Here is a 72,089-nt window from a genome sequence, read left to right on the forward strand (position 1 = left end):
TTTATAGCAATATATAAAGTTTGCCATTTATATGTATTAACATCGAAGGTGCTCAAAATTACGTCGAATCGAAGTAAGTGACATTGGTATATATATACAGTTGCTATGTTTATTATATACCATTTAAATGTTGTTTGCATCGAAGAAATCAGTTCAATACAGTGAAATAAAATATTGTATCGCAAGAGAAAATAATATGTTACTGCGAGCAAAAATTTTATTTCTGTGTTTGTCTTGTTTATAGTTTATAGCGTATTGAATTTAGAATAGAGATACTTTTAATTCGGACGAGCAAGGTAATATAGCTGTGTTTGGCAAAACCTATCTGAAATTGGGATCTGCAATGCTCTTCAACTCCTTTCTAGATATCTAAAGTTTCATAAAGTTGGCATGAGGTCAAATAAGATATCAAACCAAGTATATCGTAAGAGCCACACCCAATGACTATTGTGAATGTTGGACTTATGTAACTTTTACATGAAAATTTAAACTTAATTTTTATTTTACCGTATTAGAAGAGGTCAAAGATAAATAACTAGACGTTTAGTCATGAATTGTTGAAATTCCCATCTGTTACAGTTACATTACTTTTATATAATGTTTAAAAACAATCATTGTTACCATTTTTCTAATTTTTGGCTCCGTGAATGGCAAAACATATATGTTTGTTTGGTATATAAAAGGCTATCATCATACAGTTGTGTGTCAAAGACGACATGTTTTTTTTTAATGTGTTACAGAGTCACAATTTCACGTCAATGTTCAATGTTATCTGTGTTTGATGTTTGAAATAAAGGTGTAATACATTATGAGTATATCAAATTTAAATAGGTAATCTTATCATTTGAATCATCTCTGTAGAGTTGATCGGCTAGTGTTAAAATGCTACATTTGGGAACCAAGGGGTAGAAGTTATTTCGTTGTAAAACATCTAGTAATTTATCAGTGTTTGGTTTGTTCACAAAAAGTGAATACTAGTAGATAAAACTAAAAACAAAGAAAACAATCTGTATATGAAATGGACCTTGGTATTAAAAAAGGTGTCTTTATATCTTTTATTAGAATAAAATGTAAGGTCACTGATGTCATATAAAATCTTGGTGTTTTATTGGATATTTTTAACTTCTGTACTTGATCAATGATATAATGGATAATCCATGAAAAAAGAAATTTCATGTGTGTACATTCTGCCTTATTGTGCATTTTTAATACATATTTGTTTATTTTATGGTGATTAAGATCATGACATGGTGTTGACTTCTAAGCAGAAAATTGATAAAAAGCTCATCGGAAGGTACCAAGACCTTCGTTGATAAATATTCCGTATCAACTTATCAAATGATACACGAAGGTCTAGTAGTATAGATTATTGGTACTGACCTTGTTTATCATCTTAATATTTGTATTGTCGAAATGCGCATCTGGTGCAAGAAAATTGGTTCCGTTAATTTTATCACTACCATGGGTCGATGCCTCTGCTGGTGGACTATTAGTCCCCGAGGGTATCACCAGCCCAGTAGCCAGTACTTCGGTACTGGCATGAAAATACGGATTTATTGTGTTATTAAAATTTGCTGTTACAAAATATTAGAAATTATTATAAATTAAGGAATGTATCTCCCTCATGCAAAGCTCTGATTCCTTTCACGGATTTGGCTATACTTTTTGGACCTTTTGGATTATAGCTCTACATCTTTTATATAAGCTTTGGATTGCAAATATTTTGGCCACGAGCATCACTGAAGAGACATGCATTGTCGAAATGCCTATCTGGTGCAAGAAAATTGGTACCGTTAGTTTTATTACTACCACTGAGTCGATGCCTCTGCTGGTGGACTATTAGTCCCCGAGGGTATCACCAGCCCAGTAGCCAGTACTTCGGTACTGGCATGAAAATACGGATTTATTCTGTTATTAAAATTTGCTGTTACAAAATATTAGAAATTATTATAAATTACGGAATGTATCTCCCTCATGCAAAGCTCTGATTCCTTTCATGGATTTGGCTATACTTTTGGACCTTTTGGATTATAGCTCTACATCTTTTATATAAGCTTTGGATTGCAAATATTTTGGCCATGAGCATCACTGAAGAGACATGTATTGTCGAAATGCGCATCTGGTGCAAGAAAATTGGTACCGTTAATTTTATTAATAACGTGTTAAAGTATTCTTTAATTTGTCTTTATGTATATTACTTTCCCTGTTTAGTCTGTTTGATACATATGACTTGGCTCTGTACTTAAACATCCCGTCATTGTGTTATAGTTCTATGATAATTTGTGTTTTCTTGTTTTTCATTTTTTCTAATGTGCTTTGTATATATGCCTTTTTGTGTATTTTTTCGATACATATGACATGGCTCTGTACTTATACATCCCGTCATTGTGTTAATATGCTATGGTACATTTTTGTATTCTTTTTAGGGATGGCAACGAGTACTCGAGTACTCGGTTACTCGATCGGAAGGCCGAGTACTCCAGTACAGTTTTAGTACTCGGGTACTCATTTGCCTGTTATACATCTTCAGATAGTTCTCTTTATATTTCCGCTCACTTTACTTCTGTAGAAATATCCCCTTCGCAATACTAATTGAAATCAATTAACAACATACAAATATTAATCCTGAGACTACTATTTGTTTCCGAGGGAATGTTTTCATGTTTCTACTTGTTTTTTTAAAACAGTCAAACAGTCTTTTGTCTGAAATTGTTGACCAGATAATATTTATAAATTAGAACAAAATCAAAGTCAAAGTGACATTCGGTGAACCGAACGCAACTAATTAGGGACATTTTTAATGGTGTTTGTACACGGATCAACACTTTTATGGATTAATAATTAACTCATCACAAGCCGTAAAAACTTATCTTTGTTTGTTAATAAAGACTTATATGTAAAGGCCCCTAAGTTAACGTGATTGGTATGAGATGTACATTAAAATAAATTTAATTACTCTGTATTTGAAACTTAAGTAATATTGTTTAATTTACAATTTTAAGATATGCGAAATGGGAGAGCGACATTTGAAAATAAACTGACAACATCATGGCTAAAAAAAAAGAAAACCAGACAAAAGATATTGCAAAAAAAACAAAGAAAAAGTAGGTCAAGTTATTTGATGTTCACTATTGTTGTCGAATAAATGGACAAGTCTTTTTATAAAACATACCATCTAAAATTCTTCTCATGAACAGATAATACATACATTGTCTTCTTTGTCGGACTTTTTATGCAAATATTTTTGATTTTATTGGAGTTTGCTTCATGAACATGTACACAGACAATAATTGCTGTTATTATAAATAAGGCGGTCGGTTATTCATGTGTAATTGACACACAAACAACAATAGAGGAGCAAGCTATGTTTGTAGTAGTACGCTTGTCTTTCGTTAATATGTTTAAAAAAGGTGAGAACAAAAATACTGCACCCACCTACACTTTTCACTTTCCAATAGACGTTAAAGATTCATCCGAGTACTCGCGAGTACTCGAGTATCATGACCGAGTATTCGAGTATTAAATTTCAAATCTTTTGACATCCCTAATTCTTTTCATTAACTTTTGCTAATGAACTTTGTTGATATGCGTTTGTGTGCTTCTTTGTTATACGTTTGTTTGTTTTTATAGTGATTAAGATTATAACACAACGTTGACTACTGTACACATATTTGTGGACATTTATACCTAATATGTCTGTTTGTTTGGTTCACAAATTTCAATATATGGAATTTTATGCGACTGTCATATAAGTGTGAGGTTTAGCTATCCATCACACCAGGTTTAATCTACGAATTTCTACATAAAAAAATGCCTGTACCAAGTCAGAAATATGACAGTTGTTATCCATTTGTTTGACGTATTTGAACTTTTGATTTTTCCATTTGATAACGGACTTTGCATTTTGAATTTTCCACAGAGTATTTTTGTGATTTTACTTTTAACAAAACAACAAAGTGTGCATTAACGAATTCAGAGTGGACGTGGGCTGATACTTGTATATCCCAACAACAAACAGACACTAAGTACTGATCTAAGAGTACTCGCGTTTACTGTCAACTATTTTAAAGCCATTAACAACTAAATAAAATCGAAAAAAATGCATCTAAGATTACATGTCGTTCGTAGCTAAACATCATATTTTCCCCACTGTTTTGAACATTATTCATCTCGTTTGAATTATTTAAGATTTTTCAATTCAGGGCCTTTTATAGATGACTATACGGTATGGGTTTTGTTCATTGCTGAAGGTCGTACAGTGTTCTTTAAATAGCCTATGTCATTTGGTCTGTGGTGAAGAGTTGTCACCTTGGCAATCTTACATCTTCTAATTTTCATATTTCAACAATCAGAAATTTCTAATAAATCAATGTACGTTTTGTCGAGCTCAATTATGTAGTATGTTTTCATATGGCCTTAATCTATTAAAAGGTATTCACATCCCGCTAGATCATATTTCGCTGATTATTTTCCAGATGTTTTTATTATCCATTTTCAACTACCAGTATAGGGTCCTTACTTTAGATATTTTTCGTTTTGTGATAACCAAGATATATATAAACTTTGTATAAAAAAGAAGATGTGGTATTATTGCCAGTGAGACAACTCTCCACAAGAGACCAAAATGACACAGAATTTAACAACAATAGGTCACCGTACGGCCTTCAACAATGAGCAAAGTCCATACCGCATAGTCAGCTATAAAAGGCCCCGAAATGGCAATGTAAAACAATTCAAATCAGAAAACTAACGGCCGAATTTATGTACAAAAAATGATCGAAAAACAAAATTGTAACACATAAACAAACGATAACCACTGAAATGCAAGCTACTGACTTGGGACATGCTCATTCATGCAGAATGTGGCGGGGTAAAACATGTTAGCGTGTTCCCAACCCTCCCCTAACCTGGTACAGTGGTATATCAGTACAGTTCCCGTTTGTTTAATGAATCTTTAAGCTAATATATTGCAAAGTACTTTACAGTATAGGCTGAATTCTAAAAAAATATTGAGGTCTATCAAATTTACACACTCAATATCACCTTTTCTTATTTCGTATAAACACTTTGCAATATTTTACACGCTTCTTGTAAAAACGGGATTCAAAAATATGTGAAAGCATGTTTCTCTCGACAATAATTACAAGACGACTAGCAAATTTTCGCCATGCCTATAATTCCGTAAACAGGATAATCATCGAAACACTGTTTGAGGCTGTAAACTTGATGGTATGATCGCTGCTTAATTGTTGTATGTTACGGTCAACATTTCAGGCCAGAATGCTTGTACAGACAGGGATACACTACCGAATTGAAGTTGCTACGTTAATAGATCGAACCAATTAATTTCATCTTTTTAACTTAATCTGGACTTCACCTTCCTTATTTGTTTGCTACTTTCCTCTTATTTATACACTTTCCAATAGCACGTCATGGGTTCACATTTCCTCTTGTTTACACACTTTACACAAGCACACTTTATGGACACACATCTCCTCCTCTATATATCCGTTCCAGCAGCTCATGCCATTGACACAAACTACATATCAGTGCAGTGACAGTTTTAGTTAGTCAATAGGAACTTATGTAATCTATATTATGTGTAAAATTTAAAAATAAATATATTTGAATTATACATGCACAGTGTACATAGAGTTAAGGTTAATACATTTGAAAGTCCAAAATGTTTCAAAACATTAAAACAAATGATTAAGGATTGTATTAATCTATTGATTTTCAGACACTTTCATCTAATCTTTTTCAACTTTTTAACTTCAGTTTTAAGAACATTTTGATAATTGATCTTATAAAACCTAGCTGTAACTTCCTAGTTGCGTTTTGGTTTATTCATAATTTGGGAGGGTTTTAGGGGTAAATTCAGTAAAACATCTCCCATTGACTTTAATGCTAATCTATGTATGGAATAAAATTTATACCGGATTTACCTTTAGAAATTGGAAACTTTCATACAACATTCATGAAAGTACAAATGTAGCCCTATCTTTTGCAAAAATAAAAACATAGGGTCATGCGGCATTTTTGGGCGTTCAAATGGCCTTGTTTACAAACAATGTAGATTCGCACTGAATTCCTATACTGACCCCCATTACTTTTCAACCCTGTAGTAAAAAAAAATAGTACATTCAGCATTTATTTTTTTATTTTTTTCAACTCTAGTTTTGATCCATCTGCCAAAAAATATTTATTACAAACATTATCTATCAATCAGAAGAGCATATGACTTCAGTGTTATACAGAAAGCTCTCCCCTAAATAGGCGGTTCCTTATGACGTATATTTATTTACTGAATTTACCCCTTCAAGACACATTTGATAATTTTTATATTTTTTATCAAAGGTTTTTAATTTCATGGCAAGGAGAAAGATATAAAAGATAATAGTTTGAGTCGTTTGTAGGCGAAACCCGTGTCTAGCCAACACAGGTTAAAACCAGATATCACTGATGAGTTTTCTTTTGTCTTTAGTGTTTTATATTCCATGGTTGTTGATATCAAAGACCTTTAAGTATATCTCTTATGTCATATGACAACTGATAAAGCAATTACTTGGGTGGTTTTCATTTTAATCTGTTTAAAAAATCCTTAGATAGACACACAGGACACAAAACGTGTGACTTAATAATTGCATTGTACATTACTCACTGCCTTGAAGATGCCCATAACAGATATATCTTAATCTAATTATATCATATGTAGGATTTACAATTTAGCTTTGTTAGTAATTAATAGTACAGAATTCCACCACCAAATCTTGTTATATTTATCAACTCTCGACAGTTAAATTTTGAATATTTAAAACCCTCGGCGAGCCTCGCGTTTTAAATTTGAAACTTAAACTGTCTCAAGTGAATATAAAATATCACACTCGCTGCAGTGGGAGAATCTATATATTATTTTTTTTCATGCTCATGCTATTTTCACATTTCCAGATCGGAGTTGGAAATTTTTTCTCTTCTCTAAAGAAAACATTATTCCTGGCAAAAGATTTGTTGAAATTCAATAATTACGTCAATTATTTCAGATTTCTTTTGAATTTCCCATTGTAACGTCATAAAAAAGGCGACCATGCCTGATGAGGTCACATATAAAGATCATTACTTTACAAATATTTGACTAGGAAGATTAAACTTTGTTAAGATATCGTATAAAAATCCTCAAAAAATAGATTCTACCACTGTATCTCGTGTATGACGACAAACCACACGTTTTAAATTTTATTAAAATTAAACTGTCTCAGATGGAAAAACACCGTACCACACTGGTGTAGTGTTTGAATCTATACAAAGCATACACATATTTCAAAACTAAATTTTTTGGTAAATAATTATAACAATGACTATATTATTTTGTAAAGGAATTGAGGCTTTGTACCATTTGACACTTTCTGGTGGAAATGAAGTGCTTATTTTGATGGAAACCTGGGATGGTGTTTGGAAGCATGCATATTATATCGGATTTACATTGGCCATAAGAACGACAATTATAGGCTTTACTTATCGGAATACAGTGGCTCAGCAGGTAAGTCCAGGAGTGTAGCTAACATAACAAGGTTCAACTGTCATGAGACGGCAGTCCTTAAATTACCATAAACGAATCTACAATACAGATAGAGGTGATCACTTGACCATTCACTTGGAAACCCCCCAAAAAAAACAACATATACTACCATGACACTTACACAAAACAATTCTGAATAATTATAGGTATGTTCTATGTTCCTTTCGAATTTCAGGAAAGATGAGGAACTAGATATTCCTTAACTGTATTAATTATAGATATTACGTAGTAAATGTCTTTACTAAGACAAACTGGATTCTCTCTGATGTTAACCTGTCGGCTATACTGATCATACCGTTGTAAAAAAACTCATATTTAATGCTTCCTCAACAAATGTACATATATGCAATGTAATGTAAACTAATGTGTTTTTCTGTATACCTTTGTCCAACTTAGGTGATACCAGAATAAAATGATATATATACATATCACTTCTGACTAACAAAGCTACGTTGTTGTGCTTTGAAGCGCCCTACGTACTTCTTTTCAAACACTTAACATCAATTTTATCAGTAATCAAAGACGGGCTTCTAAGCTACTGTGAAAATACTGTTAAATTCATATACAAAGAAAGATGTGTAACAAATTAAAATACTGAATAGGTCAATGATATTTTAGCGTACATGTAATCTAAACCTTTCATCTTCAATTACTTTAAAATATTTGATGGTGTTATATAAGATATTAAGAGACTTAACTGTATATGTGGCATAATTTATTCTATGTTTAATGAAAAAGATGGGTTCAACATATACATTATTTGCATACAAGAAAGATTAAAAAAAAAAGTGATTTAAAAACCTATTCTTAATGTTAGGTTAATATCTTATCCAAATGGTTGTATATTTTATTCAATCTTATCTGTAACTTCTAAATCTTAAGTTACAAATGTTTACATCAAAATCCAAGAAGTCAGGTTTGCAAATAAATGTACATAGGCTGTTAATAAACATTTTGCTCACATTAACTAACAAATAAGATTTAGTAATTAATTTAGAACATACTTGCACCTTTTTTGAACGAATATTAGCACGTTCCTCTCTGATTTTCCTAATAACATTTTAAAGTAAATTTACTAGCGAAAGAATAGAAGTAGTACCAAGGGGCAAATTGTTGTAAAAGTTAAAATAAAAAAGCTAGATAAGAGTCGAAGTTAAGGTGCATTCCAATTCTAAAAGTGCCTAAAGTGAAAACAATCCGACTCGAGCAATCCATACCTGGTGTGGAAAAACTGCTGAGCTAGGAGTACTCTCGAGAACGACGAATACATTACGTTGACATGACCAAGTATTTGTGAAATCATTATAATGATCGAGACTAGTCCTATAAGATTCTACCATATAGACTGCTTGAAGGCATATGAAACGAATTTTTTGAAATTATAATGTTAGGGAAATTATTGTCTGTGTACGTTTTCCGCATTTATTACGAATTCACAACTTATAACCAATAAAAGATATTTCATTCTGCAATTGTTTATTGGAACATTTTGTTGATAATTAACTTTCGGGTGTTGTAGACGAGAAACCTTGGAGCTCGTGAAAAAAAGAAATAAAGTTTATTATAAAACTTTGTTTAACAGTTGTGTATTGAAAAAACATCTTTAAACTTCGATTATTATCTTACTTTAACGTCTGTTTAGTGTAAAAATAAACCTTAGTATTTCGAGTAAGTTTTACATCTAAATCAACAGCACTTTTCCAAATGTGACAATCAAAATAAGTCTGTCCAATGGGATTACATGGCTGTGTTTTTTTTATTCATGATTATTGGTTGGAGTTACATGTATCTAGGATTTGAGCCTCCTGTAAATCTTGAATACGTGTATTGTCACCATCTTATGGTGTTTATATATCTCAACTTGTTCGATTCGTTCGTGTAAAACGTCGGATTTATTTATGACTGCCAAAGAGACAACTCTCTACAAGAGACCAAATGACACAAAAATTTACAACTATAGGCCACCGTACAGCCTTCAACAATGAACAAAGCCCATACAGCATAGTCAGCTATAAAAGGCGCCAAAATGACAAATTAATCCCTTTCCACTTTGAGGGTGCGAGTCCTGCCTTTTAGTGGAATTAATCTTCTCTATTTCGAAATCAACAGGAGTGTCTTGTATGTGCAAGAGATATGGCCCTCCCTTAACACGGATCAGCCATTTGTCATCCCCTATCGACGGAGTATCATAATTTTTCAAGACCAAACTCGCAAATGGTGTCAAGGGAGATCAGGAACGGAGATCCAACCACTACACCACGACTGTCTATCTATCTGTATTATAGTTATAGTTCATGATATTTTGTTCATAAATGCGTCTTGAATAACCAAGGGGTCGTGATAAAAATAAGGTTATCTTGACCTACATTTCACATATGCTGATTAAAGTTTGCGATACAGCTCGTGGAGAAATAATATTTTGTCAGTAGATGCGTCTGTCATAGTCAGAATCGAGGGTCCTAAAAAAATTGTTTTCTTCATATAAAATTCAATGATGAGGAAATGAGGTGTAAAGCTGTGATTAATTCAATATCTGAGATGAGGAATACAGATATTTTGTCAGTAGATCCAACTTGAATAGTCACGAGTTTCAAAATCAAGACTTGAAAATGAACTAGTCGATATTCCATTTCATCAACTGCACTGAAAAGATTTTCGATTTCATCAACTGCACAATGAAGTTATATCATATAGCATTATCATAACTAATTGGATTGGACCAGTTATGTCAATTGGGGATTAAAGTCAACTCAATATAAATAAAATTGAAAATGAAAATGGGGAATGTGTCAAAGAGACAACAACCCAGCCATAAAGCAGAAAACACAAAAACAGCCGAAGGCCACCAATGGGTCTTCAACACAACTAGCAAATCCCGCACCAGGAGGCATCATTAAGCTGGCCCCTGCACAAATATGTATACTAGTTCAGTGAAAATGGACGTCATACTAAACTCCAAATTATACACAAGAAACTAAAACCAAACATCAAACAAGACTACCAAAGGTCAGAGACTGTTGACTTGGGACAGGCGCAAAAATGCGGCGGGGTTCAACATGTTTTTTTGAGATCTCAACCCTCCCCCTTAACCGCTAGCTAATGTAGAAAAACAAGCACACAACAATACGCACAGATAAACTCAGTTTAAGAGAAATCAGAGTCCGATGTCAGAATAAAGTTTGTTTTTGTAGTAATTGAGATTATAACAAAAAGTTGACTGCTCTACCCCTATTTTTGACATTTTTTACGATTATGACACGCTGTATGTTTTGTTGACAAAATATTGTCAATGTAATGGAATTTGATGCGACTGTCATACAAGTTGAGGTTTAGCTAGTTTCAGAACCAGGTTTAATCCACCACTTTCCATTAAGAAAATGCCTTTACCAAGTTAGGAATATGACAGTTGTTATCCATTCGTTTGATGTGATTTTTCCATTTGATTGGGGACTTTCCGTTTTTTATTTTACTCGGAATTCAGAATTTTGTGATTTCATTTTACAAAGTTATAAAGTTTGCATTAACGAATGTTAAATTATTTTATAAAACAAGTTGACCTTCAAAGCAGTTCAGAAAGTATTTCCTCAAATAAAATAAATATAATTAAGTGATATACAATCTATCTTTACCCCCACCGCATTCTACAGCTGCCTGTTCTTTGTAATGAGCCTGTCATTAAATAAACTCATCGTAGACACCAGGATTATTTTTTTTATTTATGCCAGACGCGCGTTTCGTCTACAAAAAGACTCATCAGTGCGCTCGAATCCTAAAAGTTAAAAAAGGCAAAATAAAGTACAAAGTTGAAGAGCATTAACCAATATTCCTAAGTTGTTGTCCTATATAGAGATATGAGCCTGTAACTTAGTTGTTGTCCTTTATAAAGGTATTTCAAGGATCTTTTGTGCTGTGTCGTAATGTCACCTGTTTTAATCCGCGACATTATGTACGTGCCTGTCACAAGTCAGAGGCGTGCCAATCAGTGTATGTCTTTCGTGGCTGAGTATCATATTTATTTTTTCATTGTTTTGAACATAAATCATCTCGTTTGAATTGTTTAACATTTGTCATTTCGGAGCCTTTTTAGATGCAGTATGGGTTTTGCCCGTGCTGTAAGCCGTACGGTGGCCTATGGTTATAAATTCTTCTATGTCTTTTGGTCTGTGGTGGAGAGTTGTCTCATTGGCAATCATATCACATCTTCTAATTGTTACATTTCAATAATCAGAAATTTCTTTTGTTGTGTCGAGCTTAATTATGTGGTTTGTTTTCGAATAAACTTAGTCTACCAGTGACAGTTTAAGTTCGTCAATAGGAACTTATATAATCTAAATTATGTGCAAAATTTAAATAAAAACCCAATTATTTAACGGAAAATGTTATTTTTTAACAGTGATTTATTAAACATTTGGTTTGTTGTAAATGTATACTATATCATAAGACATACATGGTATATTTCAATTTAATATACACAGTATACATAGAGTAAGGTCAATACATATGAAAGTCCAAATAAAGGCAACAGTAGTATACCGCTGTTCAAAACTCGTAAATCGATGGACAAAAAACAAAATCGGGGTAACAAACTTAAACTGAGGGAAACTCATTAAATATAATATGAGAACAACGGCACAACATTAAAATGTAACACACAGAGAAACGGACTAAGCATTAGACAAAATCCGATGAGAATAACAAATATAACATCAAAACCAAATACATGAATTTGGAATAGAAAAGTACCGTGACACTTCTTATAGTAATGTGAATGCCAAAACGTTTTAAAGCATTCAAAAAAATGTTTAACCATAATTTTAATCAATCATTGATTTTCGACACTTTCATCTAATTCTTTTGAATTTTTTTAATTCCATTTTAAGTCCAATAGGGTATTTAAACTTAAAAAAAACCTAGCTTTTACGTCATATTTGCGTTTTGGTTTATTCATATTTTATGCGGGTTTTAATTAACTATTGATTTTTTTGACACTTTTGTTAAATTTAATATATCTTTTTTTTTCAATTTCATGACCAAATGATATAAAATAATAAGACAGGATAATATGAAAAATAATAATTTAATGTGGTTTGTGAGCGAAACCTGTGCCTGGTGATTTTCTTTAATAACTAGTGTTTTATATTGCACGGCTGGTGATTACGAAGACCTTTGAGTATACTTCTTATGTCATTTGTCACCAGATAAAGCAATTGCTTCGATGATTTTCCTTAATTGCTATACAAGATTGTCATGTGTAGACAAAACGCAGGTCTGCAAACAAAATTGAAAACCTTTTTATTTTTATTTTAAGTGTTTAATATTCCACGGCTGTTGATAACGAAGACCTTTGAGTATACTTCTTATGTCATATGTCACCTGATAACCAATTGCGTAGATGGTATTCATTTTAATAAGCTTTTGAAAATTTAGATAGACAGTATATAAAACCGGTGACTCCATTAATGAATTGTAAATTGCTCATTGCCTCGAAGATGCACATATCAAATACATGTTAATCTCATTCGATCATGTATAGGATTTACAATTTTGCTGTATTAGTAATTTACAGTACATATCTTATAAATATTTCGGCCCTAAAACGTTTTCGAAATTCAAAACGAAATGTACAATACGAAAATGTTTACAAATCCGTAAACGTATTGTGGATGGTTAAAAGACGAAGCGTTATAGCATGTTTTACCTCGTGCGCAGATGACATTAATTGTTGGTCCGTAGCATTTAATAAAAACGATGGTAGATGTCAAGCTTTCAACAGAGACTTCACCAATCAACCTGTCAAAGGAATTCCTGAGAACGAATGGACTCATTATGACGTTTCACCAGGTATACATTATAACAAGAATATTGTAATAGACATTTGAAAAATAACGAACATAGATTTTCACAATAGCATGAGTAAGAACAGGAAAAATAATTCATCTTGCAAAAATATTGCTTCAGAACATGGATTAGGGATACAAAAAATGTGTGGTCTTGTTCATTTGCCGATAATTAGCTTTCAATAAATTAAGATTAAACCGAACTTTGGCAGAAGATGCTCAGAACGACCTTTTTTTCAGAAATTGTCACTCTCGTTTAATCTCGTTATAGAGATTCAAATTTGCGGTTTCATTTTAACGACGAAGCCTAATGGAACATATAATTTGGAACAAGTGTTCGTGTCAAAAATTTAATGTGAGATACAAAGTATTTTTTTCTGCTTACGATTCTACAAGAATAAATAAATGTTGGCATCTGATGCAGTTCATTTACATTTTGTGGTATCAATAAATGTTTAAAATAACCGAAGAAGTAACCTTAGAGCTATATTGCATTGAATATCTACTGCACTTTGGGTATCATCAGTTTCATATGAGATGACGTAGTCTTTACATTAACAGAATCAATAAAAAGAAAAATCAACATAAAATGCAAAGAATTATTAAAGCTTTCACGATGTAAACGAAGACAGCCACGTTTTAAATTTTACGATTTACTGCAAATTAATATTTATTTGATTACCAAAGGTTTACTGAGATAAAGTGGACATTGCCTTCAATCACACATAAAGACTGCCTCATATTATCAAACACATACTTGCATGGGTTGCGTTCAATATCGTAGCGGCTACGTAGTGCTACGTAGATTTTTGTCTACTGAACGAGTAGCTAGCCTAGTTGCTATCAATATCTATGTAGAAGCTAGGCTAGCTACACGTTCAATAGTCATAAATCTGCGTAGCCCTAAGTAGCCGCTACGATATTGAACGCAACCCTGTTTTCATTTAATAACTAGAGAAACTGTATTGTAAATCCAATAGTTTTATATCGATAGTTATGATAAACTACAATTCAAAATTATTATTTTCACAGTAACAGTCTGCAAGACAGTGACACCAAATACCCAAGCAAAAAATTGTTCTGAAGTTCAATCTCAAGGTCATTCGTGTAGTGGTGTGTACACTATCTACCCTTCCGTTGACATCCAAAAAGATGTTTGGTGTGACCTACAAACAATAGAGGGTCGATGGACAGTGAGTACATGTATATATATTGAATAACAACCTTAGCTGTGATATAAAGGCACGAATACTCAAATCTCATAAATCCCCTAAATATACATACGAAAATTAAAAAAAAAACTGAGGGATTCACATGAATCCAAAAGTATATGAGTATTACCCCCAAAGCTCCCTCCTCTCTATTAAAACAACACGAACAACAAAAAGACATGACACATAAAGTACCAAACTGAGAGTATTTGTAGATTTTAATTCAAGTTCAAAGCCAATAGCAATTAATAAACCATCGAAGTATCTTAGACTCATATTTAAATAAGTAACAATTCCTATATGAAGACAAATCCATAAATTTGCTTCGGACGCGCCAATTTTAAAAACAGTTATTTTATCATTAAATTAGACAGATACATCTGTGAAATACCGAGAATACGTTTCAGAAAACTTTAATCATTTGTTAGAAAAGTGTTACAATTCGTATTAAACGATCTAATGTCACCTTATGAAACAGTGTCATCGAGCTGGGAAGCCTTTGCTTGTTGATTAAAACATTATAAAGGCCCAGTGTTTTATTTGTGAATAGTTATACATGATTGTTTTCATCTGAAAGCCGTATTTGACTCTAAATCTTGATAATATTAGTAATACTGTATAATTCAATGATTATCTTTTTAATTGCATTTTTCACTTATATATTTTCTTCCAATGTAGTTTTATTCGTTTTGGGGCGTACATGAAGCTTTAAAACACCGGTATTTACATTTGATTTTTGTTTACAGAAACATACTTAAGTTATGACGTCACCTTGTTTCGTTGCCATGCCAAGACAATAACATCATTTCGCGGAATTTTCGTTTTATAAAATTTTAGCATGTAAATTGAAATGGACTGATTTGTTTATTTTGCTGTAGAACAGAGATATATATTGTATCTGAATCTTGGCTACGTAAACTGGGGGTTTCGATGTCAAAAATTGAGAATATCTGGCAGTATAAATCAGTTTGTCGTAAAGCGGAACAGCCGTTATTGTATATAACTGCGTGTGCGCTTAAGGTAGATATATGGTGATTATACTGGTTGGCGATATTAGGTCGGCATATTAGAATCTAATTTTATTGATATTGCATTTGTCATTTCGGAAGCGACGAGAAATATTTACAATTTGAGACGATCTAATATTTAAACGCTACATGAAGTGTAAATGCAATCCTAATTGTAGATGTACGACGGTTCTGCTGTCTACTGCTAGTAATCATTATGAAAAGCATTCTAATAGTTTCCCCTTAATGTTTGCAGTATTGATGCTAGTAAATATGCATATATGATTAAAAATGTTGAAATGTGACATTTCAGGTATTCCAACAAAGGAAAGACGGTTCTGTGAATTTTTATCGAAGGTGGTCGGACTATGAACAAGGCTTTGGTGATCCTAATACAGAATACTGGATAGGTTTGTTAAGTTATGCATATCACCACATGATAACTACTAATGACTTTTTTTTTTAACATTTATGAGAATGATTATGTAAATATATCAGGGAAATCAAAGATAAAAATTATGGGAAAACACTTAAATTGACAAACATTGGAACACATATGAATTAAATGTTGAACCTTAACTTCTCACTAAGATATATATTTTGTATGTTTTTGTTTTAGTATATATTAACACATTTTCAAATACAAAGCAAGTATTTAACTCAGGATCTCTCGGCTACTGATTTATCATAATATGTTTTGTATTTATCATAAGTTTATCTCTGTTTCAAAGTATATTGTTAATCTATTACTCAATTTGCTTCATGCAATAAAATCATTTGTCAAGAATAGCTTGTTTCCATGTAAAATACATCATAAAACGTAAGCTTCTAGGTGATGTAATTTTCAGAAACAATTGTAATAATGTAAAATGTTATCAAAGGTACAAGGATTATAATTTGATACGGAAGACGCGTGTTTCGTCTACTTTAGACTCACCAGTGACGCTCAGATCAAAACAGTTATTAAGCCAAACAAGTTCAAAATTGAAGGGCATTGAGGACCCAAAATTCCAAAACGTTGTTCCAAATACCGCCAAGATAATCTATTCCTGGGATAAGAAAATCCTTAATTTTTGAAAAATTTTAATTTTGTAAACAGGAAATATATAAAAATGACTATATAATTTATATTATAAGAGGTAAAATATGATATCTCTTTTGCTTGAAAACAAAGTTTAATGTGTTTTCCAAAGGTTGGAGAAGCAAATGCTTTGCTGTTTGAATTTAGAAAAAACTTAAATACAATTTAGCAATTTACTCTTCCTTTATAATTCTATAATCAGTAAATGAGTATCATGATCTTTATATCATCAAATTCAATATAGAGTAATTTCACCTCTACTCGTATAAAACATTGTAACAGATTGAATTTATTTTGCACGATCGAAACCATAATTTGGAGGCCAACAATATACAAAACATTTAACAGCCATGCGTACATGTAATTCTGTTTTAAATTCATCTTCAATGTGGAAATTGTAATTTCGATTGTAAAATCAACGATTGGAACTGGAAATACAAACAATCCAACAGGGGACATGAAAGGAACTGCTTACCATTCCGGAACACCATGTTTTCCCCTTGAATTCTAGCTGCTTTTAAAACTCTAATAGTGTCAGATTTTGTGGACCCGTTTGTTTTGTTTATCTTTTTTGTTCGCTGTTTCTTTTACTTATGGTTTTTGATTGCACTATTTTTAGTTTAAATTTACACAACACAATGAACAAGCTGAATATCAAGTCAATTTTATCGTTTGAATCATGCTAATCCTGACGTACAGGAGGTAGGCTACGAGTGTATTACAACAATTTGTTTGTGGAATACCTAATGAAAAGTAATGCAATGAACATTCAAACTATGTGCTTCTCATTGAGTAAATAGTATAAAAATGAAACAGTTAGAACCATATAAACGAACTACAATCAAGCCTGTTATCTTTGATGAGTTAATTTACAACCACTTGACCTGTGAAAATGTGGGTGGAGGTTTTCCATCTGAGTATATCACCATCCCAGTGGTCAGCACTACTTTGCTGACTTGAATCATCATTGACATGGTGATATTAACCAACGAATTGTTTCTGTTTACAACTGATTATTCGAACTAAGGCAGGAATAGATTATGCCAGTAGTCGCATGGTTGTGCTGACACGGTTAGTAATGTTCAACTTCTTAATATATGGAATGGCTTTTCAACTGTTTTGAGTCGAGCGTCACTGATGGATCGTATATAGATCAAACCAGCGCCTGGCGGACTAAATTATAAGTATAGTGTATTTGGTGAGTAATTACATGAACTCTATTCGGCAAAACGTTTTTGAATTTTAGGTCCTCAATTCAACTTATCGCTATTCCTGGTTAGTCTGTCCCACATGAACTATTGACGTCATACAACGATCACTTTTTCATGGTGGTGTCATATATTTTGTATTATGACGTCAAAATGTTACTTGAACCTGTGTGAAGATTAGTAATGGCGGACAAATAGCAATAAGGTGTATGCTCATCTACTTCGTTCTTAGTTTTACACTTTCGCTCTATTTTAGCTTTTGCGTTTGACGTTCAAAATTATCAGCCTAGTATATTTCATGTTGCTTTTTTTTTTGTTGCTCATACTATCATTTATGTAAACTATTCCAATTTGTTTTTTCTTAAAGGGAATGAGGCTTTGTATCAATTGACACTTTCTGGTGGAAATGAATTGCTAATTTTGATGCAGACATGGGATGGTGTATGGAAGTATGCTCATTATACCGACTTTTATATCGGCCCTAAAAACGACAATTATAGGCTTCACTTTTCTGAATACAGTGGCTCAGCAGGTTAGTGCAGCGATTTAAATATATGAAATGTTAGTTCTTTCATAAAACGAACTAGCCAACAGAAAAGCCAGAAGTAATGATAATGTCTTCAATAATAGAGAAGTATCTGTGTCGCAATACAACGTTATGTTTTGAACATAGAAGCCAAGTATCTGCCACTAACACATTATATTTGTAATACTTGACAAACCATGACAACTTAAGGTTAATGCTAAATTCATCATTTTTTGTTGGTTTTAGAATACAAAACTATATAGTTTATAGTCCAATGACGTTACATATTTTCATATGAGTATACTAATAATGCAATTGTTTAAGTTTCAGAAAGGCGATTTACACCATCGTGTATGTATATTTTTCTGCAAATTTAAAGACCCGGCTCTTATTTTGTTGTAATAAATCTAACATTTTTACAGGTAACAGTCTGTTTTACCAGGTAGGATATCAATTTAGTACACTAGATACCGATAATGACGTCTCTGGTGTATCTTGTAATCCGAAGTACCATAAGGGAGGTTTTTGGTTTAGTGCCTGCGGTAGTTCCGATCTGAATGGATACTATTACCAATCTGGGATTATCTCCAACGATTCATGTCATTGGTGGACATTTACAGAATACCGAGAGTCTTTGAAAACCATTTATATGATGGTTCGATAATTTGGTAAACACTATGATGATCACAAGTGTCATAGTGTTGAGATGATCTTTGATAAAAATTGAATGCAACTCAATTCCATCAGTTTTGGATCATATTAACAGTCAACTATATTTCTAGTTTTTAAAACTACATATATAGTATCTTTAGTACAGCTTAAAACTATTTAAGTTTAAAATTACTCTTCTGATTGCTCTGTTATTGACGTTGGTGTATGACATTTCAATAAAAGCATTCGAAATAAGTTTGAAAGGAGTCATTTGTATAAATAAACTCATCATAGATACCAGGATTAAATTTTGTATTTACGCCAGACGCGCGTTTTGTCTTCAAAAGACTCACCAGTGACGCTCGAATCCAAACAAGTTAAAAAGGCCAAATAAAGTACAAAGTTAAAAAGCATCGAAGACCAAAATTCCTAAAAGTTTTGCCAAATACAGCTAAGATAACCCATTCCTTAGGTAGAGAAGCCTTTCAATTCAAAAGTTTTGTAAAAGAAATATATCAAAACACTTTATTTGCATGTACATTTGAAAAAATTATCTTACTATTAAAGTCAGCATAACACAATTTGAAGACTTAGTTCTTTCAGTTGAATTTTTCAAATCACAAAATTCAATAACTGTCGAAAAATTCACTGTAAATATCCTTATTACTATAATCGAACAGATTCGATAATAGGTCATATATATAAAAAAGAAAATACTTCAAAGAATGTACTATTAAAGACGTATTTGCACTTGTATGCAAATTTCTCCGCCACTCCATAAAATCACACAGTTTCCCGTAATATTTGACATCACAATTTAAAAAATTTGACGTCACAATTCAATAGGGATTGTTGCCTGACGTCAAAAGTCTATTTGGAGCAGATCTAAGGTCATTCGGAGAAAAAAATCAGCTGAATACTAAATAATTACGTTATTCACACGACACTGTATCGGTTGACCGATGATATCCAGTCGATAATATTCATATATATGTTTTTTCTTGTACATATATTCAATACATCCGAACTAAAAATGGTGATGGTGCATGAATCCAACATGAATAATAAATGCTCAATTTAACAAACAAAAAAAACCAGGAAATGGATTTAATTATTGAAATAGATTTTCTTCTCAACTTGTGATACGACTAAAAGAAAGAGTCAACAACAAAATCTAAAAGAGGAAAAACAACGAAAAAAATAACATGTTTATCTACAAATTGCAAGCATCACAAATGGTTCTTTTATTAATTTTGAACGAGTATACTTTTAGTTGTCTGCTTCTTAGTCATCTGAAATAGTAGTACATATTGCCTGTTGAGTTTTCTTTCCTCATATTTACATGATCACAATACAAGGCTAGGTTTGTAATAATAGTAGCAACACCACTAGTGCCACATGTGGAGCAGAATCTGCTTAACTTTCCGGACCATCTGAGATCACCTCAAGATTTTTGTGGGGTTCGTGTTGCTTAGTCTTTAGTTTTCTATGTTGTGTCTCGTGCATAGTTATTTGTCTGTTTGTCTATTTCTTTTTAAGCCATGACGTTGTCTGTCTGTTATCGATCTATGCATTTGATTAATCCTCTGATATCTTTCGCCCCTCTTCAGTGTGAACATGCGCATTACAAAACCCATGATACACTTTAAGATAATATTTTTTAAGCATTTGATGTAGGCTAAAATCGTAATATCCTGGCACATTTTCAGGACCAGTTTATCACAGGAATCGCTTATCCTGTCAACGCATCTTGTCTAGCTCCTTTTGAAGTTCATGCAATTTTCCCAGATTTGTTTTATTTCGGTCCTCAATGCTCTTCAACTTCATATTTTATTTGGCTTTTTTTTTTTTAACATTTTTGGATTCGAAATTCACTGATGAGTCTTATGCAGAAGAAACGGGCATCTGGCGTATATACAAGATTTAATCCTTGTATCTATGATGAGTTTGTTTATAACAACTGGGTCGATGCCACTGCTGTTGGAGTTTTAATTCCCCGAGTGTATCACAAGCCACGTAGTCAGCACTATGTGCTGACATTAATTATCATTGATATGGTCATATTTATAAATTAACTGTTTACAAAACGTTTGAATTTTTGAAATACGAAGGTTTTACTACAGCAGGAATAGATGACCTTAGCTGTAGTTGGCAAAACTTTTGGGAATTATGGTCTTCAGTGCTCTTCAACTTCGTACTTAATTTGGCTTTATAAATATTCTGATATGAGCGTTACTGATGAGTCTTATGTAAACAAAACGCGTGTCTAGCGTATCAAATTATAAGCCTGGTACCTTTGATAACTATTTCCACAGGAATGGCTTATCATATAAAAAAGAAGATGTGGTATAATTGCCAATGAGACAACTATCCACAAAAGACCAAAATGACACAGACATTAACAACTATAGGTCACCGTACGGCCTTCAACAATGAGCAAAACCCATACCGAGCTATAAAAGGCCCCGATAAAAAAATGTAAAACAATTCAAAAGGGAAAACAAACGACCTTATTTATGAAAAAAAAAATGAACGAAAAACAAATATGTAACACATAGAATGAAAGTCAAAACAGTGTGGCTGTGACCATTGATTGACACATTAAATTCATCCATTGACTGGGACAATTTACATGAACGTTTGTCTGTAACGACCACTGTTCACGACGTACCTACGATAGACATTTAAACTGTGGGGTCACCAAAGGTTTCTTAACGCCTTTAATTATAAAATAATTCAAAAAATTAATCAGGAATAACCTTTATGTTTTGATTTATATAATTGATATAAATCAAAACATCGTGTTATTTCTGATTAGTTTTTCGAATTACTTTATTAAGGTGTTGAGAACCTTTGGTGACCCCATAGTTTAAGTGTCTTTAAAAAGTACATAGTGAGCAGTGGTCGTTACATACAAACGTTCACCTAAATTGTCCCAGTCAATGGATGAATTTAATGAGTCAATCAATGGCCACAGCCACACTGTTTTGAATTTCATTCTAAACAAACGACAACTACTGAATTACAGGCTCCTGACTTGGGACAGGAACAACACATTTTTTCTCGCTTCTCTTGAAGTTCTTGTCTCGCTCCTTTTGAAGTTCGTGCAATTTCCCCAGATTGTTTTTTATGCCCCACCTACGATAGTAGAGGGGCATTATGTTTTCTGGTCTGTGGCTCCGTTCGTTTGTCCGTTCGTTCGTCCGTCCGTGCGTCCGTTCATCCCACTTCAGGTTAAAGTTTTTGGTCAAGGTAGTTTTTGAGGAAGCTAAAGTCCAATCAACTTGAAACTTAGTACACTTGTTGCTTATGATATGATCTTTTCAATTTTAAAGTCAAATAGACTTTGGACCCCAATTTCACGGTCCACTGAACATAGAAAATGAAAGTGGGAGTTTCAGGTTAAAGTTTTTGGTCAAGGAAGTTTTTGATGAAATTGAAGTCCAATCAACTTGAAACTTAGTACACATGTTCCCTTTAGTATAATCTTTCTAGTTTTTATGCTAAATTACATTTTTACCCAATTTTACGGTCCATTGAACATGGAAAATGATAGTGCGAATTGGGCATCCGTGTACTTTGGACACATTCTTGTTTACTTTGATTTTGTCTCTTTCTTATTCTTCATAATCAAACAGTAAATAAATATCAGTTCCAAAACCTTTTCACAAAATATAAGAGTCAGAATTAGTCGCTGTGCTAGTAAACAAATATAAAGTCTGATCCATTGTGCAATTCTTCTTTTTATATCGATAATAATTATAACAGCTTTTTATTAATAAAACAATTTGTCGACTCTAATATATTCGCAACAAATGTAAATGCAAAATACTTCCATATATAATGTTCATGTTCATTGCTTTTTACTAACACGAAAAGAATTAATTTTACACAATTTCACATTAAGGGCATTGATTGAACTTTTATTTTTTAAGATAATTATCAGAAGTAATTACTTCAGTGTCTTCTACCTTGGTTCAATAAAAGATTTATAACTTTACATTGCAAAGAATTATCTTCGAGAAAGACATGCTATAAAATCATTTGTAAAGTATTGCATTTGTAATTAAAACCTAACATCAATTCTATAATGAAATACTTCATTCGCATCAACTAAGTCACTTAAAGGAAGAGAGAGTTGTGAGCAACATAAACTGCCATTGCTAATTCCTTTTGCCAAGGTAACGTCACGTATTCCTACTAAATGATCAAGAAATATAAGTATAATGGAATTTACAGGATTCAGAAAAATCGCCATTTTAGATGATCAGGAGGCTGTCACTATTGCATATAAGGATGTAAGAGATGACCATACAGACACGAAATGGTAATTTTAAGTTAACAACATTCTACGCTAAGAGTTCTTAGTTGACATTTTCAGAAATTATTTTCTTTCAAGTATATTTGAAGAATTTAACTACCACGTATGTTTGAAAGTATAAAACTATCCAAGTTTATTTGGAAGAATAAAATGATACATTCAAAGAAAATTACCACTTTAATGTTAGATGGGTACTGATTGACATTTTAGTCTCTAATATACATCTAATCTTAAATATATTTTCTAAAGTTGATATCGATTTTGAACTAGCTTTCAGTAATAACTGCGAGCACTCTCAAATCTGTTCTTAGTGTCTTCAGTATTTGTGTTTGTTCTTGTTATGCTTTGAATAGATCTGATGAGTAGTTAAAAGCTTTTCAATTAATCTTTATAGTTTGTTCTTATGTAGTGTTGTGACATCACTTTCCCAGGTTAGGGGAGTGCTGGGTGATAACACATCTTATTTTTTTATATTTACCTAACGCCTTTGATAATTAGGTCGAAATAATAAATAAATATTCCTTTTACATTTTGAATTATCATTATTTTGCTTCACCACATTCATCTGTCTACAGCTTGTTGATTATAGTATTCCTTTTATTCACAGGTTACTCTTAAAGTACAGCGCTGAAAATAAGATAGTACTACATTGGACAGGTTCTGATTGCGGGAAATTCTTTGCCAAGTTTACAGGTAAATACAGAGTGTTTGTCGTAATCCTTATGCTTTCCAGTAAATACAAGTAGCAAAGACTCGTATTTAACTGTTTCAAACCAAACTCTCCAAAATTATTGATTACAAATAGGACTAGAACATCTAGAAGTCGAAAACAAAATGATAAGACCATGGCAGACGAAGACCGACGAAAAGACAAATAACACAGACTGAGACTGAGGAACACGATCTCCACCTAAAAAAAAGAGAATGATCTCAGGTGTGCTAGATAGGTAATCAGATCCTGTATCATATGTACCACCCGTCGTGATGGTCATGTAAGTACAAACACGGTGATAAACCCAATGCGGTAGGTCACAGTCGAGGAAACAAAGAATAGATTGCAGTTGCAAAAATTGAAAAATATCTATCGTCATCTAAGAACCTTTAGTTTGGTTATATTACATTTTGTAGCATCATGTCATGAAGCGTTAAGAACATTATATGGTCAACTGATTGTCTTTTTATTCCAGATAAAGTCAGGCTATTTGCCTTCATTCGTCTGGATTTCGAGGAAAAGGGACCAGAGACAATTAAACGAACAAAATTTGTGTTGTTATCATGGATTGGTCAAGACGTTGCAAACGAAAAGAGACAAAGGGTTCATGGAGACAGGGAATGTATCAAAAGCGTAATTAAGGTGAATTTTTAAAACAATTTGAAAGGAGGTCACGAATCAAACATTTCATCTGAAATAATATTTGAATTTAGGAAACTATCATACCGAAATAAAAATATCTTCTATAATGTGGACAACATGTATTGTTTGTTTAATGATTCAGTTTGTAATGTTTGTAAATATTTTTTACTAATAGTATCCCTTGCTCTTATCCATACAATTTTTACAATAACTGTAGTTTATATATAAGGTCCCTTTATTTTTACTCAAACAAACAGTTACTAAATTGATGATATAAAAAAGAAGATGTGGTATGATTGCTAATGAGACAACTATCCACAAAAGACCAAAATGACACAGACGTTAACAACTATAGGTCACCGTACGGCCTTCAACAATGAGCAAAGCCCATACCGCATAGTCAGCTATAAAAGACCCCGAGTACATTCTTAAAGCTTTTTTATTGAACATTTTCTTTTAAAATTAAGAAATGGTCTTAAAGCTATTTAAGTTACAAGAGCATAGTCAACGTTGAAAACCAAATTACCTTGGGAAATTCCGAGAACAATCATTAATCGGAATAGTTTGATTGAATGCATTTGTAGTGATGTTCATCGTTATCTTCGATTGCCATACTTTTTAATATGAAAAAAAAGTAAGTGTGTTATAACTCACAAAGTCTTTTTAATCTTTTCTTTCTTTCAGGATTATGACTGCGAATTATGTCTGTACGAAGAGACAGGTATTGATGAAAAATTGATATTGCAAAAAGTAGAAGAGGCCGAGACAAAATGACTAAAGGATGAAGCAACATATACAATATTAAATCAGGAATGATTTTGTAGCAATGCAGTCTAAAATGTACTACTTGTTTTTATATTTAAGGAATCCTAAAGTTCTTTGTTTAAATCGTCGTTTATCGGAAATGCTAGGTCTTTTCTTTCTAGCCTTAAAATGTGAATGTTTCTGTACTTTATCTGAACAGAACTATATATTTGATCCCCCAAAATGTGCTTGTGAAAAGAAAGGAGACTGTATTTTAGTGGTTATCGTTGTTTGCTGTCTTATTATTAAGTTTAAGAATTATGACAAAACATGGCAAAGATAAAAATGTCAAGGTTTATTTATAAATTAATATAAAGATTCCGTCCCCATATCGTAAAATTAAAGACTCTATTGTACATAGCAAAATGGTAAAGAACAGAAAAAAGGTTTCGTAATATTAGATTTGCATAAAAAATAGATCCAGAGTTTAAGGTTGTATATTACACACCGTCAACATTTTGGGTTATTTCGCTTTGAATATTCGCCTTGATTTTAGCATTTTTCCTCGATAGAGTATTTCCTTAAAGTTTGTAACGAAACGATTTGAATTTTAAATTATTAACTTCCCCACCTTAGTAGCAATTTACAAACTTCACCTGCATATCGGTTATACATTTCCCAACTCACACAGAAAGTTGATAAACCACGGGTATGTCAAAGACCGCCCCGTCTTTTTTCTAAAACAAAACATCATCGGAAGAAACCAAGACATTGTTGATAAATATTCCGTTTCAACTTCACAATGGTCTTGAAGTATAGATTCTAGATACTGACGTTGTTGATCATATAAATAACTTGTTATTGTATTCTTTTATTTGTAAAATTATTAGTATTTTTGTATTCTTGTCATTTGTTTTTTGCAAATGTGCTTTTTGGTTTATCATTGTTGACATATTTGCTTGTTTAACTAGTGATTAAGATTATAACTCAATGTAGACTGATGTACCCCGTTATGACATTTTTACCTATTATGTATGTGTGTTTTGTTCTCATATCATTGTTAATGTAAATGAATTTTGATGCGACGGTAATACAAGTGAGAGGTTTAATCCACCATTTTTGACATCAGAAAATGCATGTACCAATTAAGGAATATGACAGTTGCTATCCATTCGTTTGCTGTTTTTGAGTTTTTGATTTTGCCATTTCCTTAGGGATTTCTCATTTAGAGTTTTCCTTGTAGTTCGGCTTTAATCTCTCAACTTGCTTTAATCGGATTTCTACTTTTTTTTTTTATATCGAGAGGAATTCGTGTTGATCATGTTGTGGAAGATACTAATGAATGGGTATTATTACCATTTATAGATTGTATACGCCATAACAGGTATATTTTTTTTCAATGGTCAGAACTAAGAATACTTTGTATTTTAAGATATGTGTTGGGAATACTCAGGCAAATCACAATATTTAGCACCTAGACAATATGATTGAAATATCATGTGGATAAAAGTTAATAGCCTTGAAAAAAAAGTTTTTTTATGCCAATATCTTTGTTTTCAGTTATCATTTCAACTATGGTCTTAAAGGTTGAAACGTTGCCTTTATATGGATATCTGCGTCATGACAGCAATTATAATAAAACATAAATTAAAGTCAATCTTGTTATCTCTGTATATTGGTAAATTGAGTTTGCTATCTTACCGATAACTTGGTATAGTATCCATTTATAAGGCTATAATGGTTTTACGTGACAGGAGGAATATAGCTTTATATATTACACACAGTCAATATTTTGAGTTATTTCGCTTTGAATAATCACATTTTTTTCAAATAAAATTCCTTAATATATGTTTTAAGATCGCATAATTCAGTAGAAGAAAGGCGAACAACAATGATCAAGCTAAATATCTTCAGCAGCGTTTCTGTTTGAAATTGTTTGCTATATATACACGTTTATAACGAGTTTAAACTAATTTTAGACTTGTACCTAGAATGTTGTTCCCGCAGATAAAGCCCAAAACAACAACGTTTTTGTGTGTAAATCACATTACATAAACTGCATGCTTGAGAAATGAAATAAGTATTGACAATTCACTTGAAAACCCAATATATACCCTTCGACGCTTACTAATTAGTAAATCCTGGATAATCATAGGTCTGTTACTAGCATATGTTCCTTTGATCATAAAGAGGAAGAACTGGATCTTCCATCACTGTATTTGATACCTAAACTACATATGTGTCCTTAAAAACAACAGTATATTGCTGGATCTTCAAGGTGCTCCCCTAAAACTCTTTCTCAATTATTAACATCAATTTTATCAGTAATCAAAGTCACACGTTCCTTATGTCGTAGTCGTAGTCCTAGTCCTAGTGTGACCTACCGAATAAGACTATTTATCCTTCAACAAAACGCATATAGCACCTCAAGGTATTTGTAATATCTGAAAATAAACTTGAAAAATAATTCGAAATGTGTTTTTCAATTGAAAGACATTGGCGTCATCGATAAGACAAATTGAGGTAAGTGATCATAAAAATTTAGACAATAACTATAGTATTAAATTGAGACAACGTCAATTATTTTCTTGTTTATTGTATGAGAATATAGATTTTATCAATATATGCATACATACAAAAATTATATAAAAAAAAAGTATTAGTCTATCATGTGTATTGTAGTAAATGCACATATTTTGTGTGAGTATCTTATTAACTTTTTTCTATTTTGAAAGTAAGGTATAGAACAGTTAGATGCTTCTAACATTATGTTGATATATTTTTGAAACTTATTGTAAATCCAATGTATAAAGTGGACTACATTTTAGCATTATATTACACCTGGATGGATGGTTCAATTTGTAAACAGGGACCCTAAGCCTGTTACCTGGACGACTAAGGTAAATATATACAGGAAATATTTAGGAATAAAACGTTTATCAGTATTAAAAAAAAAGACTATTTACCGGCTTTGTACTCTCATGAGCAACACGACGAATGCCACATTCCGAAGCACCTGAGATCACCCCCTGTCTTTGGAATTCATGTTGCTTAGTGTTTAGTTTTCTATGTTGTGTCTTGTGTACAATTGTTTGTCATTTTGTCTTTTTCCTTTTTAGCCATAGCGTTAACGTTGTCAGTTTATTTTCGATTTATTAGTTTGAATGTTCCTCTGGTATCTTTCGTCCCTCTCTCAGTACAAGAGTCTATGCCAAACGAAAAGATCTTAACTTCTAAATTATCCGTTTCCCCAACCTTAGTAGCAATATACCAGTGTCACCTGCATATGAGATATATATTTCCCAACTTATTCGGTATTGAAGAGATTGCAGCTAATATTCAGTTTGTAAAACGACACCATATCGGAGTAGAAAGTTAAAAAACAAAGGGTATGTCAAAGAACGTATCCTCCCTTTTCTAAAAATTGTTCATGGGAAGGTACCAAGACTTTGTTGATAAATATTCCGTATCAACTTCACAAGTAATACACGATGGTCTTGGAGTATATATTAAGGGTACGGAAGTTGTTAATCATCTAAAATAACGTGTTATAGTATTCTTTAAATTTGTTTGTCTTTATGAATATAACGTTTACCTTTTATACTGTTTTTGGTGATATTCATTTTACGTGGATCTGTACTTATACATTCTGTTATTGTGTTATGTTCGATGGTTATAAATTTTTAATCTTGTCTTACATTTTTGCTAAAGTGCTTTGTCTACATGCCTTTTTGTTTTTCCTTTGTTACAGATGACGTAGCTTTGAACTTATACTTCCTGTCATTGTGTTTCTATGTTAAATTTTTGTATTCGTGTCTTTCATTTTTTCTAATGTGCTGTGTATATGCCTTATTGTGTTACTTTGTGACATATTTGTTTGTTTTATATTGATTAAGATTATAACCCAATGTTGACTGCCGTATCCTCATATTTTTTTTTTTACATTTTTAACTATTATATCTGTGTTTTGTTCACACTACATTGTCAATATAAGGGAATTGTATACGAGTGTCTAACAAGTGAGAGGTTAAGATAGCTATAAAACCAGGTCCATCCGACATTAACTGCATAAAAATGTCTGTAACAAGTCAGAAACATGACAGTTGTTATCCGTTCGTTTGGTGTGTGTTGAGCTTTTGAATTTGCCATTTGATTACGGACTTTCCGTTTGAATTTTTCTCGGAGTTCGGTATTTTCCTTGATATGCAGTATAGCACAGCCTCCTTGAAGTCGGATTTGATAAATGAAATATAGAAATAAAACTTATTTTAATATTTTATTTCCAGCACTGTTGTAACAAACATAACTTAGTAAAACAAAAACAATCAACACAAGAACTTTGAAAATAATAATAATAATAATATATGATTCTTGTAGATTATACATGATAAAATATACACAACAATGGAATATATGCTTACCGGGACATATGGGAATGTTCAAAGCTCTCTTTATGTTCTGAACAATCATTGTTTTCGCATTATTATTTGCTGTTTATAGACATAATTCTTTGAGTATAGAGACTGAAACAGATTGAACCATTGTTAATGAGTCAAAAACATGTTAAAAGCAACCAAAAAGTTTAATACTCGAGTTTAGTTTTATAAAATAGACAAAAAAGTCGTTCTTTCCAAAATTCGAACAATAAGTAACTCGAGCGAAAAGTGTCATTCTAAATTACTTCACATGCATAATTTTTAAAGAAAATTTTTGTAATTTCTGATTGGACTTAAATAAATGGAGGGGAATGCGGGAAACCGATATTTCTGTTAATATTGAACACTTTATGAGCAGAAAATGTGAAGCCTCATTTAAAATTGATATTTATGGAGAGAAAGAATAAGAAGAAGTAAAAGAATCAGAAGAGTGATAGACCTTTCTCTTGTTTTATCATACAAGTTATTATATATTGCTAATAAAAACCAGGATTTGTATGTTCAATAAAGCATTTTTTACAGTAACGTTTAACAGCTCGATAAGCATCTACTGTCAGGTGGCAGTCTTGAATATTGAGTTGTTCAAGATGGCGGCATTTCTTGGCTATACATTTTACACCGTCGTCTGTAATTGCATCACACGACTTGAGACTTAGTTTCTTTAGTTGAGAACAATTATGTGAAAGGACCTGTAATCCTTCGTCAGTTACGTCACACTTTCCAATATCTAAAGATTTGAGTTTCGTGCAGTTTCGTGCTAAAACATCCATGGCGTCGTCTGAGACAGCTTCACAACCTCTGACATTCAAATAACGTAACTTCCGGCAATTTTTAGCCAATTGTATGACACCTACGTCAGAAACTTTATCACACTTTGCTACACTTAAATATCTTAAATTGTCTCCTATTTTCGAGAGTGCACACACTCCGTAGTCGGTCACTTTTCTACAGTCACTAATGCTAAGTTCCTTGATATACGGACAGTTAATACCTATGGCTTGAACGCCAGCGTCACCTATGCGCACACATCGTCTTAGATATAAGTGTTGTAATTGGGTACAATGAAGAGTAAGTGTTTTTAATCCTTCGTCCTCCAGCGCGTAACAATCTGTCATGTCTAAAAAGCGGAGGTAGATTTGTCGAAGATGGTGTGCTGTGGCCTGTTCTAATACTTGGGTGGTAAGACTAACACTGGTAACACAAGGGCATCCTGCAATTGAAATAATAAAATAACGTTTAGTCAAAGATCATATCTTAAAATAAGGAACAAAACTCGGTACTCTAATGGAAGCACGGTAGTCTTTAAAATGTGATCGAGTTTGTGCGTTTTTCATTTGGTCCATTTTTATACTGAAAGAATCTTTTAGAGATTTAACACATTTAACGTGCTATTATTGTAAATGTGTTAAAGGCAAATACCTGCATGCATTATATTTCTCTTAAGTAAATTATAAGCTTTTCGTTACATTTTTCTTCTGCAAAACATTGTGTGCAAGAAGTCACATTGATGAAATGAAAAGTCTCATACAAGGTTCAACTATGCATGAAATTTTAAAAATGTAATCAAAATGTTGTTCATTTATGAAAATTTATTGTGGCCCTCAAAGTTAAATTTTAATTCACGTCTACCAATGCATGGAAATGAAAATTAATTCTTCTATAAATTTCAATTTAGGCATCAAAGGAATAAATAGTCATGTCATCACGAACCAAATAACTTCTTACACTATTTTCACTGTCAACTTCCCACTGTTTCGGAGTATTTAAAGAAACATGGTTTTATTTTCGGATTAATCTCACGTGAATTATCTCAAAATTGTCATTGTGCGCTGTCATTTTATGCCTGGATTACCTCCCATCATTTAAATACACGACTGCTGGGTTGTTATAGTGAAGTCTATATGATACTATATGTTACACAACTTCAAGCTTTCTTTAAGAACATACAAAGAAGTGTTCGTTCAGTTTCGTATAATAAGTGTATTGAAGAAACTATGAGTTTAATTCAAAGTATTATAACTGTTTTAAATTACATGATTGTTATTTGGTCTATCTAGTAAGATTTGGGGGTATTTCTTCCAATTTTCAGAGCGAGAAAAACAATCTATCAATACAAACTGTATGATTAACTGAGACATTAGGGATTCCTTCCAAAGTCTTTTGTTTCTCTCTCTCGCTTCAACAGCTCAAAATATTATTTAAAATCTTTATAGAATAGAACGGTATTATTAGAACTGAAATAATTTTATTTGTCCATTCATACTTATGATGTGCCTAGCAAAGCTAGTGAAAGTTGGCGGAAATGGAAATAAAATATATTTTAATACATATAAATGATATTTGTCATTTATACGTTATTCCCTGTTGCTGTGATTTATAACATATAAACGACTCCTTTTTCTCTGTCTAATTTAATTTTTTTTTATTTTCTCAGGTAATACAAAATTTAATTATGTTCAATGGTCTAGAAAACGTTTATAGATGTTAATTTTTCCTTTGACATATTTTTATTAGGATTTCAGCTAAATGATATTGTATTAAAGCAATAATCATCATCATTTACGTCAGCTTAGAGTTCGAGGAAACTCGGCAAGAAAAGAATAAGTTTTCCCTTTTTACAAGAGCAAATTTTTAAAGATTTCCCCCCAGACATTTATTAAAGAAAACATTCTTTCTATTTTTGTCATTTCGGGGCCTTTTATAGCCGACTATGCCGTTTGGGGTTTGCTCATTGTTGAAGGCCGTATGGTGACCTATAGTTGTTAATTTCTGTCATTTGGTCTTTAATAGACAGTTGTGGCAATCATACCACATCTTATTATTCACAAAGTTTTACAAGGATTCCGAAAACCACATTTAAAACATGATGCTTAAATTTTCTTTATCAATCTATTAAGCTTTTTTTCTCAATTTTAAGGTATGGACCTTTATTGTTCCTACGTCAAACGTATAATTATCATGTTTTAATATTTGAATTTCGGGTAAACCTCATCTTTAATTAACTTTAAAAAAAATAGCTGTTTATATTAAAGAGATATTTGACTTAAGTATCTAATTTCAGAAACAGGTTGCTAAATCGATGCTTATAGCAACTGTGACGCTAAGTTTTGGTTTCTGTCGACGTGTATGGTGCGTTCGAATAAGTGTTTATCAATAAAAATAACTTGTACCTACCAGTAGTATCTAAATATTCCAGGTTAACACAATAAGATGCAATTTCAAAGAGTGAATCATTAGTAATATTGGCACATCCTTGTATTTCCAAGTGCCGTAACTCTGGACAGCGTTTCGCTATCGTATGTAATCCTTTATTAGTTAGCTTTTCACAACCAGTCAATATAATTCTTTCCACAATCACACATACTGTGGGAGTATTGTAACTAAGTCTTTTTGTCAAATATTTCAAAGCTTTATCAACGTTTATCTTCTCGCTATTTATAACAATGCGTCTCCATAGTAACGGATCCCATGACAACCGATACCATCGATTGCACACTCGAGAACATCGACACAACTGATCGGTCGGCAAGTTTGAGAATATGTTCACAATAACGTCATCTGTCACTAAGTCGAAAAGAGACGGTTTATGGTGACGTGATTTCGGTTTGGATGAAATGTACTGTTGGCCGTCTTGAAGCTCAATCCGTTTAATATTATACTGAATTTCTTCAATATGTTTATCTAACTGATATTCATATGCAGGATTTTTATAACTTATCACAGGTGGCGCTGTTGGAAGTTTGTGTGATGAAATGTGTGATGATTTTGAGGACGAACGGTTAGATGATGTTGTTTTCACGGACGATGATGATTTATGAGACATTGGTGACGGTGTGGACATTCTGTATTGCATATTTAAGTCACGTGGATTGTAATGGTTAGGTTCTCTGTGTGTAGGAGTCTTTGTCCCTGACCACGGTGGTTCTCTACACGATACTCGTCCAGATTCGCTACTGTCAGAGCAGCTTCCTTTGAAGGTCGACATGCTGGTCTTTGAGTACGTATGACTCGCTGCATCAGAGGCAAATCCTGACGACGAGTCATTTATTGAGTCGGTGCATGTTTGATTCGGGTCTGTAAAATAAAAAACAGATGATTAAATTCGGTGTATAAAACGTAGCTAAGATTGTGTTTTCGTCAGTTTGACTGACGTCATCATATGTGCTTTACAATAACATATGCTTCCTTACTATTATTGTTAAACAATTTTTCAGTGCACGCGTGACAATGAAACTAATATCGAACAAATTTGACATATGGTTGTATCTATCAATTGTATACCATGTCATTTTACCTTGAATTTCCCTTCGTAAAAGTCCATTGTATCTCATTCAAATTCGTCAGTTAGAATTTCCAATTAATATTTATTACCTATGCATGAATTTTGTAAGCTTCAAACGAAACTATGCTATATTAGTCAGCAAATATAGATAAAACAGATCAAAACACTTGAAATTCTGATTACAATTTGATTAAACCTAGGTATCAAAGGTAAAAATGGACGTCGGTGGATATTTTATCAAAGTTCAAAGTTTGTATCATGTAAACAGGAGAGAAGATACAAAGATATAGGTATAGAAACTTTGGACAGTTAATAAATGTTTATATGCATTGGCCCACGTCAGAGAACATGTTTACAAAATGGCCGAAAAACTGTATTTTGGTTAGTATGAAAAAGAAGATGTGGTATGATTGCCAATGTGAGAACTGTCCACAAGAGACCAAAATGACACAGAAATTAACAACTAGGTCTACTCTAAAGTATTATAAGACGGGAGAATTTATGAGTAAGTGTACAAGAAACTGAAATTATGCTGACGAATTTTGATCCTATCCATATCCTTTCACACTTTCTAAAGCATTATGGTTAAGAGAGAATATGGTATATAATAATTAATGTCACACAAAACTACTGCAAGTACTTGCCAAAACAACAGGAATTTCAACATTACATGTATCTATGATTTATATCTCAAAGTCGCAGTGAGGCCTCAAAAATATATTTGAAAGAGACAACCAGTTAACAACCATATGAAATAAGTTCGAAAACCATTTTTCAAATCGGACATACCCCCTCTTGCAAACCTCTAAATGAAAGAAACGACACGTGTAGAACAAAAACTCATAATATCAAGTGTCTACAGTTAATACACAAAAACACGTCATACATTTTATGTCTATTCATTTTCATACCTCAGATTAAAAAGACCCCTTTTATACTGATAGTTTCCTCCTGTAGAAAACTTTCAGTCACATAATGGTGTATCTAAAACTGAATGCTTTACTTAACTTTAACATCACTGAAAAGAAATGAAGCCAAAGTATACAAAAAAAGTGATACCAATAATTTTCTATTGTATATTTCATTTAGAGGGCTTAGCCAATGGTGTGCTTAGTTAAACAATGTCGATGCTTTGGAATAAAAATATGTTGAAAAATATGATTTAAAAGCTTTCATTTATGATTTTCAATACATTAAGAAATCTTTTGAAAAAATCCTTAAATAGTTATTTGATAATCGTACAAAAGTCAAATATGATATTTTAATCCCTTTTAAAACTTTTAAAACCAAACACAAAGTCAAATGCTCTAACATGTCAGAGTTTAGATTGTTAAAGCATTTATAATAGTCATGAAATACAAGAGCTGATGCAATGAACGACTACTTGACATGGTAAAATTTATAATGAAAAGAAGATGCTTTGACGAAGTTGGTTTACTTTAACTCAATAATAAAACCTTTTATTATCTGAAAAACAAATCCCAAGTATTTTAAAAAAAAAACCTGTTCAGCTCATCGAATTTCAGGACGGACAGAAACAGTTATATTTCTCTACGAAACGTGGGAAACCACTATTCTGCCAATTAGTCACTGACAGTGTCAGTTTTATATAGCGACATTTCTAAAATTTCATGTTGGATATATACCAACAAAATAAACTGCCTTTTGTACAGTTTACAAGCAAATGATACCTTACATATTTTACATAGAAAGTATATTATGCAGAACATCAACCTCTAGGTCAACTACCGAAAACTCGTGTGTAAATGTTAAACGATTTGTTCCACCATTTAATGTCAGAAATATCACATAAAATGATATTTATGTCAAAATTATTAATATGTATACAAATCAAGCTCTATGGTTCATTGTACAAAATCACACTTCGATCCGTGCTTTGGAATATTATTATTAAATCCTTAAAGCTTAATGGGCAAAGGGGGAGAGTTTTGACTAAACACCTGAAATACATACACAAACAACAATATATATTTGCTCTGGCAAATTGATATATGGCCGATAACTCAATGATATTTGTTGGGTTTTTACCAAATGTCTTCGTGTGGTTTTCTATATTTCAATAGGGGTGAAGATGTTTACTGGTTAAAAAGACATTATTAATTCAAAGATTGGGAAAACGTTCAAATACACTGTATGTTTTGACATAGTATGCAAAATTTAGAATTTATTGCCCCTTTAATTTGGGAAAGAAGAATTTTTAACATATATTAGCATCCAATGAGGTGCATGTACTCGTATAGAAAAAAAAGCTTTTCAACACGTCAACATTTTTTCCCCAAATAGACCGAATAAGGGCCTTTCAATTTAACTCGGTCATAGCCATTCTGTCTTGCTGACCAAAAACAAGTTGCAGTCAAATATCAATCATTATACGTTTTGTTATAAGAAACAACAATTACATTTAAGTCTTTTTCAAATAGACCAAATACGAGCATATCAACTTATTCAAATTATCGTCATTTTTTCTTACTAACAATAAAAAGTTGAAGACAAATACAAATCATTATACGTTTTGTAAATTAACAGAATATATGTTTAGTCAGATGCCAAAAACAGTATCATCGGAAACAAAAAGTTGAACATCAATACAGAGACTACTTTTCTTCTAAAATTAGAAACAACTTACTGTAAAAAAGTACTGAAGTTTCGGGGAAACACCACTGACTATTGTGTTTATCATTTCCTATCACAAGCATCCTCATTCCTAATGCTTGTTTTAATCACGAACTTTGATTAATCCGCTATCACGTAAACTCTTCACTTAGTTTATACTATTTCAAGCGTTATCAGAACTTTCAAAGTATAATTATCATCGTTTGAATAAAATCCACTTTTACACATCAGAATTCGTTAAATCTCAAACAATCAATTTTGAAAAAAATAACGGCCCCACAGAACGATTTGTAATCTAGTTTTTTTATGATTTTAATTATTTCTGAGCCTGCGATCTTAATGAAAAACAACTGTGTATTCCATATAGTTATCCGAAGCTTTATTGAAGGAGGTTAGTCATTTAAATACAGATACTCTTTCGATTCAAATCCACCTTTATTAGCCAGTCAATTGAAAGTTTTTTAATTTTTCAGTAGAAAATATTTACTTGCAACTAAGCAATTAAATAAATATCATTTTTCCTATGAATTAGTTAATACCAAGATTACTTTGTTCGGCACTTGAGAGGTCAATTTTCTTCTTCATTCCTGTTAGAAAAGGCTATTTTTAGAAACATTACATAGAGAAGGCCTTTAATTTTCTGCTACTGGCATTGTATTCAAATAAAGGAATTTTAAAATTTGTCATGTGTTGTTTTTACGACAATCCTGAAATACCAACACGAGAAGGATTATTTACGGTTCTTAATTTGTCATAAAACAAATGGCGTTTCTATTATTACAAAACAAAGTTACAAAACAAAGGATAAAAGTGACAGTAACTTTAGGCTACGAAGATGTCACTTAAACTTCAATTTTTCATTTTGAATAAAAGTTATTTTATGTGTAGTGTTTAGTTAGATTGCATGTCTCTACTACACTTTTGTGAAACTTTTGGCCAATCAGATCCGAAGTCTGTGTACATATGTCTTTTCAGTGCTAGTTAGTTATCATAGGTGTATATTAATGCATATCAAATTTGATTTGGCTGTTTTGGGATACTTCAGAAACGTCTATACCAGTAATCAAATATACACACCGGCAATCTCATTTAAACAACAAATAAGACAACGATGAACACTCAATACAAACAATAATTGTGAACAGTTCTTTCTGGTAACATGGAAATATGATTCTGCAGCGACGCGGGCAAGTTTTAAACTATATCTCCAAAGAAGTAACTTTTTAGTATAACAACAGACTGGCAAAGTGAGGCAAATCATATCAGAGCCACATTCAAACACAAAAGTCGAAAATAAACTGAGAACGTCTTGGCTGTAGGAGAAAAAGACAAACACAATGAACAGGAAAACAATATTACACAAAACACAACACAGAAAACCCAAAAAATGAGCAACACGAGTTCCACCGAAAACTTGGGGTTATCTCAAGTGCTCCGGAAGTGATATACTCCTTCAAGACATGAAGCATTGATTCTTTAAGGTTCATGTTCTCTACATCAATTTAATTTGGATTGCAATTTGTCATTTTCGTAAAATATGTTAATCCGATCCGTCATTGTGGATAATCTAGATGTTGATACGCAAACGCTGCATACTGATCATCAATATGCAATTTTTAACAAAATATACAATTAAGATTTTTTTCAAATCCATGATCTGAATGAAGATTCTTGCGTTACCAGCCTTTGAATTAATTTACCAAATGCACTCATATATGTTATGGAAGTCCATCGTAAAACTGTTTTGAAAATGCCGATCAGCAACTTAAATCACTAGGCTACAGGGTTCCCCGTTGAAGAATGATAACTAAACAAACTTTAAAGCATGATTTAGAAAAACAAATTTTACCTATTACCTGGGAAAACAGCTTCAAAATAAAAAATAACTGTATATTTTTCTTTTCGTTTAAAGATTAGAATCATTGTAGATTTTGTAGGTTTCCTTTTAACACTGATTAAACCAGAGAGTGAACAAATAATAAAATGCAACCAGTCTGGTCTTTTTGGAAAAATATGAGTATCAAAAAAGGGAAATAATGTTTGCGTTGACTATATAGTAACTACTGATTAAACGGGACGGGAAACATTCGGGAGAGCCTTATTGACAACGTTTGTTTTAATTGAGAACCTATTTTTATTTAAATCTGGAACATAAGCGACAACCATTCGGCAAAGAATGTAGGTTAGATAATGTAGACAGAATCTAAAACTACCGAAAACATATACAAATACTTCTTTATCCATAATTGTCTGTTCGTTTTCTAGATCAACTTTTTAATTTAGAATTGTATTTGCGTCTTAGTATGTGCTCGTCCAGAATAAGGATTTTACATATAATTCAATGTTTGGAATGTTTCACTCTTTGAATGTTAAAGAACCAATTATTAAACTGCTTCGAGCCCATAAATGTTCTGCTGCCACGTTCCGTTGTCCAAGATACCCTCTTTTCCAAAATTTCCTGCCATTTTCCAGTTGACCCACTTTGCAAAACCTACCTAATTGATATATCGGTTAATGGTATGTAAATAATATTTGTCACTGGACGCTAAGCAAACAACAATCATGTTATTGATAAGATATAATACTAGCCATTAGATTTATCAATTAATCATTTAAAATGTCCATAAGGTTCACTGACGCAATGTAAAATATACCGGTCATTATCATCATTATCGATTTCATTCTTTGGGCTAATTGATTATAGAGAGACTAAGAGAATATATCTTATCTACCTGTGATATCGGAAACAGTTTAAAACTTCAACTGATTCTATAATGGATAAAGTCTAAATCAATAAACATTTATTGAAAAGACACGCGAATGGTTATTTCTGTATGACAATTATGTTGCTCCTAGCTAGAGGTTCGAACATGTTGGTATGCAATGGATATAACTTCGTTGTTGTTTTCACTTCTGGTGCGGTTACACACTATTTAGAACGTCTCGTCACTTTCATAGAATAACTTCCTTCCTGTCAGCCATCCTTGATATGCATGAGATATCTTTCTTTTTCTTTTATTTCAAAACGTTACAATTAAATTATATTTTGAAACAGGATAATTGGCAAAATAACGGTATTTTTTTTCTGTTTCAAAATTTAAAAAAAAAAAGATTTTATAAAAATGGATCCAAGTACAGTTCTGAGAGGTGTTATTCAATCTACAGCTTAAGTCTTTTTGTCTTAGGTTTTGTGTTTCATTAATGTTTGTCAAGCATCTATGTTTTTATTTTTGTTTTGTTCGTGGCCACAAACAATACAATTATATGGCTTGAATTGTGCGAACAAGTATTTTTCCAGATAAGCAATAGAACGTGGAGAGCAATGCAGTGTTATAAAATTAAAAATACATTTCCTTTAACTGTCATACATCATTCCATCACAATATCAAACATACTACGATTGTACTAGTATTCTTAATTAAGTTGAAAATGTATACACTGTTAATCGTTTTCGTTTCCGCTTTATTTAAAAACTGATTTAATTTACCTTTTCAATTTGATAGTAAATTTTTAAATAGGAAATAATCGAAGGTCAGTTTTTAAAGCTTCAATATCTTTGACGTAGAAATGTAAAAATGAGGACTTGGGTCCATGAACAACATGATTACATACTATTTTTAGGTGATTCGCATGGAAACAGATTTAAAACACACTCTATAGCTATATAATAGACATTAAACAAGCGTTTTTACACGATTTTAAAAGAAACTTTCATGACATGTATTTGTTGTGTCGCGTATCATTATCAACTTAGATGTTGCCTTAGCAAGACAAAAAACAAAATACGAAACTTCTAACTATGTAAAACCTCCTACGTCAAATATTTTTTTCCGTTAAATTTAACTTTCAGAAAGACAGCATTCAGATCATTCCAAACATTCACATGATTAATTTTATCCGATTAAAATTCTGTACGTTCAGTAAATTGATCTATTATAGCAACATAGACGTATATGATTGTGTGACAGACCACACCAACGTATAGGTAATCCTGTTAGTTCTAAGTCTTATATAGTAGACTATGAGCGGAAGTAACCACATTATTTTTTTTTATGGGAAATAAAACTTTACCTTAACGAAATTTGGTGCGTTGATATTTAAATTCATTTTTGTTTCAAACTGCTACATTCTATTGAAGCAGATATTCATAAAATACCTATATTATTCTAACACAATTACATTATCGTCGTCTTGTAACCTTATTGTGAGGCCTGTGTATACTTTTTTTTTTACAGAAATCAAGGACGTATAACTCGAGTCCTATCCTTCTAATATACGTCCTTGCTGAAATGCAACAGTTTTCAGTTTAAATTAAGCCCGTTCTTAATAATTACAAATTTCCACAAACGGAGAGTCGAATTCTAATGGAGCGGTAACCTCTGATGAAGTAAGGTTAACTTTTATTGTGATAAAGCCAAAGTTTCATGTCTTATTTTTTCAAATATACATATACTTAATTACAAACCATATATACATTTATATAGTTTACGATACATTACTGGCATCTGTTATCTGCTTTTCTGTTAGTTTCTGTTTTCTTAACAAATTAAATATGCACTATGGCATTCAAAAAATTACCTCAAAACAAGCCCAGTTCTTAAATTTAACAAAAACATTCAACGACAACAAAGTCCAAAACAGATTTGTTATTTAAATATTTTAAATACGTATTTGTAATAATGCTAACATTTAAAGACAAGTTCAAAAATATACAGAGACAACAATTACCAAAACAGCAAATTTTTATGACAATCTTCATCAAACACACATTTAAGCCCTTGGTTCCTCTCATAAAGACACTATTATTCATCTTACAAATTTCATTTTGTTTAAGGGCAAACTAAAGCCCGCCTCCGGGTGTGGGCTTTTCTCGCTGTCACGTTGAAGACCCATTTGTGGCCTTCGGCTGTTTTCTATTCTTTGATCGGATTGTTATTTCTTCAACACATTCTCCATTTCCATGCTCAATTTTAATATCTCAAGGCCTGACTTATAGAGAAATTCCGAATTTCTTTTGACGTTTAAACTAGTAAATATTTCCTGACAGTAAAAATGTCAAATAAAAGATATAAGATTATTTTTTATTTCCCTCAATCAGAAGACAAATCTGTAAATGAAACGATGGAATGTTTGTTTACTTAGACGATAACAGTACCATAGTTTATCTTTAGTCTACGTTCTCTCTGTCTGAGTCAGTTTCGGTAGCTTAAGCTCAAGTCGACACGTTTCACGGATTAAAGTTGACATTTAGGATTATTACTGATAAATTACATGGCTTTTTGAAACATTATGAATGGACGTTTTTATTTCCAACATGCCGGGTAAAGATCGACGTTTTCAATACGGTATTATATATGTAAGGAGATAAGGGCCGGAAACATTTATAAATATCCGTTTTGAATTTTCCTCGGAGTACAGTATTTTTGTGATTTTACTTTTTATTATTTCACAACAAGAAGTTCGTTTACCTCAAAATAAAAGCGGTCGGATCTTCAATTCAGTCCGTACGCTCTATACATTGCTTATTTATGTTTTAATGCTAAAACGGTCTTTGTTCATATCTCTGATGGACCGTTAATGTGTTAGTAATCACTTTTACTTGATGTATTTCAGACGATTTAATTTAATGATAACAATCTGTTTTCTTTCAGTTTGATTCTTGATGCATTTATATTCATTTTATTGCAATAAATATTTTTTCTTCCTCAACATCTTATTTCAAGCAGACAAAAATCGTACTCGACCAAAACCGTTTGTTCTTTTTATATGTGGCGACATCAATATCAGTATAACAATGTATATGCATTTATATCAATTCTACGGTTTTGTACATTTTATATGGAAATTAATTTCTTATTAGTGTATGCATAGACACATTTCTCATTTTCTGTTGTTACAACAGCGTAACATTTGCGATCATTTACCTTTAACATTATGTAACATAAAAAAAATTGTTGCACCCAATACGTGGTTCTCCGTTAATGGAGTCAGTGATACTGTAGTAGTAAGTTGCTTGCGTCTACGTAATTTGGACTTAGGAGGATAGTTGTCACATTGGCAACCCTACCATGCACATGTTATTATTACATGCATTAGATAGATAAACTGGAATGACCTTTTTCATTGAGACTTCTGTATTACATAAAATAAACTCATTGCCTTTAATCCCGACCACTGTAGGGACAGGTCTGGTCATGTGAAAACCACGATGTAAAAAACATAAAGTGACAATTAATGATCAGTACTTAATTTCATTATCATTCGTGATACAAAACCATTAATTATAACATCAGGTGAAATTATACCGGCAATAAACGTCTGGTACGACATGGATTTACAGCTAACCATGTGTATGGTTGACCGTGCAATTTTTGAACATGATAGTTTATAGTTCGGAGACACATTCCATTCATACACAAGACGAAGCCTTTACAGAGATCAGTGGAGCATGTTTAACAGTAAAAATTGTCAAAATAATAAGAAACTACGATTTTTGGACCATGTTTAGAACGTGTATTTGTAGTTTCTCCGGAGGCATACGACTTAAGAGTTTGGAGAAGACGTTATTAAGTTGTAAAACTTGTGTCTGATCCATTTGTCATTTTGAACAATAAAATATGTTTAAACTAATAGTTTGGGTAAATCGGTTCCAATAGAAAGGGTTACAAGATTGGGTCTCACTATGACAAACGTGTGAGACCTTCATGGGTAGCCAAGGTCGTGACACACCGTAGTAGTAGTTGTTGTAATTGTGATTTAAAAGGTAATTGTAACTTATTGAAAAAGTGTTACTGATGTTTTTATATGTTGACGTTATTTTGAACCAGTATTGAAAAAAACACCATAAAAAGACATTCATAAAAATAAATGCTGAACTTAGGTTGATCGGGCAAAATTGAAACCAAAAACTTTTGTTAAATTATTGAATTCAATAGTACGTGTAATATATCTAGCAATTTGTAACACAATATTATTGACATCAACAATAAATAAGGGCATGAAACACGCTAACACTGTGTTAATATGTCGCCCAAAAATAAATACCAATATACAATATAAATTTCTAGTATTTGATGACTGGTGTCATATGTCAAATCTAGTTTGTGTCGGTTGAAAAGAAGATACACAAACGGTTCTCAATAGATATTGTATTCCTTTATCGTAAAAAATAATTGCCATGTTAAAAATAGTCCTGCAATTACAATTTTGTATGCGGATTTACATTCAGCTAATTGGAGAAGTGAGACGTGGTGTGCACCGCCTTGAAATGTAAACCTATAATAAGCCTAGGTCAAAGTAAACATAGGCTTTGTTACACTGTAAAATAACCATTGCATTATATCCGATAGATAGTCTTATTAAGTATTACTTGTATTGTACTCGCCGATCTTTAGTACTATATTTTAGAGTTTGCAATGGGATTTAATGACATGTTAGATTGATCCATATTTTCTATTTAAACTAATATAAAAAGTTCTTGGTGCAGTTTTTTTTTTAGAGATTGACATATTTCATTATGTTTCTTTTGTTGAAGATAACATGTTGTACTCGAAGACTAGTTGTCTGCTTTGTTTTGGTGCGTTGGGTGCTCTGTTATTGTAGTATATCGCACCTTTTTCTAATTTATATTTGATAGACACAATATGAAGTTGCACTATTCAGCTGTGAGTTCACATGCGGTTGGTACTGTGAAATCCCTGTTTACACTTCACGAAACTAGACAAGTCCATCCAATACATCTTAGTCAGAGGGGCAGTGAGGGGGGGGGGGGGGGGGGGGGGTACGAATGTGCGTTATTTGATGTTGTTTGTTAGCACTTTTTTGGAGGAAATCAGGTGTTTTTGGTTAGTGTCGTCTGTTGTACTGTTCAATATACTTATTTTGGTAATTCCTGTTATCCTTTTTTATAAAATTGAGAAAGGAAATGGTGAATATGTCAAAGCGACAACCACCCGACCATAGAGCAACCAACAGCCGAAGGCAACCAATGGGTCTTCAATGTAGCGAGAATTCCCGCACCCGTAGGTGTCCTTCAGCTGGCCCCTAAAATATGCATAATAGTACAGTGATAATGGACGTCATACTAAACTCCGAATTATACACAAGAAACTAAAATTTAAAATCATACAAGACTTACAAAGGCCAGAGGCTCCTGACTTGGGACAGGCGCAAAATTGCGGCGGGGTTAAACATGTTTATGAGATCTCAACCCTCCCCCTATACCTCTAGCCAATGTAGAAAAGTAAAAGAATAACAATACGCACATTAAAATTCAGTTCAAGAGAAGTCCGAGTCTGATGTCAAAAGATGTAACAATATGTATTATTAAATGTATATTGCATGTACTGGCCGTCACTACTAAAGGAAGTTGAACCTTTAAAATATAAGTTATTTAGCCATTTTTATGACGAAATATTGTGAGACAAATATTTAAAATCGTTGAAAACTGCTTCTGTAAATGTTTTATGCAACGGTCATACAAGTGAGAGGTTTAGTTAGCTATAAAACCAGGTTTAACCCACCATTTGCTATTTAAGGAAATGTCTGTACATAGTCCGTAAAATGACAGATGTTTTCCTTGCATTTGATATGTTTGAGCATTTTGTTGAGAGACTTCCCGTTTAAATTTTTCTCGGGGATCGGTATTTTTGCTGTTTTACTTTTTGTCGGATTTGATTGTGTCAGTCCCAGATGATAACTGCAACGATAGACGGGTCTGTTGATGTAGTGGTAATGATATAGGTAATATGCGGTTGTTTTGAGATAAGTACAGTGTATGTGTTCCGTCTTACTTAAGTGCAAATAACAAGCCTTTTCAAAATAAATAATATTAACAATTTGAGCTTAAGATTATGTAATAAGTATGAATTCAATAGTATCTGATGTTACTTTTCACAGTTAAGTTGCTTAAAGGAATTCGATAAACTCTTATTAAATTTTGAATGATGCATTTTTAAAGAATTCACGCAAAACAGGTGCGTATAGTTCTGTGCAATTTCTTTTGGTGTATATTTGCGGTTTTAATATTCTTTAAAAATTGTTTTCGACGACTATGGTCATTTAAAGAGATTTTGACATGTAGCAGAACAAGTATACTCGAAAAAATTTCATAACATCAAACAATTTTCGGGGACAAATGTATAAACTTGACAAGCATTATATAACGTTTAAATATGTCAATACACTACAATTGCAGATCAGACAGTCCCAGTAGGATATGAAGTAGTTACAATGGAACTCTTCAAAATAGAGGCATAAAAAGTATCGATTATACCCGGGGTACCACGGTTTATTTACGATTCGGTCGATCATTTCTTAAATTTCAATAAGAAACTGACAGATTATTGATTCAAATGTCTCATCTTGAACTAGAAATGAAATATGACTACATACAATCAGTCTATACTTTGAAGATAAAATCCATGATACTAATAATTGCGTTTTATTTGACATGAAGTAAAGCCGCTAGATATTTCAATTCGGTATGTAATAGTTTGGTGAGAAAGAAAACATGTGTTTTGATTCAAAGATTAGGATACACAATTGTGTAAATAGTCGTTAATCCATTTCTTTGCTTATACCCGATATATTGTAAGATAATCTACTCCAATATATAATCCACTATAATCTCTGAAATTTGGCAGTGTATTGTTACTCAAAATTGAAAGTATAACTGTTTGTATTAAACGAAGTTTCTTATCAGTTCTCTGTATGTTTAAGATTGCTCAAGATAATGTGGTGTTTTCTACCATGTCACTTTTTGATAACAAAACTAACAAAAACTTTTCATTTCCAGTTTGAATAAAAGACTAAATAGAAGTTTATTATCGAAGCTCTTAATGAAAAAGATATAAATCGACAAAATTACACTTTGAGTTCGGTATTTTATTTCTCTTAAAATTTTTAAACCATAGTATTTGCAATTACTTTTACACAAAGCACTCTCTAGATACAATTGAAACTAGAGTAAAATCGGAACGGCGGGAAGGTCATATCGTAAAGCTGAATCAAATGGTGATAATGGGTCGTCCTTGAAAAACGTTTTTATTTCCAGGAACAAAAGATTTCTCATTTTACTATAACAAAATACATATTCTCTGCTTCACAATGTAGTAATCTGACAGTTATTGTAACTGTAACGGGCGTGTCATTCACAATTGCTGTCTGTCTGTATTTTCTTTACATCTTGGATTTGTAATAATCTAATGATGTTCGGCTACAATGTTAACTTCCGTATGTTTTTCTTTTGCAGTAATACGTTTTGTGACTTGCATTTTTATGTTAATATTTTAATTTAACGCGGCTTACGCCTAGTCTTTAGTGCGTGCAAATGATCAGATTACTTGAAAACAACAGAATGTATTACATAGTTAATTTCTGAATGTTAGTGTCCAAATTGAGAATCGATATAAAATAACAACAATTAAAGGAAAAAGGGTAAACAATTCAACCAATAGAAGAAACAAATGGAAACATAACATCAGTTTGACTAAGTAAAATATGTTTCTTCGACAATAAGTTGTGCTTTAATTTCTAGGGACACAAATATCCGCCATTATACAAAGGAAGGGGTGCAAAAAAAATCAAGTCACAGTGCACCTTCCAACGATGAGCTGATTTCTGGAATCAAACCTTTTAAATTCAAATTCACTAAAATATCAAATCTAACAATATTATAGAAATATAGATTAAGGTCGCGATTCAATGGAGTGTAACGCATTGGCCTAATATTAATCTTTTGTAAACAAAGAAAATGATTTTTCTAGCTTTGATAAAATATGTTTCATAATACATTATAGACAACTCTTACAATAATGTATCCAGGTTAACATAGATTTATGTTGTTTTACATATAAATCTACTTATCGCCATCTGTGCTCGTGCAATTCAAATTCAATTGATTTTTACGCCCAATAATTGATACATTCCCAACATATCACAAAAACACGAATGGTATGCTTATCACAAAATCACGAAAGTAATAAATCACGAATGGTATGCTCAGATTCTCGAGCTTAATGGAGTTCATAACGTTTTGTTTCGTTATGCAGGACCTTGTAAACTCCACAGCACTTTCAATTTTAATAAAAAAAAAATTGTTCTGGGTTCATGATTTAATAAGCTGCACCTCGCATAACTTTTAACTATCCGAGTGAAGATAATCTGCTCTGCTTTTTAACTTTGTGAAAGTAATAGTTATTACATTTAACTTGCATTCACACTATTCATGCGTGTACTTTGTAAAAAAAAAACACTAAATTTTTCGTGGGTAGGATATAATTTACAAAATTTCCCTTTATTTGTCTGACAATTTTTTTGCTATTATAATGAAGTGTTAAAGAGCAGACATGGCCAACAGCAACAACAGAAAAATATTAATTTTCAGACAAAAGTGCAATTTGTAAGTTTTTGTCTTTTTACCTGTCTGCTTGTTGTTTAATTAATGGTTTACAAAGTTAATTACCTTTAGGCAGTAACAAATAATGTGGTGTTAATAATTAGGAATGTGAAAAATTTTAAGATGAATGACTTATTAAAACTAATTTAATTACTTGTACAAAATGGCAGTTGAAAGGATGCATTGTCTCAGCAAAATGCCAGGATTCCGTGTCAATGCAATACTTAACTTGAAATCAATATTTGACGCATTTTCTACAAATTGATTTTTGTTAAACAGTAATGTCGTCAAGTTATTAAGGTGTAGCAACGAAGTTATGAAAACAATATCGTATTTGTTTAAATTTTAAAGGGTTCATTCTTATAAAATTTACACTTGTTTTCAGTTACAACAAATGTATGGTATCAGGTTATGACAAGACATTTATTGTTTATGCACCAATGTCTTGTAAGGCTGTCTTCAATTGAAATCGATTTGCTTTTGTAATAATGAATTATTGTTCAGATATTTTATTTTGAATACCCTAAACCAATAAAATTGCATTTATTTGGGTGTTTTTTAATATTGGTTAGGTTTTCACATTTTCCTATTTTTCCATATTCCAGTACAAAATAAACATTTTTCAGCAACTGTTTTTGGTACCACTTCTTTAGATTAATTGTTATCGAAAATATCCTGGAAAAAATGCAACTTGTTTTTAAGCAAAAATTAATAATTCATCTTTATGAAAAAGTGATGGATACAAGTATATTAAATGTTCTTCTCAAGTCCAGACTAAAGCTCCATTATAATTTCAGAACTTTAATGCTTCAATAATAAACCAAATTTATCTTTATGAGAAATAATTTAGGTCACAAATTTAATACATAATATTAATATTAAAGTTGACCTGAAAGTGTCATTTCTAATCAATAAACCCATCAAATTTTGGACTATCATATCAAAGCAAACAGACAACAATTATAATTATTATCATACACTCGCCTAATACACACTGAAAATAAACTTCAATAGAAAAACTAACTCGTTCATTTCGGCTGAAAACAACACTTTAAAAATTTCGTGTGTGCGAATGCTTTTCTGAATTTACAATTTTCAGAAACGCTAACACCCTTATATTTAGAAGCTATGGATGAAAAAATACGATGAAACCTGATGAGTTATTTGACAATAATTCCAAATAAAGAAAAGCAAAATGGATTTGCCATAATCACAAACGCTATATGCCTAACACCCCTATGAATGATTAAATACGATGAAACATAAGGGAACTATATGCCAACAATTCCAAAAAGTGAAAGTAAAATCATCTAAGGTCAGTTTTCAATTCCATCACGAAGATTAAACATTAGTTCGTTAGTCATTTCTTAATATATTTTATTTTATCGTAAAACTAAATTTATTTAAAAATTTGGAATATATATCTTATTTGTCATATTCGCTATGTTGAAACATATAAACAAATATCCTCGCCACTTTATTGAATCATTTTAGTCTCATTTCTCATTTTTAACTATTGTCCACCGAAGCATTGTTGAATTATATTATTAGATAAAAGCACGTATATAACCTATAACCATTTGAAACTGTTTTCCTCCGAGACTTCTATTTAATCTTCTGAACTTACCAATTCCAAATAAGTCTTCCAGGACTCCGTCCCAGTCCGTTCTTTGTTTGTGTATTATTTCAGACGGCATTATAAATGTCATACTTTGTAAATCCAAAATCAAGAGTATAGTTATTTATCACTATCCATTTCTACGAATTAATATATAAAATCCACACTCAAAAAAGCAACCTTTCTATAAATCCAGTAATGTAAACTATTACAGCGTGCTTTTACAATAATCTATATCACGTGACATGCAAATTAACATATGACTTCATCACAGGTGAAAACGAAGGTACAATCAACATACCTGAAGAAAATCAATCGTCTGACTGAAGTTTAAAGCGATCACAGAGATTAACCGTAGTTTCATTGTAAGGCGTTTAACGTCCACTTTATTAACTACACTAGCACATAAAGAAAGTCTTTTTACTTATTGATTTGCCTTTTTATGAATATGAAAATGTTATAATCCTGTAAATTCTCTTGGGTGTCGTCAAAATTGTATACCTCATAAATAAGTAAGTATATGGTAAACGAAGAAAATCTGTGATATTTGAAAACTAAAACCCGAAGTGAAACCATATACCTTTAGGGAGATTATAGAACCGTTATATTACATGTCTTTGTTAGCAAATATGTAATTACATGACAATTCAAAATATGAATAGCAGTCATCTTCTATAATGTATAACATAGACATATAATATACAATTGTATTATATGTCTCTGTTTATAAGTATCGTCTTTTCATATGGTGTCGTTAATGTATATAATAAACACTAAAGCAAGTAACAATCAGTTATAGTACTAGTAACCCAACAAAGCTGAATGCAATTTTTGAATTATTGACTTTTGCTAGCATTTTAGGAACACTTAATTGCTTGTTTGAAGAGGAAAAAACTCCTCAATTGAACCTAGTACTATATTATTGTAGTTTGTTTATTTATTTTTTTGTCCATGATAGATATGATAGCCATGTGATGTCGGTCTATTAGTTCTTGTTACTATTTTTTCAGTAGTAGTAAGTATTATAAAGCGTATTTTGCATTGTGATTAATATCGCGATCGGCTTCTGGAATAACTTATTCCTCTAAAACATTTTAAAGTCTTATAAATTTCAATGGCGTTACCTACTTTGGGACTATCTTTTCTATAACACATGGTTTGGTTTAGAAGACATATATTGCTCTGATTCCTTTCACGGATTTGGCTACATACTTTTTGGACCTTTTGGATTATAGCTCTTCATCTTTTATATAAGCTTTGGATTTCAAATATTTTGGCCACGAGCATCACTGAAGAGACATGTATTGTCGAAATGCGCATCTGGTGCAAGAAAATTGGTACCGTTAATTGTATTGCTTGATAAACGTCCGCTTATGAAGTACCGACTTAACGAGTTTACTGATTAACATATTTTTTTCAATTGTTGTACCGTTACATCCGACTATCCGAATTTAGGGAAGGATTGAACGCTCACAATAAGTTTTAAATCGCCTCATTTCTGGTTTCTAGATTCTAAGTCAGGAGCCTGTGATCCTAGTACATGTATGGTTGTCGTTGGTTCCTGTCTGCCATACTGTTTTTTTTAGTTTAACATTGTTTGAAGCATGAATCAGACAACGCCATTTTGTTTCCTTTGAAATGTTTTACACTGGTTCATTTTAAGTTTTTTTTACATGGGGTTTGAACATTGTTGAAGGCCATAAGATGACCTGTTCTGTACTTAATTACATCAATGTAATTATTTTTGTTAGACACTTGTCTCATTGACAATGATATTATATTTTGTAACTAATAACAATAGGATTTGTTTCTTCGTTTGTGTATATTTTTGGTGTGTTTTATATTTATAGAGATAAGTACCGTCAACGACTCATAGTTCAATATACTTGTTTAAAGTTCACCGGGCGCCTCTGATGAAGCAGGACATGCTAACCCGTCCGGAACATCTTAATTGACCCAAGTTTTTTTGCTAGGACTTAATTCATCACGGTTGCTCAGGCAATCTTGTGTTCTTTAAGCGCTTTTCCTCTTTCTTGTGTCTATTATTTCCCTTTCCTTTCTAAGTACAATCTCTTATTTGACATGTCATTGAGACCATGCAAAATCTGTACAACTTTGAATCAACGAGTTACTAGTTATATTGTGTGAAGTCACGACGACTTGCGATTTCTTTTACCGAATTTAAAGTTGAGTTAGTCAAAGTTCGAAAATAATCGCTTCAGACCATCCAAAAAAATTATATCATTCAAAGAATTCGTTTCCTTTGTACCTAAGGTTATTTTGAACTTCAGCGCACCAACGATTATACCCTCATTATCGAGTTCATTTATTATTTAAAAATTGAATTAAATTATTCACAGGGAGAAATAAAAATAACATAATTATTTTAATTGCTTATGAACTAACTGATATTGTTTGGATTTCAATTATAAGTATTTAACACAAACGTGATAGTAATATACCACCACAGAAGAGTTATAAAAATGAATATAAATTTAAATTAATTTGACAGTACAGTCTATTTTTAAATATGGTGAATGAAAGTGTACTAACGAATTTTGTTTTCTATCAGGACCAAGACGCTCCAATATTATTCTCATTGACAGGAAAATCGACAGCGAATATTTCGGCTGATTTATATATAGTACACATTGTGTACCCTTTGATTGTCGAACTTGGATCTTAGTGAGCAAAGACATTGGAAACCAAAACACAGTTATGAATTTTAACCTACTATATATACATGTTTCAACGTATATTTGTTCCTTCTAACGGAAGATCTTCTAAAAATGTCTCATTTATATATAAACGATGCTATATAATATCTGTTCCTATGTTGGAATAAATATTTTCTATCTTTTATTACGTCAGGGCATTTTTGCAGTGGTTATGATATACTTCTAGTACATTCGTTGACTTGCATAGGATATCAATGTTATGGCTAAATGCATCTTTTTTTCTGTTCATTCGAATGTATCTTCGGTCAGCACTTTCGATATAACATACACTAAAGATCATAATTTTTTTTATAATACTTTCATTCTTGACACCATATAACATACAAGAAGAGGCGAATACAACAAGCAAAGACCGTGTTGGTAAAACACATTCTGATATAAAAATAAGAAGATGTGGTATAATTGTCAATCAGACAACTTTTCACAAGATACAAAATAACATAAAAGTTAACAGCTATAGGTTGCCGGACGGTCTTCAACAATAAGCAAACCCATAGTATTTCAGTGGACCAATAAGACACAAGAACTATTGACGCAGACACACACAGCGTTAGTCCTAATCTAATGAACGACGTGATTAATTGAAAACATAAAAAACGTAGAAAAACAAAATTACAGCCCACAACAGGATAGTGAAGTTTAGTCACTATACTGACTATATAGCAAAGACTTTGATTGACAATGAAACTGGGGGATGTGTCAAAGAGACAATAAACCGACCAAAAGAGCAGAAAACAACCGAAGACCACCAATGGGTCTTCAACACAGCGAGAAAAATCCTGCACCCGGAGGCGTGCTGAAACTGGCCCCTTAACAAAAATGCGTAATGTGTAAGGGTAATAACACCAACACGTAGATTGCTATTGGTATGGAAGGAGATGATACACATCAATTACATTGTTGTTTTATTGTCCAATAGACTATTTTAGATGCATCTGTGAAATCTTTAGGGGTCTTAAAACTTTCATTATATATTCAAGTATATACATCTTCGTTTCATGATATACTATACTGCCGGTTTCAATACTTTACGTTAACATTTGAAATTTGTTATACAAGTTACGTGTAAAAACATTCTGGTCTTATTCCCTTTACTGCTAGCTTATCATAATTATGCAGATGATATGAAACGGCTCATTTCGATTGTCTTCGGTAACTGGAATGTTTTCACAGAAAAGCATGCAACTTGCAGCTGTTACTTAAATTCAAATGGATACATTATAAAAACATTAACTAAGTTTATTCTTGCAGCAAAAGTATGCAGCTATGCATTTTAATTTGATACTATTCACACACAAAAAATACTTTATAAATAGTTAGTGTATGGAATTTGATATATTCTTATTTGACAAACGTTTCAACTGTGATAAATTACATAACACGTCTGCATATTTTCATTTAATTCAGCACACAAGAAAATCGAAACGTGAAATTAAGATTTATTTTAAGATACATTTGAAACGGTGTTAAATATTGCAGTATTTTCTTCTTGAATAAAGTACGCAGATACAATTACTTGGTTACTTATTGAGTAAGACCAATTGCAGCTCTCAACCAAAAGGTTTAGATAACATGTCTAAGCTTCCTAAAGACATTTATACAATTTTGACTATGAACGCATATCTAAGAGATGAACATAATGAGTCCTTTTTAATTAACACTTACAACATCTTTTTTATTAAGTGTTATGAACACTCTGATTGATTGTTGGTTGTTTAACGTCCAGTGGCAAATATTTCATGCATATTCAGGACGATGGACACTTAGAAGGTCACGTAAGCACGAAGCTAAGTATGACGATCAATAACATAAAAAAAAACCAATATAACATACCAAACTATGTAAACATGCATACAAAAGACGACTGAAATCACTCTAAAATATGACAGTTGACATTTAAGTGCGTTCCTAAGCCATCTGAAGTGTTGATGTAACATTTTGTTGCCGTCTATCAGGAAATAATTAGAAAAGCTGACACTAAGATATTGGAGGTACATGTTTCACAAGTTCAACACAAGACATTTAGACATCCAGAAATCCAGAAATCCATCCACTAAATATATGATAGGATAGAGTAAAGATTAATAGCTACGAGCTAGGATATGAAACAAAGAAACCAGACTCAAGCTGGCAGCCACATTTAGCAGCTAATCAAGTTAGCAGCCACTTTTCTCCAGCAGCCTATTTCCATGACAAGTCTGAAACCAAAACAAATGTAAAAGACTCCAGTGGCGGATCCAGAAATTTTCATAAGTGGGGGCCCACTGACTGACCTAAGAGGGGGCCCGCTCCAGTCACGCTTCAATGATTCCCTATATAAGCAACCAAATTTTTTCCCAAAAAAGGGGGCCCGGGCCCCCTGCCCCCCCCTAAATCCGCCCCTGGACTCCAACGTTCTAAAAAAATCTCAAAATCAAAGAACATGTTCTACAAGATATTAAAACATGGAAAATCCATCCAATGTAGGATAGATAAAAACTTTTAAAAAAGTACATACTAGGATATGATATAAAAATATGAACGTCAGATGTCATGCCAGATATTAAAGAACCTTAAGATATCGGAACTTGTTTCCCATTTTAGGAGGACGATTGATTCATATAAGAACATAATAATGACTGTGTCTTAAAATAACACATAGAATGAATATGGTTAATACTTCAAATACAAAATAACGTGTCTTACATATTGCTGTTTAATTCAGTATGAAAAAGAAAAGTCAAGGCGTAAAATTAACATATATATTTAGACATGATTTTCTATAACAGCGATACATGTTACAATATCTCTTTCTGATGTGTGTAATTTACCATAGAAATTGATATATAAAAAGAAAACTATATGGAAAAGACTTGACATCAAACTTCAAAGTTAATTAAAACATGTAACGCCTCCTCATATAGTTACATCATAAAGTTTACAAATGGTTGTGGAACAAAAGAATTTATATGTGCAGTGATCGCAGCGCCGATTTTCATCAAGGACTCACAAAGTAAAAGCTGTTGGAGAGCCAAAAAAAAACTAAGCTATATATCCTGAATTGTATAGAGTACAAACATCAATCTTTACATGCTATTGCATTTATACGACGACGCTTTAAACTATATTTAGAAGATAACATATTCATCAGTAAAAGTTGTAAATCAACACGAAGCAGATGAGACAAAACATTTCACAAAACTTTCCTCATTTTGTTGTCGAATACCTTTTTTCTTTTAAACCACACATGCCATGATGTCACAACCAAAGTCCTTTTCTGACCATTGACCAGTTACTATTACGATATCATAGTTTTATTTCGTATATACCAGTGTTATATACATATTTTCGTATATAGTAACTGGTCAATGGTCAGAAAAGGACTTTGGTTGTGACATCATAACAGACGTAATTTTATGATTGAGAGCGAGTATGAAGGGTTTCGTATAGATTGTATACATTTCATGGATTTTATGTAAAAGTTGGTGCGAGGAATCGTTACGTTGTCGTTGTACATAATTTATGTTTTCACCAACTTTCCTATCTTTTTAACAAAAACTGCATGAAAAAAGCGAGGCCTTGCAAACATGCATACATGCATGCATCATAATATGAAGAATTGTGACCATTCAAGATATTGGATAGGATATAACTACATTTTCAGTTTGATCAAAAGCATCCTTTTTAATATTTAGTAAAATCTATTATATGTTCTAACATTACAGTTCAGTCTATGTTCACATTTCTGTTATGTTTAGAGTAACAAAGAAAAGTCGAGAAGTGAAATTCATTTCTGTTTGCAAGTTTTTTTCTTATTGAAGAAAATATTGTTTAATTTCCTGCCTTTTGTATCTTCATGCAACATAAAACACCACAGAAAGTTTGCATGTTTTAAATCTATTCATTTACTCGATTTCTGATCGAATAGCAGTGACAAAAGCAAATTAAGTATCAAGTTGACTTTGGGTATGGGTGATAGACTTATTGGTTCATAAACTCGGTTTAATTCTCTATTTTTTACTTTAGAACATCAATACTGCTGTTCGCTGACTTACTTTGATAAGGTTGTAATATATATTGCTTTTTGGCTTGTTACATTTTTTTTAAGTCGCAGATTTGATCTTAGGGGAATTTTGTTTTATTGTCAAATTCATGTTAAAATATATTTTCAACCGCTTTATCTGAAAATCAGAAAGGATACACTATTTGTTTATCTTCTTGTTAACATTTAAGCTGGAGTGAAAAAATAAATATATAAACAGTTTACCTTTTAAGAGATTTCGTTTTATAGATATCATACAAATTTATAACAATAAAAAAGCTCTTTTTCAATCATAAAATCATCCACTGAAACCGAATGAACAAACTATCTGATGAAACAGCAGAATCTCACTGGTGTGCGCATAGGATCATATTTAGCAGCCACATTTAGCAGCTAATCAAGTTAGCAGCCACTTTTCTCCAGCAGCCTATTTCCATGACAAGTCTGAAACCAAAACAAATGTAAAAGACTCCAGTGGCGGATCCAGAAATTTTCATAAGTGGGGGCCCACTGACTGACCTAAGAGGGGGCCCGCTCCAGTCACGCTTCAATGATTCCCTATATAAGCAACCAAATTTTTTCCCAAAAAAGGGGGCCCGGGCCCCCTGCCCCCCCCCCCCTAAATCCGCCCCTGGACTCCAACGTTCTAAAAAAATCTCAAAATCAAAGAACATGTTCTACAAGATATTAAAACATGGAAAATCCATCCAATGTAGGATAGATAAAAACTTTTAAAAAAGTACATACTAGGATATGATATAAAAATATGAACGTCAGATGTCATGCCAGATATTAAAGAACCTTAAGATATCGGAACTTGTTTCCCATTTTAGGAGGACGATTGATTCATATAAGAACATAATAATGACTGTGTCTTAAAATAACACATAGAATGAATATGGTTAATACTTCAAATACAAAATAACGTGTCTTACATATTGCTGTTTAATTCAGTATGAAAAAGAAAAGTCAAGGCGTAAAATTAACATATATATTTAGACATGATTTTCTATAACAGCGATACATGTTACAATATCTCTTTCTGATGTGTGTAATTTACCATAGAAATTGATATATAAAAAGAAAACTATATGGAAAAGACTTGACATCAAACTTCAAAGTTAATTAAAACATGTAACGCCTCCTCATATAGTTACATCATAAAGTTTACAAATGGTTGTGGAACAAAAGAATTTATATGTGCAGTGATCGCAGCGCCGATTTTCATCAAGGACTCACAAAGTAAAAGCTGTTGGAGAGCCAAAAAAAAACTAAGCTATATATCCTGAATTGTATAGAGTACAAACATCAATCTTTACATGCTATTGCATTTATACGACGACGCTTTAAACTATATTTAGAAGATAACATATTCATCAGTAAAAGTTGTAAATCAACACGAAGCAGATGAGACAAAACATTTCACAAAACTTTCCTCATTTTGTTGTCGAATACCTTTTTTCTTTTAAACCACACATGCCATGATGTCACAACCAAAGTCCTTTTCTGACCATTGACCAGTTACTATTACGATATCATAGTTTTATTTCGTATATACCAGTGTTATATACATATTTTCGTATATAGTAACTGGTCAATGGTCAGAAAAGGACTTTGGTTGTGACATCATAACAGACGTAATTTTATGATTGAGAGCGAGTATGAAGGGTTTCGTATAGATTGTATACATTTCATGGATTTTATGTAAAAGTTGGTGCGAGGAATCGTTACGTTGTCGTTGTACATAATTTATGTTTTCACCAACTTTCCTATCTTTTTAACAAAAACTGCATGAAAAAAGCGAGGCCTTGCAAACATGCATACATGCATGCATCATAATATGAAGAATTGTGACCATTCAAGATATTGGATAGGATATAACTACATTTTCAGTTTGATCAAAAGCATCCTTTTTAATATTTAGTAAAATCTATTATATGTTCTAACATTACAGTTCAGTCTATGTTCACATTTCTGTTATGTTTAGAGTAACAAAGAAAAGTCGAGAAGTGAAATTCATTTCTGTTTGCAAGTTTTTTTCTTATTGAAGAAAATATTGTTTAATTTCCTGCCTTTTGTATCTTCATGCAACATAAAACACCACAGAAAGTTTGCATGTTTTAAATCTATTCATTTACTCGATTTCTGATCGAATAGCAGTGACAAAAGCAAATTAAGTATCAAGTTGACTTTGGGTATGGGTGATAGACTTATTGGTTCATAAACTCGGTTTAATTCTCTATTTTTTACTTTAGAACATCAATACTGCTGTTCGCTGACTTACTTTGATAAGGTTGTAATATATATTGCTTTTTGGCTTGTTACATTTTTTTTAAGTCGCAGATTTGATCTTAGGGGAATTTTGTTTTATTGTCAAATTCATGTTAAAATATATTTTCAACCGCTTTATCTGAAAATCAGAAAGGATACACTATTTGTTTATCTTCTTGTTAACATTTAAGCTGGAGTGAAAAAATAAATATATAAACAGTTTACCTTTTAAGAGATTTCGTTTTATAGATATCATACAAATTTATAACAATAAAAAAGCTCTTTTTCAATCATAAAATCATCCACTGAAACCGAATGAACAAACTATCTGATGAAACAGCAGAATCTCACTGGTGTGCGCATAGGATCATATTAAAGATGTCAGTAATATTATATTTGGGAGGAAATGTGCTAAATTATCCTGCTTTTTTGTCTTCTTGTCAGTGTTTGAAATAGGTGATTTATAGGTGTATCGAGGTATTTAATGGGAGTGACTAGAAATGGAAAAAACCGAATTGCATTTAATAAAAGTAAAGAAAATATTGGAAAACAAAGGAATATTTTTCAAGAGTCAGCCAATTTAAAACTTTTAAGGTTGGTTAAAGTCTCTGGACATGGTCGATTATTTTGAATTGTTTAAAAGTTGACATTCGGAAAAAACAAACTCGATTTTACCTCTTTTACCAAATGGACGTCTACCAAACTTGTAAGTTAGCAAAGTAATAAAGCATACAACTAACAGACCACAACTGTATGACGTGGTACACATGTTAGCAACATTGGAGACAATATAATTGTCTTAATCGATTTTTTAGACGCACTAAGCGATTTGTTATCTTTTTGAGGTAAAGATTAGCATTTTACTGATATACAAAGTTAGAAAAACAACCTTCAAATTGACGGCAAAATATATGAAAGACTATACTTAGATGTCAATGAAGGATATTAGAAGTACGATTTCCATTCACCTGAATGGTTTTATACTTACTAAATATGTATCAAAATTCAATTCAAATTGTCGACATAGAATACATTATTAATGATAATCTGCAAAATATTTCACAATTTGAAAAGACTCATTCACACAAAAAGACTTTTTCATTCAAGTGAAATTGCCGTTGAATAAAACATCTAAATGATCTGCTTTGATCTTAGGAAATATGGCGTTGTAAATGCCTACCCCGTACTGCTATAAAGTATTAAATAACGATATAGACACAAGAATAAGGTTATAAACATCTTACAATGCTATAAAACCTCTCGTGTTTTTAGAACAATATTCCTTTAGAGGATTTATTATCAGGAAGTGTACTGAATATTGCTACAATTATTGAGTGGAAAACTGTTCAAATATTGACATGTAAATAATTGGAAAACGGGTCAATCAATATATCCTAACATTATTGTGACCCGTTAAAGCCTGTGTTTCTGTATGTTGTGTCATATAATTTTATTATCCTTAAATATACCAATATAACGAAGAGTGTATAGGGCGTCTCAACATCTAATTGTTTAGTGTTGCAATACAGTATGACTAGTGTTACTCAGATTTTTGTCGTCAAGAATTCATTGTCAAGCTTTGTACAATATATATACTATTATAATACAGTCAAACCTGTTTAAAGAAACCCCTTAAAGGAGAGCAAAAACGTGGTCTCATAAGACAGGTGGTCTTAAATAGAGATTCAATTTATATCGAATGTACTACAGAGGTGTCTAAAATTGGTGGTCTTTTAACACAGGTTTTTGCTTAATACAGGTGGTCTCACAAGCAGGTTTGACTGTATATTGATGAAGATATTGACTTGAGTACTTTACATTTTTTAATTTTCCAAATATGGTCACACTACTCAAAAGGTATTAATACGTTGTATCAGAGATATATGATACAATTATTTTATGTCTCTGGTTGTATTAATTTTCTATGCAAAATTTGAAGTCAAGCGACATAAAAGTTAAAAAAGAAAGAAAATCCAAAACCATGTTTGATTGTTGTTAACAACCTTGTTATAGAAATTTATTTGAGTCAAGCACTTAATTAAAAATTTTACAAGATGTAGTAGATATAATTCTATTTAAAGTTTTAAATTTGTATTATTCATCCATCAAATGATTATAAAAGGCGAACAACGACGGTTAAAATACTATTATATTTCCAAAAAAAAACATGTTATACGTGTGGTATACAAGTAATTACGACCACACTGACAGTATGCTTTCAACATACCCCTTTAGTGCAGTTAATCTCATTGTTAAATTATCAATTCATCTGCTTTTCATTTAACTCTATAAATTGCAAATATATGGAAAGTGCAAGGGTAAATGTTGTCGATATTTATCGTATATTTTGCAAATGTACTTTTATATTTGTATATTCCGTTTTTCCAGTTTTCGCTAAGTCATAATGATAGACTGCGTTTTGGTTACAATAAAGGCAATAAACGATGCTAAATGTTAGATTAAAACCAGATCAATTTTCAAAATGGCGAAGTGTTAGTTCGTTTATACTATGGATAGGAAAAACACAAGTCGACAAGACTGATAGGAGCATAGTTGGTTCCCATACGATTGCCGATTTTGTTCTATAAAAGTATTCTAACCATGTGCCCAACTATATATATATATATCGATAATCGTGTGTTCTGACTATCATGATGTAAATAAGTTTTTTAAATAAATAATTAGTAGTAAGCTTCTACTACCAACCACTAGTTCTTCAACGTTATGCTTATGATATATTGCAGTGTTTCGCTTGAAAGTATTAAAAAGATGATCAGATACTTAACAACAACAAAAAAGAAGAACTTCTGTTCCTTTTTTGGGGTGAATGGTGGGATATTGTTACTTTTGACTTGCAGCAAAAACAGTTTTGCTATAATCATTTCTTTTTTCAAACAATTTATTTCTTTTTGAGTAACTTTTAATTGAAGCCTGCAATTAATAAACTCATCATAGATACCAGGACTAAATTTTTTATATACGCCAGACGTGCGTTTCGTCTACAAAAGACTCATCAGTGACGCTCGAATCCAAAAAGTTATAAAAAAAAAGCAAAATAAAGTACAAAGTTGAAGAGCATTGAAATTCAAAATTCCTAAAAGTGTGTTGCCAAACCATCACATATTGTCCCAGACCCCACGAATTTTAGAATGAGTCATGGAACATATTCTGCAAGGTGGCTGTATTTAACTTTATATTAAAGCATCTGTTCTTTACTTATGATATGATGATCAATGTCCTCTCGTTATTTATCTTAAATGAATCTTTTACCGAAGTTTGTTTTTAAAAATCTCGAATCTCAACAATATCATAAAATGTATGTTATATTCACTTACCTTAACATGCTTAATACTCATAAAACAAATACATGTTTAAAAGAAACATGATAACACTATTCAACCTATATAAAACTTTTATAAACGGTTCAAGTTGAACCGATACGCAACACTACAAAAGAGGCTTTGTTTTTGCTTTCTTGTCACATTCAATCTTTAAGCATTATACGATTTATTGAATTAAAAAACTAAACAGATTACATATCTACGTTTTGTTTGACCTACTTAACGAGAATTGTGTTACGTGTAAGTTATACTTATGAATAGAAATGATACAAATTACGATGCTTAAAGGTTAAACGTCAACGGTTCCATCAAACAGAAGATGGAATAAAAGTAAAATTAATCTTAAACAGCCTTATTTATTGTTATTTTTCATGTACATTTTGTTTGTTGACTAATTAAAATAAAAAAGGGGGTTTATGTTATTTTTAAAGTTAGTTAGTCAATTGGAGAATTTTGGAGTTGAAAGCAGATCTTGAATATATTCACAACTTTTATAAAGTCGGAACGATCTACAGCTTGAAACACTGTATGCATTTTTATTTGCTTAATGTCCAGTTGCAAATATTCCATGCATGTTAAGGCTAATGATGTAAAACACCTATTTGGTATTGAAGACCTGTCATTCGCTAATCGCGTTCACACACTCTTCTGTTTTAATTCGAATTGATTCGAATTCATTTGGCTAATTCGAATTAACCAATTCGCATTAGAAATACGTTTTTGTTAGTTAAAAGTTTACGTCGTTAGGACACTAAAGCGATTTGACGCGCATTGTAATTCGAATTAGAATTGACGTTAGGACGTAAAACGTTTCGAATGCGAATTAAACTAATTCGAATTAGTTAATGCGAATCGAATTCGAATTACGTGTGAACACAGCATTAATGTCTTAGACATTTGGTTGCTGTCTCGGTGTTCGTTGTCGTTTATCTTCTCTGTCATGGTTGGTTATGCCCACACCAAAATTGTTGTCTGTACAAAGTTAGGCTACCTGTACCAAGTGCTTTTCGTTGGGTTTTTTTTTTACATTTATTTCGTCGGATCAGTTGGTTGTTTTTTTTGTTTATTCGGTTCTATAGTCCAATATTTTTTGTTATTCCTGTTTTCCTTTTATAGTAATATTGTTTATATATTTTTCGTTCGAATTTAATCAAATTGAGGATACCCACAATTATGCACAAAGCATAGAACATTTTAGTATTAAACTGATGTTTATTCACACAAAATTGTAATGAGCTTTGTCATAAGATAAATACTCTTGTCATATGTAAAAGGAAGAATATTTTATGAAAACAAATAAGACCCTTTATTTAGTATCATAAAATCTTTACGAGAATTTTTATCGAAAAATAAATTCAGAATGATAAATTTATCTGTCTTTAAGCATACTTTCATATTGGTTGATAATTTTGTGGTTGTACGGTAATATGTAGATTTAGTAGATAAGAACTTACTGACATAGTTATAATCTAGTGATCATGTCTTATATCAACTCAAAATGAGACACAAATCAAATAAATATTTAATCATAACATATCATTATTAGATATCCATTTATGTCAACTTTTGAACTTAACACGCAATTTTTAAATATTATTTTACGACGTGAAATTTCTTCATCTTTACACACCGATAGCAAAAATGTTATTTGATTAGATTTATTTTGTACAGTAAATAACTCAGTTATTGCTTCTCGTTCTGTTTTTAGGTTAGTTGTTATCTATTAAATATACAATTTTTTTCCATAGCTGCTGTAGGCTTATAGAAAATGTATGAAGCACCTTTCTAATATTGTAATTCTTATTTATAATATATGTTGAAAAACTGAATATTTCCGCCAAAATATAACGCAATCTGTCTTTGGTCATTTATAGTATACCCGTTTCAGATTGATTGGTTGATTGATAACAATTGATTGTGGAAAATATAAATAGGCATTACAAGAAATGTTTACATCGTATTGAAAAAGTTTCCAATGTGACCTCTAGAAATGAAATGGTTGGGTTACTGTCGCTTTGCCATCTAGTTTTTATTGATAACTGTAGCAAGTACAAATTATTTCGCCCTGTTCGGCTTACAATGTATTAAAAAAGAAGATGTGGTATGATTGCCAATGAGACAACTATCCACAAAAGACCAAAATGACACAGACATTAACAACTATAGGTCACCGTACAGCCTTTAACAATGAGCAAAGCCCATACTGCATAGTCAGCTATAAAAGGCCCCGATAAGACAATGTAAAACAATTCAAACGAGAAAACTAACGGCCTTATTTAAGTAAAAAAAATGAACGAAAAACAAATATGTAACACATAAACAAACGACAACCACTGAATTACAGGCTCCTGACTTGGGACAGGCACATACATAAATAATGTGGCGGGGTTAAACATGTTAGCGGGATCCCAACCCTCCCCTAACCTGGGACAGTGGTATAACAGTACAACATAAGAACGAACTATAAAAATCAGTTGAAAAAAGCTTAACTCATCAGATGGACAAAAATACAAGTGGACGTGGCCCGGTACTTATACATCCCGACACAAAAAGACACAATGAACAGATCTGAGAGTTCTCGCAGTTATCTGACAGCTAGTTCAAAGCCACTAACAACTAATAAAAAAAATCATGCATCTAAGACTAAACTATCAATCCGTACACATCCAACATCCAATAGATTTAGTGTAAAGACGTCATAAACAGCCAGAGAAAAACATGACCATGTGCAATGCCAAGTTACAGGTATCGACAGATTATAGATCCATGAATGTGTATATGCATATAACATACTAGTAATATTTAGTTAGCTTTTAATTTACTGATAACAAAATCAATATCTATACCAATAAAAACAATATTCAATGATCTTATTACAGTGTTGAATAGGTAACCCTTTAAAATAAGTTTATTTTAAAGGAGCGACAAGTTTACATGGATCATTTCTAAATTTCCGGGCACGGTTAACAACATTTCCGTAAAAATGAGGATGTGCTATCCCGTTTGAAATAAGTTTTCTACAGGTACAACCAAACTTCAAAACCAAATCTTTATATCTATGGAAAAATTTAGTAAAAGTTTTAAGTAATTTATGGTAACGATATCCCTGGTTTAATAATTTACCAGTAATACATAGGTTGCGTTCGTTAAAATCAAAAACGTCACAACAGACACGGGCATAGCGAACAAGTTGTGAAATATAAACACCGTAAGATGGTGCCAAAGGAACATCACCATCTAAAAATGGAAAATTAATTAAGGATTAAGTTTGATCATTATCTTTAATGAAATGTTTATAACCTTAATGCGAGTATTTATATTCGTAAGATTTTGTGTGAAGAGAGCCGTTGGTCTTACAAACAAATGTACAATCATTATGATATAACATTAGTATGACTGTCAAATAACTCATTAAATGATTAGCAAAGATTCAGATCTCAAACAAACAGTTTATATCGTTAAAAAGTTTATTCAAGATGAGATACATGTATGAGGTATTTAATCCAAGTATTTTCAATTTACCTTCCAAATATACTTTTCTGGCTTAGGACAATGATCTACGGTAAAGAAATAAGTTATCAAATAAATGCAACGCGGTGTCATTGTTTGTTTAAAAAGGAAACACTTCGGACAGAAGTAAAAGTAAACAATACTAATTATAAAATAAACAATAAACAAAGCGTACAAACTCTCATCGGGTATATTTATACACTAAAATAAATATTACTATAATTGAAAGACAACAAATTTGCTCCTTCAGGACAGTTGGGTTTCTTATAATACCAGGGAGATCATAGGTCATCTGTACCAACATATTATTCAAGTAATTCTAAATCAGATTCCAGCATTATTTGGATTTTCTTTAGTTTGATTTGTATCTTTAAACAGATTTGTCAAACATCGAAAAAATACCGTTGATTCTTATTTGTCCATACAAAGCTTCAAATTACTATTTAAAGTGTCAATTTCGTGAGCTTCATAACCTCATAAGTCGCTAGAGTTATACCACAAATTATTGTACTTTTCGTCCTCTTGCTTCTAGGTAGTTTTTTTATGTTCTGTTACTAAAAATAGATAAGGAAATTTGAATTTAAGTCATAATATGTTAAGTCATAATAAGTTTGTTGTATATCAATTATCATATTAGAAAGTATAATGAAGTGCTGTGTCTCTCTTAAAAAAATACGGACTTTTGGGTATTGAATAGTTTCACTTGAAATTTTGGACTCATGTTTTGGAGCTGTGAATATCATACTATTTAAAATAATTTGTCCGAATTTGGAAGATATGGAACACATTTTGGTGGTGTTTTGATAAAAAAGAAAGTATTAAATTTAAGGAGACCTGTACTGCATATTTTATTTTGTATTGCAATGTAATCGTCCATTTGCATGCAAGAACCATGATCTATCACAATCGGTTGCAATGGAGTACAGTTCCTTTTGTGCCTTCTTTATTTATCATTAATAACCACTAGCTAGCGAAGATGTATAGTTATGAATTACAGCAAAAGCTGCAAGAGTATATAAAGGCACTTATTTTTATTGGAGTGCACATGAAATGGTTGTATTACAACGCGAACATATGTAGTTTGCATGTTCAAACTATTTGGAACATACTATTTTATCTGAAGTAATTTCTGATATATGTATAACACTACATTTATGTACCGTAGAAAAAAAGACCGTACAAGGGCTGTATAGCCAGTCAAGGTAGTTAAAAACTTCCAACGTTGCCCATAAAAAAGTATATAAGCAAAAATACCGAACTCCTAGGTAAATTAAAAATAATGGGTTGGGAGTCTATAAACCCTGATAAACGTTTGGCTAAATCAATGAACAGAACGAAAAAAACAATGACGTATAAAACATTTTTGGAACTTAATCGTGATCGCCCAAATACACTCCTTTCAGCCAAAAGGCATTGTAAAAGTCTCAAATATTATTATTACTCAATCATGATATAGTATTAAACTTTTCGCCCAAATTATGCATTTTATAATCCCCTAAACTTGCAACTGATTAAACACGACAATCTGTAATATACATGTACATGTATTTCAATACACTTTACAAATAAGCATCTTATGAATTATTTTTTTCTTCGTGAACTAATTAATTTGGGCCACACCCGAAGTCCCAAATAAACAAGACCACACAGGATTGAGACACAGAATCTCTATAAAAAACTTTTTTTTTTGAAATACTAAATGAATTAAAAGTACAACTGTGAAACATTCATTCATTAATTCATTTCTTGTTAAATATGGACCAATATATTCAGAACTTGATTACGAAGCGAAGCGTTCAGTGTAGGTGTGGTATTGTTGAAATTGACAGAGTTCGATCAGGTCAAGAAAAGAAAAAACGGAAAACATTCGATAAATTTCCGTCTTATCTGTAAGGCTTTTTGTTAAGTTTATAATTTACGGTAGAATTCTTAAACATCTCGACAAATTCTTTTGCAACGAAGAGAGATTTACATCAGGTTTTTTTTTTGAAAATTTATTACGTCATAAAACAAGTTGATATCAAATTGTATACTCAAGGCACGACATATATGATAATAAATTACACGGTTTCTATATCGCGGCACAAACACTATCCTGCATGTCACATGTACTTCTTTATTTTTATTTGTGACCACATGCATGATTTGGTTTGAAAACATTTGTCTTAGACATATATGTGGTGATATTGTATAAATATGCTTAGGTATACATATATATACTAGTACTCTTAAATATATATTTTTTTAATTTATATTGATTATTTTTGAAGATGAGTCAGTTATTATGCAATTTATTTCCTATGTTTGTTGATGCACCCATATGATGCAGATGTATGAAGAATCTCAAAAAAGAATATTCCTGCCTTGTAAAGCCTTATAGGATTAAAATGAATATGCTCACACCACAAACTGCATGAAATATGTGTGTACATAATAAATCATAAATTTTAATAGATAAGCCGGCAAAGCAAAAAGTGAAAATAGAATACTGTGGAATAAATCCTCCTCTTAAAAATAAAATTAAAAAAAGTTTCTGATATTTTTTGGGGAAATAAACTTCAACGTTGTCTTTTTCTTCGGTACATTATAAATCAAAGCTTGTGTTTGACAAAGAGAGATAAAAGGTACCAAAGGGACATTCAAACCCTCAAGTCGAAAAAAAAAACAAAAAAACTGGCACCTCCATGTCAAAAAAGGGGGAAAAATGACTTATCAGTGACGCTCGATTCTTTTAAAAAAGCTAAAAAGGCCAAATAAAGTTCGAAGATGAAGAGCATTGAGAACCAAAAATGAACATATGATCTCCACATACATGAAAAAAAAAAATGAACAGAAAGCATATTTGAAAAAGATATTAAATTATGCATCTACAAGATTTATGCATGTATCTTACTGCGCATATTTAATATGTTATCATAACTGAAATCTTTAAAAATGAAGAGAAATGTTTAAAAATAATCCTGGCGGTCACATGATTGTCGTGAAATATAATTCCCGTGTAGTGTTTCTCTGTCGTTTAAGATTGTATAACATCGTTGGAACTACTCGCTAATAGCTTCAATAAATGTAGATCTTATTGTAAAAGTAAAACATTAATCAAACGTAATACCTGCTTTAAAATGTTTAGTAAATGATGAAATCCGATCACATGTAATTTACCTATTTTAATTATACGGTGATTTATACACATTCTCATTTGAAAGTGACAGCTATTGAAAAGAACATAATAATAGATGACATATTTAAGTAGAATAAAATCTGTCCGTTATGTTTATTTAGTGCAATTTCTCGAAACGAAATTAGAAGCATTAATCTCAGAAATGTACATTCTTATGTTATAATGATTATTGACATTTAAATCATTACTGTAAATCCCTAATAGAATTGAAAATTTCTATGGATACAACACAGAAAAAAACATAAATTGTACGTGAATTTGAAAAGATTAATATTAATAAATCCTTTCTAACAATTCGACAAACTGTCATACAAATTAAGCATGTAGTAAAGAGTTAATTACATTGTAACTATAATAACTTTTAGTATACATGTATACATTACAATTTCGTCCTTTTACGGCAATAATTGCTTATGATTTTTCTGTATACAAACTGTATGCATTAAATACTATGTCCCGATATTTGTGAGGACAATGCTTTTATTTTATCACATAACGCATTCCTTCACACGCTTAGTGCAGGTTAAATATTTATATTTACACCACGATGTCATTAGATTTAATGTCCTAGCAAGAAAATGAGAAAATTAAATATCTTTTTTGCCCATCAACCTCAAATGAAGTAGAAAGCTTAGGGTCCTTTTTTTAAACAGGCATTAAAACTGAGGACAGGGGACTCTTGATTTATTTATATAAATATAGTTTTATATCATATAGATAGAGTGTTTTGCATTTTTACTTTTTATGTTTTATGACTAATGTTTTCCTATGGTTTTGTTTGTGAAATGTATTTTGTATATGTTTATAGTATTTGTCACAAACTTATTGTTCAGAGTTTATATGACAATAAATATTTAAAAAAAACTGGTTTTTTTTTTATTGAATTGGATAACCTGCATGTATTATGGCTTGAGGTATAAGGCTCACTACACATGTGAAACCCCGCCGCATATCTGAGGCCTGTCCATAGTCAGGAGCCATTGTCATTTTTGAGTTGTGTATGCTTTTAAAATTTTGATTCATTTATAATATGTTTCGGAGATTAGTGTAGCGTTCAAATCCACTGAACTAATACTTATTTGTGTTTAGGGTCCAGCTGAAGCCCACCTACGGGAGTGAGATTTTCTCCCTGTGTTGGAGACCCTTGGTAGTCATGGGCTGTTTTCTGTTCTTTTTTCTGGTTGTTGCCTCTTTGAATGATTCCTCATTTCCATTTTCCATTTTATTTTCAAAAACATATCATGGTCAAATCGCTAAAAGACCCTTTCCTGAATGATTGAAAATTATCATTCTACATTGAAAATACTATACTGATCTCTTGGTGCAATTCACCAACTCAGACTAACGCCCTCAAGGTGTATCTAATACATACACAATTCCGTCGTAATGAATGAAATGATGAAAAGTTATTTCCTCATTAAATGTAAAGCGTTAGAATTTAATAGAATTATACTCTTTTGTAATTTAAATGATATAGTTCCATCTTTTGTTAATATATCTAAACAAGATGAATTTAGTTTCATGATACTGGCATTAGTACTGTATGTGTAGCTGGAATAAGCGATATGAATGATTCGAACTTTCATTTAAAGCAAACGCTGTTCAACACACAGTATGTGACACAGAAAATCAATATTCGGCAATCCTCGGTAGAATCCGCAACTCTCCTTCTATCTATCTAGATGAGGGTACGGAATCGGCCGAGTTGAGACGAATAAGAGAATCAACATTTTTTTTTTAATAAAATGACATGTTTCTTAAGAATAGTAGAATTTATACTTTTAGTTTAAAATAAAATTGTGCTGATCTCTGTAGTGCAGAATAGAGTGTTTGTTTCATTTGACCACGTATACGTCTTTAAAATATATTTGTATGAAGAAAACATTGAAATCCTGCTGGATAGTTTGAAATTTCAGTATGCTTACTTAAAGGCCACGGAGAAAGTGTAAGGATCTGTTAGTTATTCTCAAACAATGTATAAAGAGACAGAAAAAAAGTTCAAACAAAATCAAAATTCAGACTGACCTGTGTCATCAGTTGCATTTTCTGGTATATACGTGGACGTAGAGCTCCCGTCTTCAAAATTATATTCATCGTCAGTTTCAACAAAGAAAACAAGCCTGTCATATTGCATAAACTGTTTATATTCTAACGTTCCCATAGATAAAGCCATGTTCAAAACCACTTTTCAACTTCTTCAACTTTCAAAAACAATTCACATTATTCCGTGAGAAAGTTCTGTTCTGGAAATGTTTTGTCAGGCTTGTTTAATCCACATGTTATGTGACTTTTTGTATTGTAATCCAATCTTAAACTATTGCATGATCTATTATGTACTTCGGTGATCCATTTAAAACAAACTGTGCCAAAAGTTTCAAAAATAAATTAAAAGAATTTGTTTCTTTTTTTGAATTCGGAATTAACTTTTTGACTGACCAACTACTTGTACATGTAGCACACCCAAGTTGACGAAACAATAGACCTATAACTTATTACATTTATCATTGAAAGTTTTAATCTCCCATTAATCTGATTAAAGTTTGATATAGATTAATTTTTATAGTTTATGACAAGTTATTAAGGCTATAATCTGGTTTGTAGTAGTATATCACACTCGACTCTGCAAATAATCGAAATATTCGAAAGGTTTATACATGCTTGAGATAAGTGTTTATATTTAATTTTCATATTTAATTTTTATTGTATATTGTGAAAAGAACATTCCTTGATACTTGATCCGATTCAATAATACTCTTGCAAACAATACAAATATGGACTTCTATTAGGATCAGTGATAGAAAAGTGTTTGTGATATTGTATACCTTTTGAATTTTTAAAAATCAATTGTTTACATTAAATTAGAGACTTCAGGGAAAATTATATTGATTCCCCTCGCAACAAAAACTTTTAGAGCACTATTTTGCTCCCCACCCCACCCCAAATAGGTATCATCCGCCCACCCCCACCCCCCGAAATTTATTAATTAATTACATAATTATTCATATAATCCAGACATAGAAATAGAAAAATACAAATTCTTATTTATTCCACTGTTTTTTTCTGTGATGTTTACGAAATATACTAATCGTTAAATACTAGAAATATATATAAAACAATATATATAAAACAATATGTATAAAACAATA

The 72,089-nt window shown here is 31.8% G+C and overlaps 3 protein-coding genes across 5 annotated transcripts; 2 read left to right on the forward strand and 1 right to left on the reverse strand.

Moving 5' to 3' along the window:
* The first annotated feature begins 13,045 nt into the window (after window positions 1–13,045).
* LOC139510541 (microfibril-associated glycoprotein 4-like) lies at window positions 13,046–19,385 on the forward strand. Its single transcript, XM_071297106.1, has 5 exons — window positions 13,046–13,417; window positions 14,446–14,606; window positions 15,945–16,041; window positions 18,288–18,452; window positions 18,869–19,385. Exons 1-5 carry the CDS (start codon window positions 13,102–13,104, stop codon window positions 19,108–19,110), a joined length of 981 nt encoding a protein of 326 aa, XP_071153207.1. The 5' UTR covers window positions 13,046–13,101; the 3' UTR covers window positions 19,111–19,385.
* Window positions 19,386–23,126: 3,741 nt separating this feature from the next.
* Window positions 23,127–25,653, forward strand: LOC139510542 (coactosin-like protein). The gene is made up of 4 exons (XM_071297107.1): window positions 23,127–23,424; window positions 24,026–24,111; window positions 24,606–24,772; window positions 25,457–25,653. Exons 1-4 carry the CDS (start codon window positions 23,324–23,326, stop codon window positions 25,544–25,546), a joined length of 444 nt encoding a protein of 147 aa, XP_071153208.1. The 5' UTR covers window positions 23,127–23,323; the 3' UTR covers window positions 25,547–25,653.
* A 4,126-nt stretch (window positions 25,654–29,779) lies between these two features.
* On the reverse strand, window positions 29,780–50,394 carry LOC139511937 (F-box/LRR-repeat protein 7-like). 3 transcript variants are annotated; one of them, XM_071299132.1, is made up of 3 exons: window positions 49,894–50,394; window positions 33,127–34,026; window positions 29,780–31,162 (listed from the first exon to the last, which is right to left on the reverse strand). In XM_071299132.1, the coding sequence occupies exons 1-3, from the start codon at window positions 49,973–49,975 to the stop codon at window positions 30,429–30,431; spliced, it is 1,716 nt and encodes a 571-aa protein (XP_071155233.1). In that variant the 5' UTR covers window positions 49,976–50,394; the 3' UTR covers window positions 29,780–30,428. The 3 variants fall into 3 exon arrangements, with proteins under 3 accessions (XP_071155233.1, XP_071155232.1, XP_071155234.1); XM_071299131.1 differs by lacking the exon at window positions 49,894–50,394 and adding an exon at window positions 36,882–37,308; XM_071299133.1 differs by lacking the exon at window positions 49,894–50,394 and adding an exon at window positions 34,247–34,402.
* Between the last annotated feature and the right edge of the window lie 21,695 nt (window positions 50,395–72,089).

The sequence above is a fragment of the Mytilus edulis genome, chromosome 2 (genome assembly GCF_963676685.1).
Source record: "Mytilus edulis chromosome 2, xbMytEdul2.2, whole genome shotgun sequence".
Classification (NCBI taxonomy): domain Eukaryota; kingdom Metazoa; phylum Mollusca; class Bivalvia; order Mytilida; family Mytilidae; genus Mytilus; species Mytilus edulis.

Excerpts from the sequence above, each read along its gene's own strand:
- LOC139510542 (XM_071297107.1), top strand. The coding sequence starts at position 23,324 with ATGGAATTTACAGGATTCAGAAAAATCGCCATTTTAGATGATCAGGAG. Across the intron at positions 24,112-24,605 it reads ATTCTTTGCCAAGTTTACAG|ATAAAGTCAGGCTATTTGCC; the intron begins GTAAATACAGAG and ends TTTTTATTCCAG. Across the intron at positions 24,773-25,456 it reads GTATCAAAAGCGTAATTAAG|GATTATGACTGCGAATTATG; the intron begins GTGAATTTTTAA and ends TCTTTCTTTCAG.
- LOC139511937 (XM_071299132.1), bottom strand. The coding sequence starts at position 49,975 with ATGACATTTATAATGCCGTCTGAAATAATACACAAACAAAGAACGGAC. Across the intron at positions 34,027-49,893 it reads GGAAGACTTATTTGGAATTG|ACCCGAATCAAACATGCACC; the intron begins GTAAGTTCAGAA and ends TTTATTTTACAG. Across the intron at positions 31,163-33,126 it reads GGAATATTTAGATACTACTG|GATGCCCTTGTGTTACCAGT; the intron begins GTAGGTACAAGT and ends TTTCAATTGCAG.
- LOC139510541 (XM_071297106.1), top strand. The coding sequence starts at position 13,102 with ATGTATAGGATTTACAATTTTGCTGTATTAGTAATTTACAGTACATAT. Across the intron at positions 13,418-14,445 it reads TCATTATGACGTTTCACCAG|TAACAGTCTGCAAGACAGTG; the intron begins GTATACATTATA and ends TTATTTTCACAG. Across the intron at positions 18,453-18,868 it reads TGAATACAGTGGCTCAGCAG|GTAACAGTCTGTTTTACCAG; the intron begins GTTAGTGCAGCG and ends ACATTTTTACAG.